Source organism: Juglans microcarpa x Juglans regia, chromosome 3S (assembly GCF_004785595.1).
Source record: "Juglans microcarpa x Juglans regia isolate MS1-56 chromosome 3S, Jm3101_v1.0, whole genome shotgun sequence".
NCBI classification, from domain to species: Eukaryota; Viridiplantae; Streptophyta; class Magnoliopsida; order Fagales; family Juglandaceae; genus Juglans; species Juglans microcarpa x Juglans regia.
Window position 1 is genome coordinate 4,301,833 of NC_054599.1, and position 64,657 is coordinate 4,366,489.

At 34.0% G+C, this 64,657-nt stretch overlaps 3 protein-coding genes across 5 annotated transcripts; 2 read left to right on the forward strand and 1 right to left on the reverse strand.

The window, feature by feature from the left end:
* Positions 1-12,449: 12,449 nt before the first annotated feature.
* LOC121258513 (oxysterol-binding protein-related protein 1C-like) lies at positions 12,450-24,310 on the reverse strand. 2 transcript variants are annotated; one of them, XM_041160047.1, is made up of 10 exons: positions 23,434-24,310; positions 22,587-22,943; positions 20,823-20,922; positions 19,550-20,010; positions 18,559-18,714; positions 17,239-17,406; positions 17,025-17,165; positions 15,824-16,054; positions 15,376-15,489; positions 12,450-13,083 (listed from the first exon to the last, which is right to left on the reverse strand). In XM_041160047.1, the coding sequence occupies exons 1-10, from the start codon at positions 23,941-23,943 to the stop codon at positions 12,916-12,918; spliced, it is 2,406 nt and encodes an 801-aa protein (XP_041015981.1). In that variant the 5' UTR covers positions 23,944-24,310; the 3' UTR covers positions 12,450-12,915. The 2 variants fall into 2 exon arrangements, with proteins under 2 accessions (XP_041015981.1, XP_041015982.1); XM_041160048.1 differs by having other exon boundaries at positions 19,562-20,010; positions 23,434-24,308.
* Positions 24,311-40,782: 16,472 nt separating this feature from the next.
* Positions 40,783-53,386, forward strand: LOC121258514 (histone-lysine N-methyltransferase ASHR1). Of its 2 annotated transcripts, none has more exons than XM_041160049.1 (14): positions 40,783-40,966; positions 41,163-41,308; positions 41,747-41,881; positions 43,219-43,273; positions 43,380-43,498; positions 44,134-44,222; positions 44,300-44,381; positions 46,014-46,118; positions 46,236-46,326; positions 46,430-46,549; positions 46,707-46,813; positions 50,497-50,620; positions 51,784-51,847; positions 52,742-53,386. In XM_041160049.1, the coding sequence occupies exons 1-14, from the start codon at positions 40,867-40,869 to the stop codon at positions 52,902-52,904; spliced, it is 1,500 nt and encodes a 499-aa protein (XP_041015983.1). In that variant the 5' UTR covers positions 40,783-40,866; the 3' UTR covers positions 52,905-53,386. The 2 variants fall into 2 exon arrangements, with proteins under 2 accessions (XP_041015983.1, XP_041015984.1); XM_041160050.1 differs by having other exon boundaries at positions 50,497-50,566.
* Positions 53,387-58,691: 5,305 nt separating this feature from the next.
* On the forward strand, positions 58,692-60,592 carry LOC121258515. Its single transcript, XM_041160051.1, has 2 exons — positions 58,692-59,588; positions 59,766-60,592. Exons 1-2 carry the CDS (start codon positions 58,910-58,912, stop codon positions 60,401-60,403), a joined length of 1,317 nt encoding a protein of 438 aa, XP_041015985.1. The 5' UTR covers positions 58,692-58,909; the 3' UTR covers positions 60,404-60,592.
* The last annotated feature ends 4,065 nt before the right edge of the window (positions 60,593-64,657 follow it).

The window sequence follows — 64,657 nt, forward strand, 5'->3', positions numbered from 1 at the left end:
TGTCACCCAAGTAGCCCAAGTGCAAAAGCACCGAAGTGTTCACAAGAACAAGCCTAAACCGTCCACAATGGGAAAAAGTGTCAAAATGATCAAAAGTAATTAACTCAATGCCTAAGGGTCCTATTTATAGAAATTACAAAGTGGAAACTCCCAATAAGTCCTTTGGAATATTATTAAATAAAATAAATAAGAAATAAATAAAAATAATAAAATGATAAGGCCTTGCATGACCAATGTGACCCGTGATATGTTTTTGCTCTTGGTGGCCTAAGCTGGCCCATGACATTGGGCTATGGGGCATGGTTGGCACGGCTAGCAGGAATGTGACTGACATGACTAGTGGCTTGGCCATAGGCCAAAACATGGGGTCCTACCACGTGGTCTGCCCACGTCATTTAATAAAACAGTGCGCTTTTCACCATTTTTTGTTCATAATGAAACACACTGTTTCATTTTCCTCTCCCTCTCCCTCTACATTTCATTCCCTCTCTCTCTCTTTCAAAATTTTGTAACCCTAAATTCCTCCCTCTCCCTCTCCTTGCCTCCGACCTCCCTCTCCCTTTCCGATTTCACTCCCTATCCTTTTTCCTCCGACTGACAACTCCGTCTCCCTCTCCCTTTCTATTTCATTCTTTCTGATTTATTTTTTTCCCTTAATTATGATCATTTTTTGTTGTCTACTTCGTTTTTCAACAATTCATTTGGTAGGTACTTTTTCATAAGGTTCTTTATCGATACTCTGCGAGCTGCAAATGATTGGGTTCATGCTTTGTAAATTGTAAGGCTTAGTGTAAGTTGAGTAACAGAAATGGTTTCACTGATCGGGGACTGAGTTGGGTCTGGCAATGGAAATGCAACAAAAAGTATTTTTTTCTTGTTCTGTTTAGAAATGAATTAATCTAGTATTAAATGCATTCGGGGAGGTCCAGTTGGCGGGGGGTTATAGCTTTTCTTGGTTGACTTTCTATTTCTTGGTTGGTGAAAAAAAATATCAAAAAATGAGGTTGGGTTCCAATGTAGACTGTAAACTTGTATTTTTTGACAAAGTAGCTAGGGTGATAATTTACCAAGCTCAACAAGGAGGTTTATAATATAAAGAAAACAATAATTCTAGATACAACCGGGTTTTACACCCGCCTCGGAACTGGCAGTCTGCCACGTCAGCGTGTAATATTAAAAAAAAAAAAACGCAGAAGAAAGAAGGGAAAACCAAAAATAGAAAGAAGGCATAGAGGGAGAGAACGAAAACGAAAGCTTGTTGTTTGTTCGAAACCAGAGAGGAAGAAACTGAAAGAGGTCCCATCGTGCGTTGGATGCGTCTTGCAGTGCCGTAGTGTGTTGGAGTGAAATCGAATCCAAAAATATGCGTTGGGTTGGATGCTGTAGATCAAAACTAGAAAGGGAAAGCATAGAGGTCGTGCGAAACAAGAGAGGTCGTGCAAAACCAGAGAGGGAAACCAGTGGGTTGGGCCGTCGTGCGTTGGATCCATCTTAGCTGTCGTGCGTCTTTGGTCGCCGTCGTTCATCCCGCTTCACATCCTACAAAAAAGAACTATTTGATTCGGTTGAGATTTATTTTTTAGATTTCGCACCCTGCTGTATAGCGAACGCAGAGAGCGAAACCAAGTACATTCTGTTGAGATCCAGTCCTCCTCCGAACATTCTTGGTGAATTTCATCAACAAAAATTTCTTCAGACATTGATATTTTAAAATTTTAAAATTTTTGCCATTGATGGCTTTTGTATTGAACAGGTTGTTGGGTACTTTGACACAAGCACTGCAGAGTTCATGGCCGGATCTGCTTCAGGCCATCATCTAAGTAAAAATCATTTGAAGCATTGGGTAATAACAAGTTATCATATTGTTACTTTTATAGCATTAATGGAGATAGTAGATTTCTGTAGTGGTTTTGAAAGATTTAGAATGCATTAAAAGGGACCCAGAACACACCATTAAAAGAAGCTGAAAAAAATTGAAATCATTTGCTAATCAAAAATTCAGTAGTGGTTTTGAAAAATTTAGAATGCATTCATCTTGTAATTTTTTGCCTCAGATGCAAGCCAAACTCATAAAGTTTGCAAAACATCATGAATTAATGGTTTTTCCTTTTGCATTGATACTTACAAAAAAAATGAACTTCTTGACAACTAAAGCTTAAAGTTCTTTGAAACATGACATGGAACTTGGAAGCTGTTTTTATGTTTTTTATAAGCTTCAAACTCATGTGCATTAACTAGTGTTCTGGTGAACATACATTGGTGGCGCCATTGTTCCTCATGAGAAGATCATAAATTATATTTGTGATATATAGGAAGGAAACAATACTAAATATACTATATATTTATCTAGTTACACATTGATCTAAAAATACTAATTCTTATATATTGATCTAAAAATGATTAACTTGAGTTATATAAATAATATTTATATTTATAATGCATTTGTCTCCCTCTCAGCATGGGAAACGAGAAAGAACAACCATCTACGCTAATACCATCTAGCTCAAATCCCTCATCTGCGATATGTTATATCATTGAATATATCAATAACATTGAAATTTGTTGAGTTGATATTGAAATTTCATAATACATCAATAACTTTATCTAATGACATGTTAGGACATACCATCAACTTATCCAAACATCCCAAATTACATGCATGGTTACTATGGACCAGTGACTGCGTGGTCACAGGCTTTTCTGCCATATCCAGTTGGCAACCAATATCCAATCAACATACAAGTGGTAATATTTATCATGTATAATTTTTAATAAGTTGGCTTCTTTTCAGAAGTTTAATTGCAGTTTTCTTTTTTTTTTTTTTTTTGTGCTTTTTGTAGAATGTTGGTTATCCACTTCAGCATGACATGGAACCTTTGAGCCATCTCATCAATACAAGTTCCGCTCCAGCAAACTAGTCGGTTCAGATGATAATAGACCTGATGGTGGTCAAACTGATGCGCCATGTACATCTAGGTTGAAGAAGGTAATGAGGATAGACCAAATCCACGAGAAACCGAGGATGGCAATGCCGGGTCATCTCAGAATGTGCAGTTGGATTGTGATAATATGATTGAGGAGCCAAAGTCCGGGATGGAGTTTAATTCCCTGAAAGATTTAATCAGTTATTATAAGGAATATGGTAAGAAATGCGGATTTGGGGTGATGACAAAAAGGACTGAGAGGGGAGATGATGAAACTGTTAGATATGTCACCCTTGCTTGTGCCCGTGGTGGGAAGGCCCGGAATAGGACTTTGAATGTCGCCAATCCACGTCCGACAGGAAAGACAGAATGTAAGGCAAAGATCAACGCGTTAAAAACTAAGGAAAAGTTTCGGTTGACTACAGTTCATAACATCCATAACCACGGCCTCAGTCCAAAGAAATCTTGGTTCTTTAGATGTAATAGAAAAGTGAGTGATGCCGTAAAAAGGGTCTTAGAATGAATAAGAACTTTGGATCTCTTGTTGTTGGTGCGAGTGGTTTTGAGAACCTCCAATTTTTAGAAAAAGATTGTCATAATTATATAAACAATGCAAGACATCTAAGACTTGGCGCAGGTGGTGCAGGAGCGCTTCAAGAGTATTTTTCACGTATGCAATACAAAAATCCTGGGTTTTTTTCGTTGATGGATTTGGATGATAATGGAAGGTTAAAAAATGTCTTCTGGGCAGACCCCCGTAGTAAAGGAACCTACAAATATTTCGGGGATGTGGTCACATTCGATACCACATACCTGACGAATAGATATAGGATGCCCTTTGCACCATTTGTTGGTATAAACCACCATGGGCAATCAATTTTGTTAGGAGCAGGCTTGATTTCTAGTGAGGATACCGAGACCTTTGTGTGGTTATTCCAAACCTGGTTGCAGTGCATGGATGGTATACCTCCGAAAGCTATAATCACTGATCAGGACAGAGTCATGAAAAATGCAATCGCTATTGTTTTTCCCAAAAGCCGACATAGATTTTGTCTATGGCATATATTGAAGAAAGTTCCTGAAAAGTTTGGCTCCTATGAATCATACAAAAGTAGAATGAAAAATGACCTAATGAAATGTGTGTATGACACCCAAAGAGTTGAAGAGTTTGAGAAATGTTGGGATTATTTAATTATCACTTACAACTTGCATGAGAATGTGTGGTTGCAAATTTTATACACTGAGTGTGAGCATTGAGTTCCGGCATTCTTGAAAGAGTATTTTTGTGTTGGAATGAGTACGATGTAGTGGAGTGAGAGTATGAATGTCTTCTTTGACGGTTATGTTCATGCTAAAACAAACTTGAAAGAGTTTGTCAACCAATTTGAGAACGCATTAAAAAAAAATTGAGAATGAAAATGCCGCGGACTTCCACACATTTAATGTCACAATTCCCTGCATATCTAGATCTCCGATTGAGAAGAGGTTTCAAGATTTGTACACTAATGCTAAATTCAAGGAAGTTTAGTATCAAGTTACTGGCATCATCGTTATGGATCCAAAGTTACTTAAGAGGGATGATGCAGTACGTACCTATTTGCTAGAGGATGAAGTTCGTTTGGAAGAATTCACTAAGCTGGTGACGCATTATGTGGACTTTACTGAGGAAGATGCATCTGCAAAGTGTTCTTGTGGTTTATTTGAGATGAAGGGCATATTGTGTCGGCACATTTTGGTCGTATTCAAATGTAACGGGATTAAATCTTTGTCAGATAGGTACATTTTGGATCGATGGAAAAAGGAGATAAAAGAAGATACACCTTGATGCTCAGCAGCTATGACAAAGGGGAGCAGTGCGTAGATTGTAATAGATATTCAAGTCTGCTGAATATCTGTTATCAGATGATCACTCATGCAGCGGGTTCGAAATCTAATACTAAGGATGCAACTACTAAGTTATATGCGATGATTGACTTGTATAGTGCCAATCAAGAACCCCCATCAATGACCCAAACGGATTCCAATGTCGGTTGTATGACAAAGGACACAACCACAATTGGTAGTTTTAAGCAAGTACTCAGTCCACGTGTTGTGCGAGAGAAAGGCAAACCCCCATCTTTGAGAAAAGCATCCAGGATGGAGAATGACATGCGGAAAGCTAAAGCAAAGACAAAAAGCACACCAAGAAATGGAAAACGTAAAGAGGTGCAGATATTTAATACTTGGTTCTTATTTATATTTTATAAATGCAACTATCACTAATGTATCTTGTTGTTTCTTACTTGATTAATAGCGCGATGGAGGAGATACACCAGTCCTAAGACATACATGCAGGAATTTATTCCTTACTCCAAAGATCAATATGTCAAATGTTGGTGGCGTCCAGGTATATTGGGTTTTTTTTATTTTTCACACCCTAATATTTGGCTGTGAGTTAACAAGTACTTCTGACTAGGCTGTTCCAAAAAGCGCAGCTATTGGCATCAATGGAACCCAAAACCAAGAAACAATGTTTCAAAGTCAAGAAAGTGTAAGTGGATCCCAAGTGTTTTCGATATATTTAATTCTAAAGATCGACACCATATTAGTAATTAGGTTTTTTTGCTTATAGCTACAATTTGGGTTGGATGGATCACAACCAGTGCACTTTGGGTTGGATGCATCATAAAGTTTGTTATAGAGGTTGGATATACTTGCTTGAGTGTCTAGATATTAATTGCTTGAGTGTTTGTGATATTAATTGCACATTTGAGTTGGATGCACTTTGGTTTTAAATGATGTCATGTTAGGAAGATGAAATTTTTATTTTATTTTTATAAGTCTAGGAATATGAAAATATAAATTGTATCCAACCCTACAGACTTCTCATCAGCATATTCTTTGAGAATATCCACTCATCCATGCACTTTTTCAAGAATTTAAGCCCTTATAGCACTTTTTTATCAGTAAATGCATATTTCTGTAATATATATTGATAGGCAATTTTTTATAAGTATATTTATAGGCATTTTAAGTCCTGATGAATGTAGTTGTCACTGTTGCATCTTATAGTTTCCTATGTTAGTTTATCATTTCATTATAATTGTTGGTTTATCATTTCTTATAGTTGTCACTATCTTCCTTTGGTTATTGTTGGTGGAAATATTTCAGACATCTTTGGAAGTGCTCATAGAAAGCATTGTTTAAGGGGCTGATTGAAGCAATAAATATTTCAAACATCTTTGGAAGAAACATGAAAACCATTGGTAGAGTGGCATACAATGAAAGTGGGTCACCGGCAATTTTTTGGGACCTTATGTTTCATTTTGACTCTCATTTGGAATGAAAAGCAATTTGTGTAATGCAATCTGTGTAATGCTTTGAGAAGAGGAAATGAAATCTGTGTGATGCATGCATAATGCTCCGATAACTACTTGGCAGCTTAGAGAAGGCTAATGAAAACCAATTTGTGGGAATCAATTAATTATTTTGTGAAAGGCAGATTTGATGTTTAATGCAGTTTGTTTCTTTTCATATGCAATTTAATGCAACTTAATGCAGTTTGTGAAAGGTAGATTTAATGCTCTGATAACTGCATGTTTAATGCAATTTGTGTCTGTTCATATGCAATTTTGAAAGGCAATTTGTTTCTGTGTTGATCAATTTATTATATATTGACCAGTCATATGCAGATTTTAAACTCCACAAATCAACTCAAAATTTAGACAAATAACCAGTCAAATTCATATTTCAGACAAATAACCATTTCTCAGAAAACAATCCCACAAGCATTCCCTGTTTCAGTTCGCCACAAATCTGTGTGATGCATGTATAATGTTAAATCTTTGACATCTCCATACATTCGCCTCTTATCACATGGAATAACTAAAGATGTTTCTGCTAACAACAAAAATGACATAAAAACAGCACTGCAAAAGAAACATAAGCAAAAGACAACGACCCCACAATGAATACAGGAAGGATAATATCTGCTTTTTCAGATAAATAAACTGTAAGAGCAATATCAGATAACATAAATACATCAAGTGACATTATCCACATGGTGGTGCAGATCTACATTCAAAGTTTTAAACAAACTAAGGAACAGATTTCAAGTGAGATTAAGATTACAAGTTAGTCACCAACTTTGGGCAGAACCTAAGAACTTAATATATTTGCATCAAGTACGGAGTCCAATACAACAAGCAAATACAAATGCAAAAGCCCAATAGACCCGAAGTAGTGTGCGTGAACGTGACATTTCAGCTTCACGTACAACAAGCACCGACTCCTTCTTCCGAACCTCCTCATTTATATTGGATAGCAGCATCTCTCTCTTTTCGATGTCATCCGATCTCTTACGGAGCTCAATCTCCCTCTTGTCGACATCATCAGTCTTTTCTCGAGTTCTCTCTCCTTCCTTAACAGTTCATTTGTTCTTTCTCGAAGTTGGAACTCATTCACTTGATTACTATCTATCCACTTGAAAAACTTACAATATGATAATCCCTAATCATTTCATACAAATATAAATATAGGAAAGGTTAGATGTACAACATATTAATCATTAAATATTAAAATTGTATTATGTAAGACAAAGATGTAGTCACCTCTGTGTTGTAGTTTGGATACCCTAAGAAGGGTCGTCCTGGATTTTTTGTAGTATTTGAGAATTTCAGTGTGGCTTCCACATCATAGAAGCAGAATGGTATGCCCAAAGTGTGTTTAGCAAAGGATGAGCCAAACATTATTGATGATGACAACGACGACATTTTAAGATGAACCAAAATATTCTTGTGGTGAAATTGTAAATGAGAGAATATACAAAACAACTTTGATTTTCAAAAATTCTAGTCTCATGAAAGCTGTTTTGTATATTCATGTCAGAAAGGAACAGGTTGAAAAGGCAGGCCTATGTAATCCTAACCATGTGTGAGGGTCCATGCTACACTTCCAATTGTAGCAATTTAACCAATATGAGTTAAAAGGCTTAAGTTCAAAAAACACCAATAAAAAATGCTACAGTTAGCCATGATCTGCATATTTCCACAGCTTCCAAAACAAGGTAGAAAAAAGTCTGAACTACAGATATTGGTTTGCCAATTAAAATAGCACTGGGTCATATATGAAACACTAGAAAAGCTTAAACAAGTAGGTAAGTTTTAACTTGGCAATAGACTCCTTATCAAAATATTGCCACAATCCCTAAATTAATTTTTTTGTGTAAAAAATAATCTACACAAGCCAACTAACTTAATCAGCAAAGGCAGAAACAATTACATATTCACAAATAATTATGTATGTATTGATTCTCTATGTATACAACTTATAAATAAGAAACCATCATTTTCCTTTACACATATCAGAAACCATCAAGATTCCATGTAGGTCATAAATCATAAAGGAGTTCACCAATCAGTCGACACATCCAAATTGAACATATATCTGAGTGCATCTTGAAACATTAGTACAACCTAATAACTATGGCACCTAACTAATCATAAGACAAATTATTCATAGAACTAACAGAGAAACAAGATGCACTCAGATATATGTTCACCAATTAGAGATTAAATAATGAAAAATGATATAAGAGTGTAGTGTGTACAAGTATGAAAAGTCTCTTCGAAATATTAAAAATTATCAAGGAATTCACCAATCAGTCTGACGCATCCAAATTGAACATATATCTGAGTGCATCTTAAAACATCAGTACAACCTAATAGCTATGGCACCCAACTAATCAAAAGACAAATTATTCATAGAACTTAGCTCATAGCTATCAACAGAGAAACAAACAAATGAATAATTATCTACAGCAACTATGATTCCACCGAATTATAAAAAACAATTCAATTCCACCTCTACAGGGACATATAATTGAGCTGTTCAAAGACTATGATTCCATCAAACATATATCTGAGATGTTCAAAGAATTGAAAAAAATTTAAGGTTAGCTAAGGGTTGTTTGAAAAAAATATGTGCGCCAAAAAGGAGAAAAAAATAGGACAACGGACATGGAACCTTACCTGGGACAACCTATCTTCCTGCGTTAGGGTATAGAGTGTGTTTGAAGTTTTGAACTTAGGAAGGGTATGGGCTAGGTCGTGCGTGGGTTTCGGGTTAGGGTTAGGGTTTCAGGGCTCTGTGGGAAGGGGATTTCACGCAACGGGGATGCAGGTCATGCATTAGGATTTCGAGGCTCTGGGAAGGGGATTTCGGGGTGTCGCTGCAGCTTTCTCGAAAGGGGAAGACGAATGGAGAAGAGGAAGGGAACCTTCTGAAAGGAGAAGACAAAGGGAGAGAGAGAGAGAGAGAGAATTTTGGGCAAAACCAGAGAGGGCAACCTTCTGAAAGGAGAAGACGAAAGGAGAGACAGAGAGAGAGAGAGAAAATGTTGGGCAAAACCAAAGAGGGCAACCTACGCGAATCGAGAAGACAAAGGGAGAAGACAAAGAAGACGAAGGGAGAAGATGGAGTGGGAGAAGGGAGAGAGAGAAAATGTTGGGCGAAACCAGAGAGGGAGACCAACTGAAAGGAGAAAATTTCATCGTGTTTCAAATGGTTGGAAACAACGCTGTTTTCAATTTTTGCCATGTCGGATGGCGATGCCGCAATGGGGATGCAGGCGGTTGTATATAGAATTTTTGTAAAGAAAAATGCTTTGGTCGGCCAATTTTTCTTGGTGGAGAAATGCTTCAAAGCCCTACGAAATCCGGGTTGTGGCCTCGCACGAACTACTTCAACGTCCTAAAGGAATCTAGTCTGCTTTATTTGAAATGTTGCTTGCTTCAAAGCATCTGGTTTGCTGCTCGACCGAAGAAGAAGAAAAATCTCACATTTTGCTTTGCTTTGGCCTTTTCTTTGCTTTTTTCCTTTTTGCTTTTTTTCTTTTTGTTTTTTTTCTTTCCACGTAAGCTTTGCAACGTATAGCCGGTTGCACCCCGTCTGCACATGCTAGTTGTCCGCCGTAGAACTCTCCGACTAATCTATTAAGACCAAAAACATCAATACTTGGAAATCCCAACGATCTTCTGGATTTAACACTATATAATATATATATATATATATATATATATATACCTATCAAAATAATTAGAGAAACAAGTGCATCTAACTTATTCACTACACAATAAAACAATATCGTCTTCAATTAAAAAAGTATTTGAGAAAAATGGTTTAACAAAAACATACCATGCAAAAAGGACTGAAATGTGTCGAAATAGATGGAACAAAATATAGTAAACTGAAATGTTTAAGTGAAAAGGAAGAAATGGATAATGGATAGTGTTAACGTCATGTTTCGTACGCCATTGGGTTAGGTTCCAGCAACTCAGGTTTTTGAAACTAAGCCTGCAAAAATAGAGAAGAAGGCAACTAGGAGAGGGTGGCTTTGGGGCCAAGGAGTCTCTTATGCCAAAGTTAGTATCATCTTTTAGAAGTTTGTAAATAATGAAAAAATCTAGGGATCAGAGAGAGTTTCTCGTACCTGGGAGTTGCTATTTATACCAGGAGTCTGGAGGGGACAGATCATGTCTGCCCCCATGGAGTCCATATCCTTTTACTATTCCTTCTGTCAAAGTCCTTTAATGCAACGTGCCTCTACGACGGCATCATTGATGTGGCGTGTAACTCGGGTAGTAGTATCATTAACGCGGCGTGGTTTCCCAATTTGCCTTACCCAGCTGGTGTCCTTGGTGGTCGGTCGATTTCTTCCCATCAAAGGATTGAGGGTCTCCCTTACTTCCCGCCCGTTATGCGGACAAGTACTCAAGGGCTTAATGATGTTCGAGAGATCTCTAGGACGGCGAGTCTCATCTCTCCGTAGTACGCTCCCTTATGGAGGTTGTGTCCAGGAGGCCCACCCGTGGGCCAGGCCGAAGAGTTTATTCGTTTCGGGCTGGACCTTCATTTTGTATTCCCTTAGTTGACATTCTCAGGCCCTCTAAGACAAGGGAGGAAAAACCCCCCTTACAGATCAAATCAATAAGAGAGAGAATTTCAAAATTGATCGAATGAGAGATTTCATATCGAGATAAGGAAAATCCTAAACCCATTCATAGTATTTTTATATACATGACTCTACCCTTTTAGATCATAGCAAAAGAACTTATCATTTAACCAACAGCATCATTGCCTTTTTTCGCAAGGTATTTGTAATGGTTCGGCCCAATAATTCTAAGTTCAAAATATTGAAAATTCTTATTGGGCCTAAATTATAATCAATGGGTCATATTGGGTAAATCCATGAGCAATAAATTATTGAGATTGATTAGAAGTTTTAATTAAATTCAATAATTTAAATCTCATTTATTATTTATTGAATGAGTTAGAATCCTTATAGAATTTAAATATCGGTCATTAGAAATTTATTTCAATTTAAAATCATCACTGATTGAAGTTCCCTATGCAGTCTGTCATTGTCAATCCTACATTGAATGAACTATTAAATCATGTTTTTAAATTCAAACTCTATTATTAGATGATTGTGACTTAGTATTCAGCAAATTAGCGTCACTACATGTATTTATCAAGTCCAACTCAAACTGGTTGTCACACTCTCCCAAATCTCTCTATAAATATCTCTCTTCTGCGTGTTATTTGGAAAAAATCATAAACCTCCTCTTTCAGCACCGTGATCGATTTTGTGTCGAAAATTTTAGGAAGTAAACTACAAAGTAAGTAGCTTTTATAAATTAGGATTAACATATGTTAGATAGTTATATATATTATTATTAAAGTCAGTTCTTTAGAAATTAGTGTTTACGTACCATGCATGTCATGATATTTGCAAGAACGTCATTCATCATGTTTCATTCTTCATATTATAGTTATGTATGTATCATACATCTCACGTTGCATAAGACACGTAAGCTTTCATAAGATCAAGTGTAAGATAAGCTCATAATAATTATTCAGATAGCCATTCAAATGCATGGTACCAATGCAGTTTTAGGGTGGGCGTGCAAGCCACGGACTCAAGTGTGGTCTAGCGGAGTATGCCAAAGTTCTGCATAGTCAGCTTCCTTTGCTACAGTAGGGGAAGTTAGTACACAATCTTGCACACAGGGTTAAGTGTGTTAGTAAATCAGATCAGTCAGTTAATTCAGATAAATCAGTCATGCATAGCAAAGTATCAATATGATCATTCATGATTTTAATTCTCATCCTTATGTTAAATATATTTACGTTATGATGAGTTTTTTACTAAGTCATAAACTCATTTTAGTCTTTTTTTTTTTATATTTTTAAACCACCCCACATTAGAATATTTTTGAAACTATAGCTGCAGAACATGACTTAGTCCAGTAAGGTGTGACAATGGCCTAGATCATGTACAGAGATTTTAAGTTATGATTTTCATGACAAATTTTGAGAAATTTTAATAAATGTTTTGTGCACTCTCATTTATGATCTTAGTATTTTAATACAAAATGACTATTTATTATAAAGAATCTTTGTACTTGGCGCTTCCTTTAGAATAAAAAAATTTATATATTTTTAAATCAAGTTTGATAGTAGAACTTCAACTTCTCCGAAAATTTTTAAAAGTGACTTTATTCTTAACTGTAAGAAGAAGAGGGGTGTTACAATAATGAATAATGTTTCCTTTTTGTACAAACAGAAACTGACTGCCACAAGGAGTGTCAACATAATGCAGTACCAGTTATGATGCTCTATTACACATGATGGGTGCTGCACCATTCTATAGGTAATTTCAACGATCTCCAGCTTCAGTCATTACATTTCTGGAAATAATGCCTGTAAATTCTTCAATGGTTCTTTGCTCTCTCATTCTGTGGTTGTGATTTTCTAAATCGACCCATCGGTAGTATCATTCCTCTCGCACCAGGATCGTGCCGTATCTTTTAATAATCAATTGAAGGATACAGATGGTACAAAATTTTCTATTATTTCCTTCTACCAACTTTCACCTAACTTTCATGCATGCCGTGGGGCACCTTTACAGATCACACGTGCAGTCATTTGCTACAATGAGAAAAATTTGAACTTACTCGGACTGCTGATCAGATGGGATATGGCCAAAGATATCAGGACATGAATCCCACTGTCCCCGTTCTCTGGCTTCCCAATACCCACCAATATAGCGGTATGTATCACTCCCTTTATCTTTCACAAACCACCGTGGTTTCCATCCCCGCTCTTGCATCCTTCGAGCCTGAATCCCAATTGAAACAATATCCCATAATGAATATGACATATTCATCTAAAAACATGAGGCAACCTGCCATTATAGATTTAGTAATTGCCTAGGTGCCTGGCTAGTGGCCAAGTTTGTTACTATATCGGCAGCTTTGCATTATTCATAGATTTGAAGCAACTTCTTGTGCATAATAGAAACACCAAAATCAATCATCATATAAATAGTATCCTCCCGTCAAAAGTTAAATTATTCAAAGAAACGTTGCACAACTTGTTAGACACCACACTTCAAGGTGTTAAAATCCAAAATGATAACTACCAAAATTTCATTGACACACTAACCATCCAACCAAAACAATCGATGCACACAGTGCACAAACAACAACGGGTCCATATACAAATTAGATGGACATTTCTTTGAAGAGAAATGTTTTAGCCACAAAGAGATTCCATAAAAGCAGACCAACAAAATGATGTGATTTGACGTGGTACGTTAGATTATAAAGTTATTTTTTTTGTAAAGTAGATCTAACATAACATATCAAGCAACGTCAGTTTGTTGGTTTACTTTTGTGGAATCTCTTTATGGTAGGGGTGGGCAGTGGGGGCCCACACCCCGTTATCCCGCCCTGTAGGGAGAATACCCAGTGAGGGGCAGGGGGCAGGCTGACTCCAGCAGGGCCCCGCCTCTCCACCGCTCCGCTCCACTATATATAAAAAGATAAATTTTAAATATTTATATAAATAAATATATTGTATATAGGTATATATACAATTTGTTGAAAACTTGAAGTTGTATTTAAGTTACTGGATTGCATTGACCTCTTATATAAAGGTTGGCCTAGGAGGCCAAGACAATTCAAAATACAACTCTAATGAGTTTAAATTCTTTTTGTATTTATAAAATTTTAATTTATAGTTTAAATTATATTATAATTTTGGTCCAAAAAAATATTTTTGGACCCAAAAATAGTTTTTAGATCCAATGAGTCATGGGTAAATATTGGCCTGGGCGGGGCGGATGAGATTTTCGACCCCGCCCTGCCTTGTGGGGGCGGGGTTGAAGACCCTTCCCTCACATGGTGGGGGGTACATCGCGCCCCGCACCATGCGGGTATCACCCCTACTTTATGGTTGTAGCACTTCTCTTCTTTGAATGACGCCCCCCACCATGCGGGTATCACCCCTACTTTATGGTTGTAGCACTTCTCTTCTTTGAATGATGGTTTTCTAGTTCCTATCATCACAACAATGGTTTATCCAACCTGCCCTTGAAATACCCAACTAGCAAGTGGTTCGACAGAAATTGTTCCATATTCCATACGAAAATTTTGTCCTCTTGGTAAGCATTTATACTAGATCCTATCCTTTTAATTTGCATGTTCAACCACTAGGTATCTTATCATCTTCAAATGCTCTTCCACCATCACTAGTGATGAGAGAGGATGGTCTTCAATATGTTAGTCTTCGCTATTGGAGGGAGTGGACATCTCCCAGATCATTGTAGACAATTTCTGTAACTTGCCTGTTGTTAGAAGGTTAAGAAACATGGCTAATGCAGGCCAGACTCGGAAAGATATCATGGAAGAAAATGTTATTCTTAAATAATATCTCTACAGATAGGATTTCAATTTCACCAAGATGAGGACAACCTTTTTGCTCAGGTTAACCGAGTGAAGAGAAAACGGGGGTTCATGGATATGACTTCGCCTTTGTGGGCTCTTTTAGGTTGGCGGAAACGAAAACCTTAAAGATTGGATATCTTATTCTATTTTGAGATCTTATGGTTTTCTTGAGTAATGATAAAGATCCATCCTTGTTAATTATGTAATTACCCTAGTGAGTGGCTCGTGGATATGAATTCGCCCTTGTAGACTTCTTTTTTTCTGGTTTGTGAGTGAGGGTGGACACCATTCTGCTCTCGCCTGCCTCAAGAAGTTGGACTAGTTGCTCCTTTGTACACATCAATATGAGGAAAACATAGACATAGAAAGGCTTTGATATAGGAATAACCTGGAATCTTTTGCAAAAGCTTTTGATGAAGGGAGTCACCATCAATAGTCAACAATGGCAATTAGTAATTAGTATGCACTGCTTTATGAAATGCTTTGGCCCATCGCCCATAGTTACTGAGGAACTTTGCTTGCATCTGTTTTTAGCAGTCTACAAGATGTTTAATGCTATCTAGAGATTTTATGGTTTTCTTGAGTAATACTATAGGCCAATCGTTGTTAATTATGTAATTATTCAACTACTAATATCTGGGTGTTGAGTTGACAGTACAGTAAACATGCAACATAATGTTTACCTGCCGTTGCCGCTGCTCCAAACGCAATTTCTCTGCATTTGCCATTTCATACTCTCCATTTTCCAAATACCTTTGATCAGGTCTTAGCCTTGAATCCGTAGGCGGCAACTTTTCCTGTATATATATATATATATATAAATGTATGAATGAAATAGAAATGAATATGCCAACAAATCACCAAAAAAAAAGCATGTAGTGCATCTGGACAGACACCCAAGTGAAATTATGCTATTTCCAATATATCCATTGGTAGCAACATTAGGATTTCAATGAATCACCATTATTTTATGGCAACCATCCTAGGGAACTCATTATTATGTTATGAAAGAAATCCAATGCGTACTAGATCAAATATACTTTCCCTTAGCATAGCTTTTCCATAACTCATAATGAAACAAAGAAGGTTGGAGTTAAAATTAGGAAGTTCAATGAACTCATAAAAAAGTACCTTCAGTCCAGGGGTGAGCTCATTCAATGTGATGGCAAAGCGTGTTAAGTTATATCTAGTGAGAAATTCGGGAGGCTTGCTTCGCTTCCAGAGCAGGCAGGCATCTGATAAAGACTCCCATCCTTTCCCCTTCCCAGAAGAGTCTCCTATCACATAATACATACTTTCATCCCACTTTCCGAAGAGAGTTGCCACTGTTTTTCCATTCCTGTCTTGAACTACACCATGTACCTGAAAAACAACCATGTTTATATAATCCAATTATACTCCCGACTCCTGATAACATTTCAAGTAGGTAAAAACACCAAACCACAGGATGGAACTCAAATTTACATCACCCAATAACTTTCTAAAATGCCACATAAGAAGCCTGCTGAATGAGAGTTAGATGGAATCCAGTTTATCAGTCTATTAGTTATTTCCCACAAGTGAGAAAAATATTATTATCTTTAGTAACAATTTCTCTTTTGTTCATACTAATAATACAGAACACCTACACAAAAATGAGATGCTTGGCTTGTATCCTCAAAATATATAAGCCTGGATGATATTTCTCTTCTTTTCAGCAGTCAGAATAAGACAGCAAGCAAAATAAACAGGCAAGATTACAAAATGACAATGCAAGTCCTTGAATAGGTAGCCTCATAAGATGCAGAAAGGGTGTAGGCTCCACCTTAGATAACCTACTCCCTCAAAGCAAGAAGCAACAACCGTATCTAATTTCAGAAAACTAGGCCTTTGGCCGTTGCATATACAAATACTTTGTTTTAAATAAGATGTATTAGACTGTGCTGCTAACTTTTTCCTTTATTTACCAATCAGAAAAACTTTTTCCCTTATTACTTTATTTTTTAAATTTATTGCCTTCTTAAATTCGTATTTTTCTATTTAAAGTATAAAAATTCCAATATACTCTACAAGTGCCACACTAAGTAATTACACTGATATTAGTAACAGAACTATTATGCCATAGATGTTAGATAATGCTAATACAAAGTTTCTGATGACAAAATCGTGCATACAGTTTCCTCTCCTCAGCCAAATCAAATCAAAGTACATTTTACAAACCGCACTTCTCTTCATTAGCCATGATGCAAAAATAATTTGCAATAATGACAATGGAACGTAGACAATCATCATTATTTCTTACGCAAGAGACCTAGATATTTATATCTATGAAATTTTGAGACCTAGAGAGCACCTGATGAGGATTTCGGGCAATGATCGACTGCTCCTTGAATTTCAGCTTACATGAATAATCATAATTTCCTTGTATGCGCATTGTACCATAGTGATCGCAATACAGCTTTCCCAAAATGAGATTGTATATTGATGTTGTGACCTGACAGAAGAGAGCCCGTTTCAAACTGGAACTGAACATGGAAAGAAGATCACATGAACCATTGGAGAAATACCTTACTCCACTGAAAAACTTCCCCATCATCAAATTCCAAAGTCAAAATACCAACAGGATCAAGTTGAATTGATCGCCCCCAAAATTTGCTCTTTAAATTGCTATCCCCCCAGAATTTCCATCCCGTTCCCTCACAGTGACATGCAACAATCATAGGGTGATGACTGACCTGACACCAAAAGTGAAAGTAACTTAGCAAATTTTATTCCCAATATCAAAAGAAACTTCAAAGCAAGCCCAAAAGAGCAATTGTACACATGAAAGGTATGGTCTTTTCAAAATCACCTATGAGGGAACATGGGATTTTTCTATGAATTTCAGACACTTGTATAGAATAATTTCTCATGCCCTGAAAACTTAATAATTTAATGCCAAATTCTCCAAAAGAGGAGTTGCTAACTTAGTACATTTATGACAATCTATATCACCATTGCGTAAAGTCCCATATTACCCAATTTAAGTTAGAGGCTCCTCCCTCTTTTGGGAAGAAATCATATGAGGGTACGCTAGTTCAACAGCTTTTAACTACATCAGTAAGCATTATAATGACATTTTTGGACAAGTTACACTTTATCACTCTAAACTACCATTTCATTCTCAAACATTACCAAACTATAACTCGTTAAAACTCATCCCATAAATCTAGTGGCTTCATAGCTCAACTACTTAAATAAAAAACCATTTAAAATGCGACATATCCATTGATGTGACTGGGGATGACAATGTTCAGATGAAAAACTAGTAGCTCGGGGGATAAAATGTAATTTTGTTAAAAAAAAAAAACCATATTGCATCCCCCCTCACCCAGAAAATAGAAGAACAATATAATTTATGAAAACATTATGCTTCCAATGAAAAATTTATGCTTTTGATTCATTCCATCACCCACTTGTGTCATTAAATTTACAATTGCAAGGTTAAATTTAAATTTTGTTTTTTAACATCTTAAAAAAGGATAGGTTTGGCAAGTGGGATGAGACACGAAATTCTCATCTCATCTCATCTCATCATTACAACTTTTTCAAATTCACACAAAAAATAATAAACAATTCAACTTTTTCAAATCTCAATTCAACTTTTTCAAATCCCAAAACAATAATTATATTAAAAAATAATATTTTAAACTTTCATCTAAAACCAAAATTCTCATCTTAATAATATTTTAGTGAACATCTCTAGAATCATGCTTAGGTGCCACTACAATTTAGACGAACTAATGTACACCATAGTCTTGATTTTTAAAATATTTGAGAAAAACAAATTATAAAATGGAAAGACCAAATTGGTAATGTATTCGAAGTGTCAAAATAGAAAATGATACCTTCTCTGAGAAAAAGTGGAGGCCTTTATCTGGATAATCAGCCTCATAGGTTTCCCCTAATAATGGATTAAATGGTTTGCATATTCTTCCTTCAGTTGAAGAATATCCAGAAACAGCAAAAGCAGCAACATTAAGAATCCTCATGAGGTTATTACCCTGCAATGTATCAAGAAGGAAACAAAAAGTTAAACAAAGGAATAAATACACCAAAAGAAATCCATAACGGCAATAGCATCTAAGAATACTGTTTAAAAGGCTCTGCATCCATACCAAGTTTAAATCACTCATAATCACATTGAGCAACATTGCCTGATCAAAACAATATTCAGAGAGTTTACCAAATACTTCTCAACTAGATTTGAAACCAAATTGCTCACAGGGCAGTGTGCCAAAATAGGCAGCATAAGAAACAACAAAATATGGTACGAAATGTAAGCAATAAATGAAATATTCTCTTCCTCTAATGCTCTAAAACTCTCAAGCAAACTAACAAAAATTATTCACAAATTGGTACATCTCCATAAGCGTCTTTCATATTCAGCTGAAACTGACACCAAGTGTCTGGAAGGTAAAACCTGTGATATTATTGATGTTTTCCTAACTCTCCTAGAGAGGCCACTAGTGGTGGGTGCCTTACATACAAATTGAACAAGAAAATAACAAAAATTCTGGAGGCATCAGTCAAACCACCATAATCACCAAAATTACAAAGTCTACAGTTAAACACATCTTCCCAATACATTGATTACTAAAAAGGTTGAGAGAGAGAAAGAAAGAATCATTTGAAACCATAAGTTACAAGATACTCAATAGATATGAGTTCCACGATAAAAAATCTAAAAGCAATCACTTATTGGAGGCAAACTAAAATCATGATTTTCGAGAATACCCTATAAGCATATAAGCATTTCAGTAATCCAGGAATGACAGAAATATGAAGATAAATACGCAAACATTTTTTTAGAATGAAAAAACAGCATCAAGTTCTTACTTGCATACGTACCCTTTTCCCCCACTCGTATGCTCGATCAATGAGATATGAATATTCCAAATCCTCAAAACATTTTTGCAGGGAAGAGAGAGGCTCATTGAAGTAAACGGGAAGACATATTTTTGTGAGATCCTTTCCAATGTTATCTTTAATCATTGACCAAAGACTAACAGCCTTCTCTTTTTCAACAGGGTCAGGCAATTTCTTACGTCGCTTAACATGTGGATAGTTAGTTCCAACAGATCTAATAGAAGGGTCAACATCATCTTCAGGTTCAATTGCAATACCACCATCATCAGAAGAGAAAGATGATACCCGCAAATCAGACCCATTACTTTTGAACGAGCTGGATGACAGAAAGTCGCGAGTGTCAAAAAATGTATTTTCTTCATCATCTGTTTCTTCCTCCGCAGCATCAACCCTTTCATTATCATCTTCAGATTCACTAGGACTTCTTTCTGAGAAACAGAAATTTAACATTGAAATTACTAAATAAGAATAAATCAAGAGAGAGAACTTGAAAAGATAATAAGAGGAGAAAAACACCCAAAACCGTTGGTACAACTAACCATTTTCAAAAAAGATTTAATCCAAATAAGAATAACAACAAACTAAGGCCATATACAAGAAATGTGATGATATAAGGATTCAGGTTACTAAAAAAGGAAAAAAAACTCGGATTGGTAAAACCCTAAATAAATTATTCAAATTATTAAGGTCACAACAATCACAACTACAAAAGCTTGAACTGCAATATTTGGGTACCAACTCAGCCCTTCAGGAAAAAAAGGGGTGGTGTTATAAGTATAAAGTCAACTGCACATTCATAGTTATAATGTTTTAGGTATACAACAACTAAAAACAAGGTATTGTTCTCAAATCCAATTTGATTTATGATCCGTACTCATCCTAACCCACATAGGCGAGTAATCATTTAGTGATGGGTTGCAATGGCAAACACATTAGATTCCTCTAGTATAATAGTATTGTTCTTTATGGCAAACAAGACAAATCCAAATAAAAAATCATGGACTGTCCAGGAAGAGGCAAGTAGTTAATATAATTGGGATTATATTAGCTAATCCAGTGGAAGGCAAGCAAATTAATTTCTGACATCAATAATAAAGAGCTGCAAGATTTTGACACATCTCGTCACCTTTTAAAATAATAGAGAGATGCCCTTCTCATGCATTTACAATTATCAGATCATCCAGCTCATATTGACTTTAAATCTAATACGTGCTTATGAACAGATTATAGCATACCATCTTACCACTGAATTTGTCTTGCCTTAATCTAGAAGAAGCCCCTTGATCATTGCACTGTCTTTGGCTCTCATCAACCACCGTATTCTCCAGATCAACCTTTTCTGTCTACGTAATGCAGTATAAAAGCAATTTCTTAGCGGGACACAAAATAATTTAAGAATTTACCCTGTACCAGAAGGTCAATTTTCATTTGATAGGGACACTCAGACCCAATAAATACCTTATCTGAACACAAAACAGGCTTCGAGAAATAAATGTCAAGAAATCATAACTCACTTGTACATGATATTATTTTTGTGCTCGAAGACTACACTTTACGAAGTAAATTGTCTACAGACAGTCACAGAAGAAAATTTCAGTCTTTGAGTGGTAAACTTATGGTCAACCTGCCACTAACCAGAACTTAGCTTGCAGATCACTACACCAGAAAAATACACTGAATTTCATAAATCACCAAGCAAGTACGACAAATGTGAAGTGTTAAGATGCATGATAAGCCTGAAAAAAAGAAGAAGATGCTAAGATGAAGAAAATGGGAAAGCAGAAGAATGTGAGGTGGTTAAGGACTTGCATAACTACGTAAAGCATCAAGTAGAGCATCCTGATATAGAATCACCCACTTAGTCTTCCACCCTTCACTTAAACCATAAACCACAAATGCTAGAAATCTATCGTTAATATACAAAATTGAAGTTTAATTAATACTTGTGCATCCAAGACTAGCAAAGTTAAAGAACGTAGTCTATTTGCTTTGCAGTAAAACATGGTAGTTTCACTATGCATGCATGCAACATTCAACCTACCAATTTGCCTTCTCCTAGGAATTCCACTTTATGGGAATGACACAAATCTTTAGGAAGAAAATTCAAAACATGAGATTATCTAAAGTTAATTACCGCTAAAACAACTAGGGCGATGATTACCTTTGCCAACAAATCACAACAACCATTAACTAGAAAACAACCGTTAATTACATCCACTGCTACCAAAATGATTATGCTGCTACAAACTTCTAATTATTTCCCTCGCAACGCTGAGAACTAGAAAACTACTATATTTGTTGATGGTCTCTATGCCTCAACAAAAACTTATGGCCACGAAAAGATTAACTAAAGTTGAATCTTTTTGTGGAGATTATGCTCTGGGTATAAATGAGGACTCTACTGTTACCTGTTTAACAGCATTTCAGCAAACAACAATAAAAACAATAACCTGCTTACTAGAAAACTGAAAATCTATGAGAATCACTGGCCATATCATTTCTAACATGAACTTCCAAAAAAGATATTCATATTCGCCCACAGGTTATAGAACGGAAAGATGTTAAATTACACAATGAAACGGAATTTATTTTGTAATCCTATGATCTGATGACCTCAGCATAAGCCCTTAATTAAAACAGAATTCACACATTTACCTAACCTCAAAATTGACACTAAAATCAATTTAAAAATTAGAAGAATCATTACCTCTCAAAAAGTTAGAAGAATTTTTAATAAAAACTAAAATTATTTCAACATAGATATACAGGTGTTCAAAAAACCCGTCCCCTCGGTACTCTATACAAAACGATCACAGTTTTTAAAAAAAATGGAAAATTACAACTCTATCAATAGTTACAAATGAAAAGAACGATCCCAAACACCCAGCCTCCTAGCAATTTATTCAAGAGGTTGAGGCATAGAGTTCTATGCAATAGAAGAAGGAGAGACCGAAAAAGAATTCTGAATTCGACTGCCGCGAAGTTTTTTAGATTTCATTACATGTACCTCTAGCTGCCGCAACGTGTCAATGAGGAGCCACTGTTTCTGCTTTAGCAGCACTAGTTGGCTCTGCAGCACCGCAAACTCGCTCCTCATGATTTGCTCGCTGTCCTGGATGGCTGCCTCTCCAACACCCTCTTCCAAAAGCCGCTGTCTCAGCTTCTCGGTTGACATAGTGAAATTATCTATGGGAGCCATCAGCTCGCTGTTTGACATCCGTGGGAACATGTCCTTCACAGCTTGCAATGCCTCCATCCACGCTTCTCGATCTTCACGCATCTCAGCCCTTAGATGGAGCTTCTTTGTGCCAGTGAAAATCGAGAATCTTTTGTCATCTGATTTGCTTTCACGAATTGAGGAAACCTGCAACATACCATCAAAATGAATAAAAAAAAAAAAAAAAATCATACACGGACAGAAAGACCTGAGGAAGATTAGTAATTAGAGGTTAGAATTAAAGATCCTTCGTATTAATCCAATGCAAACTTAGAGCATAAAATCAATATAATATTATAAATATCAACACAAGAAAATTTGCGAGAGAAGCTAGATCGACACGGATAAACTTAAATTAGCAAATAAAAATGAAAACCGCTATTTAGAATAATGGAAAATATTTATAAATGATTTTAGATAAAAGTTAAAAATTAAATTTAAAACTATTAAAATATTATTTTTTATATTATTATTATTTAAAAATTTAAAAAAATAAAGAGAATTTAAAAAATTTGTAATGATAAAATAGATGAGATAAACCGTTTTTATATACTCGACCAAATAGAGAATAATTCACACCGTGTGGTTACTCTCCAAGAATTAGAGAAAAATAATAATTACTCTGGTTGACCAAGACCTTGAGATGAATTTCGCCGAAGGGTTTGCGGGGAAGTTGTTGCTGCGAATGCGAGGTTCCATTCTGGTACCTCGAAATCCTTCGTATAGACTCCTCGCCGATGACCTTCGATCCTTTCTCGGTGTCTCGATTCACCACGATCTTATCGGGTCCATGAATCTTATAGTACGATAAAACGCCGTCCTGCAAGACGAACCACCGCGGCCTCCATCCTTTCCCGTAATTCACCCACTTGTAAAGTATCCCCGAGACCCCGTTCCCCACTATATCATTGATCTTCACGTCCACCGGCTGCTCCCTTGCCGAGTGAGACACCGTCGCCGGCGAAGCCGTCGTTCGCGGCTTGGTCAATATCCTTCCGTAATCCCCGTTATTGTCGCCGTGGATTTGTTTGTTTCCGGTTCGGGCACTAGAATCGTATCTTGCCGACGTGGCCTCGGGGAGAGGCGGTATGTGGCGGAGCGCCGGGGATTGCTCGCACATGGTGAACACGCAGCAGAAGGAATGCATAAGGAAATGAATTAATACAAAAGACCGGTCAGATCGCCGACTCGGAGCACGTTCTTCACGGTAGATATGAGACTCATGAGAGTCTCCATGGTTTCTTCTTGGTCAACGAAATGGCCAGATATGAATGACAATTGGCAAGGAAACGGAGGTTTACCAAGGGGGAATAGGATAAAGCGGTTATCGCTTCAGGTATTTGAAGAAAAATGTTGAATCAGTAGTGGAGGTAGCCGGGTAGAGAAGGAAACCGGCGAGAGAGAAGGAAGAGGCCGGCGAGTTGAGATGGTGGCAGGACGGGTAAAGAATGCACAAGTTGAGTTGGGGAAGTTGGGACTGCACGGATTTTAAATACGAAGAAGATAGTTGCAGTTGGTGTTTTTTCTTTGAAAAAAAAAAAAGAAAACAGATGTGGTTGGTTTTAGAGTTTATGATTGGGTGCGTATTTAACACTACACTGTTCTGTTGTCCTGCCTCGTGGACGACTGCGCGTGTTTGTGCCGCGTTACCCTTCGGGTAATGTTATACCGTTGTAGGATATACAGTTCTCGCATAAAAAAAGGGAATAATGCTATGCGACCGACATTTCTAACCTGACCGACAAGTGGAAATGCTTTTTATTTTTATTGTTTTTATTTAATATTTTTTATATATTTTAAAATATTTTAATAAAATAAAAATATATCAATTCATTCATAATCACTTTTTTAATTATTAAGTTAAAAAAATAAATAATATAAAATACAATCAGCCAATTTTATCGTTCTAAGTAATAATTTTTAAAAAATTGTGAGGTCATTGTAAAAAAAAAATTTCATATAAATTTTAGATTTATCTATTTTTTTAAAAGTACACACAAACGATATATTTTAAAACTATAAATATTATTTCTAATAATTCAATATATAAAGTTTTTTTTTAATTTTGTATAGAGTAAATATTTATCTTTTTATTAATTTTAATTATATTAAGTGATGTGTTATATTTAGGACTTGTTTGAATAGAGAAATGATTTCATCTCATCATTATAACTTTATCAAATTTTTACACAAAATATAATAAAAATTTAATTTTTTTAAAGTTTAAAATAATAATAATATTAAAAAATAATATTCTTACAATATTATATTTAATTCATTTAAAACTATCTTATCTCACTATTTTAAATTATATAAAGAAAAATATTTAAAATGTGACATATTAATTAATGTGTTTAGAAATTTAAAAAAATTTTTTTTTTTTTTTTTGTAATATCAAGTCATACTAAATGATGTGTTGTACTTGATGTAACTTTTAATTTAGTGACTCCCTACTAAACTTATTTAAAACGTGTCAAATTATTCAATATAATTGTGATGATAAAATTTAATATTAATACAAATATTGTTATTTTGTGATTTCAAGCTGGTATTTTTGAAAATAAAATAAAATTGTTTGGTTTGGGCGTGTATAGACCAGTATTTTAAATTTCGTACTGTACTAGTCGGTACGGTTGAAATTTTTTATTTTGGCCGTCCGGCCGGTATAAGTACTTTACCTATTTCGTACCGGTCAAAATACCGGCCGTACCGGCTAGTACCGATCGTACCAGCCTCAATTTCGGCCTGTGTATTTTTTTTTTCGTTTTTTCAAGCTACAAGTTTATTTTTTAATCCCAATTCAGACTAGATTATTTATAATTTATATATATTTATATATAGACTATTATTTTGGAATATAATTTTTGTATATATTTATATATATAATTTATTTATAGATCGATTATCCCGAAACGTTATCTCGAAACGCTATCTCGAAACGGTACTGGTATCGAAATATTTTGTTCCAGTGCCTTAACCAGTACGGCATCCGGTACGATATTCAAAACATTGATATAGACGGGGTGCATGGGCAGCAGTAGAATCAAATTTTGTTTATTGGTCTCAATCCATTCGCACTTATTTTAAAAAAAAATTAGTATAATATCTACATAAAAATATATTTTAATAAATTTCACTCTTTTTTAAAAGAAATACGATACACTTATATAACTTATAACTATATCTAACATTAATAGAAACATAATTACTTCTTACATAGAAATTATATAAAAAAAAAAGTTTATAAATTCATGCGAAAGCGTGAGATATTAATATATTAGATTGTAAGAATTTGATTTAAGACATTTCAATTTGCAAGTCTTTCCACATAAGATGTGTGTGTGTGTATATATATAACAGTAAGTACCATTTATATTTTATATTTTTAGGATTAAGATTTTACGTACCAATGGATCTTAGTCCCAGCTTATTTCTTGATGAAATTTTCACTATATATTTTATCTATAATAAATGATATCTATAGTTATAAATTATACAAATACTGCCTATTTTTTTTTAAAAAAAAGTTAGTAAATATAAAATCTACATAAAAAATTAATTTTTTAATACTTGATCCAACTCTTTTTTAAAAGAATATGCGGTACTCATATAATCTATGATTATATATATCTTTATTCTTAATTATTTAATATTTTTAGAATAAAATGACATAATACTTCATTATAAAATAATTAAATTATTTAAATTATTTATATAAAAAATAATAATTCACTATATAAGTGATTAGAAATTATTTATTACATTTCACTTGTGAATTTATCATTTAATGTCACATCATGAGATGATGGGAGGATGATAGAAATTAGGATAATGAATAGATTTTTTCTAAACGAAAGAGTAATGCCATGTAGGGGTGTAAATTTAAACCGAAAAACTGGTCCGGACCAGACTGGTTGGAAAAAATATATATATAAAAATTAATTTTATATATTATACAAAATATCTACATATATAAGTTTTATATATAATATATAATCATATATTAAATTTTTATATATAATATATAATTATATATGATACATGAAATAATTTTATATTATAATTTATAAATTATAATATAAAATGTTAATTTTAAATATAAACATTTGTAATTTGTTTGATCATATGTTATTAATATAATTATATATAAAATAATGTTAGTATAATTTATAAAATAAAAGTTTAATCTTAAAGATGAATTATTTAATTAATCATATAGTTTAAACATAATATATATATTAAATTATTAATAACATTTTATCATAAAAAAATAATACTTCATTATATATTTTTTACATTTTAAAAAATTCAAAAAACCGGATTAGATCGGATTAAACTGAAAATCAATAAAACCAAATATACTGATTTAAAAGGATTTTGAAAAATAAAAAATTAGGACATACTAATTTCATCTTAAATTTTATTCAAAATCGGATCGAATGAACCGGTTACACCACTGCCACGGAGCTTATTGAGGTGAACAAAGCACCGCTTTTGCTGAGCAATAAATTAATAAATAAAATGACTGCTTTTCGTGATGGACCGATGGAATATCGGTTTCGTTGGGACGGTGTTTACTACGTGGCAATAGGATGAGGGGCCAAGTGGCTCCAGATGTTGCGGCGCCTCCTACCTACATGCACGCACAAATGGAAGACCTCATGCCACTCGCATTGCAAAGCTAAATATCAGTGTCTAATTAAGGCTTTGTTATACATTGAGATAAAAATTAAAAATAAAATAAAATATTATTATAAAATATTATTTTAATATTATTTTTATTTTAAGATTTAAAAAAATTAAACTATTTATTTTATTTTGTATAGAAATTTAAAAAAATTATAATAATTAGTTTAAATGAGATGAGATAAAATAAAAAATTTTGTAAAAATAAACGAAACATAAATTTTACCCAATTTGTATTAAAGTGGTCTTTTAAATGTTAGGTTAATGTTTAATATTGTTGCTTTTATAGTGTTAAATTGTCAATTATCTCAAAATTTTAATTCTTATATACATCATCTTAAATTCTCCGTTCTAATTCGAATGGTTTGATTTGTAGTGTAGACATCCTCTTAAATTTATTTATCCATTCTAGGTGATTTTATTTTGATATGGTTTGTTTGATTGTTAAAATCAACACAACTTATCTTAAATCAATCATTGATAAGACTTATTATTTTTTTAACTTATCGTAAAAAAATTAAACACATCTTAACTTACTTCATATATTTAAACATATATATTATTTTATTTATATTAAAACATATCTCAACGAGACTTATAAAATATTATTATTTACAAATCAATTTGAATCATTTAAAATTATATCAACATCCAAACGTAGGCTTAATATTATTCACGTGAGAGTTTTGAAAATTCACATAAATATTTAAATATCAGTTATTTTTCGAATTATGGCACTTCTTTACCACTCCTATTATTGGGATTTTACATACGAAAAGCATAACATTTTTCAAATATTAAAATAATACTTTAATTTGAATTATTCGAGAAAAAGCTAATGAAAGCATGAATGTGAGGTAGCTTAAATTGTTTTATCCAGAGAGTAGGTATGCGGATATCCCAATGGAGAGATTCGAAATTCTTTCCTGTCTAACTACCAATGTTAGAATAGGAGATAATACATAATAAAGTCTTAGAAAAGCTAATTTTGAAAACTCAAGCGAGTAACAATAGTATTATTAAACTTATTTTATATGCTTATTTTTATATGACTGAAACTCGATTAAAAGATTTAGGACTCGTTTGTTTTTAGAGATGAGATGAGATGAGATTAAAGTTAAAAAGTTAAATAAAATATTATTAAAATATCTTTTTTAATATTATTTTGTTTTGGAATTTGAAAAAGTTGAATTGTTTATTTTATTTTGTGTGGAGATTTGAGAAAATTATAATGATGAAGTGAGATGAGATAAGATGAGATGAGATGTTTCCTGAAAACAAACGAGGCCTTAGATTGTGTTTGAATGTTGACATAAGTTCAGTTAAGTTGAGTTCTTTATGAATAGTAGTGAGTTGAGTAGTAAAAAACTTATGTGTGATCCATCCAAAATTAAATTTAAAGTGTATTTAGATGTTAATATGAGTTTAGTACTTTTTATAAGAAATTAGAAAAGGTCGTGGATCCCATGTATAAGAAGGTTTTGAGTTGAGATGAGTTTAATAATTTGAGAGTTGGGTATTTTGATGTTAGACTCAGCTTACAATTAGACTAAACTCGATTGAGTTCAATAACCAAACGAAGCCTTAAAGCCGAGATTGAGCATTTTTGCATTTTTTCTTTTATAGCAAATATAGAAGTAAATGAGCAAAATGTTAACAAGTAAGAGCTTGTTTTCAAAGTGAGATTATTTCATTTCATTTGAAAACTTTTCATTATTTTATTTTCAAATATAATTCAAATATAAATATTTTTTAATTTTAAATCTTCAATTTTTTTATTTAATTATTATCTAATCATTACAATTTTTTTTTAAAATTCCAAACAAAACACAAAAAAAAAAAATTCAAAATCCAAAATAAAAAATAGTATTAAAAATTATATTCTAATAAGATATCCTAACTCAAACAATTTTATTATTATTTACAAATAGTTTCACTATTATTTACAAAATTATTATCATATCTCATTACTCAAACATGCTTAAAAAGGAGGTCAAAATAATATTTACAATGAAGGATGTAGAGTGGATGGATAATATTGGAAATGCATCTAGTGATATCGTTGGATGCGACCCATTTTGCTAGGATTGTGCACGGTGAAATTGATATTAATTTAAATTGCCTTTCACTAGAGAACATTTTTAGATGCGAGTCGATGTCATTTAACCATCGAAATTGAATAATGTTAAATATAAATATAAAGTGTGTAAATGCTGCATAATTCTTTTGAAAAAAATAAAATTTATTATTAAAATATTATTTTTTTAAATAGATCTTATATTTATTCACTTTTTTTAAAAAAAATTATACAATATTTACTCATTCTACTATTACAAATATCATTTTTCATGAAAAGATATGTTCCATAATGTTAGGGGCTCATTCTAATTTATTGTATCAAACTGTCCATGCCACGACTCCTTGCTTCTTTGATAGCCATCAATGTGGCTCTCGCCTTCCAAGACTACGGTTGTCTTGTTGGTAATGCAAGTCTAAAATTTAATTAAAAGTTGAGATTTTGATTAAAATCAACGTTATTGGAGATATAAATCTATATTGGATTATTTATCCTAAAGTTAAAATAATATTAAAATAATATTATATATGTTAATAATTATTTTTTTATTTTTTTATATTTTACAAATACACTATATATTAATTAATAACTTAAAATTATTATTTCTCAACTATTTTTTTTCTCAACTTAATTATCTAACAAATACACTCCAACCAAAAGAAGAGAAAAAAAAAAAGAAAAATAGAAACTAAATAGTAGAACTTGGAGAATATTTTTAGAATGAAAAAATATTTTTGAGATGAACAGTAAAACTCTAAATTTGAAGAATAGTTTAACTTTATTGTAACTAAAAAATGGAGCATTGGAGTTTTGACAATTTTTCTTTTTAAATTTTTAATATGGACCATTGATGAGAGGCGCAGCCACTAATGAGTGTCCCGTCTACAACACATGAGCTAGATTTCTTAAATTATATAGGCAAATGTGGAAAACGTCACACACATGAGAAAGCAATGGGAGTACAGAAATTTAGAATCTTGCTGGAGAAGATCCGCACATGCTTTAACTTTGACAAGTTTTCTTTTTCAAGCTAGTATATATTAGATATCATGAACTTCACTTTTTGATATAAAATACGAGAATGATATTTGAAATTTTAGAATATGTAAATTTCATGTATTTTTTTTTTAAAAGTGAGTAAATTTGATACTTATATAAAAAAATTAATTTTTTAACAATAGACTCATCTATTTATAGTCTCAAAATAGAGACTGCATGTGCAATCCTTTTATTAAAGAAAAAAATACTATTTTGATAAGGATATTATTATAATTTTAAAAAAAGTTAAAGATAAAATTAACTAGACTTACAATACAGTTCTTAAATAAAAATTATACGTAGTATTGCTCTATATCAAATGGGATGCGTGAGACTCGTATATTTTAAGATTATATTTAATTTTAGCATTACTCTTTTATACACCATATTAGAACGTAGACATCTAATATGAATGAATTTACAATATCATTTGAATGAGCTTCTAGTTCTATATAGAATATAGATTTAAAAACTTTGAAAGAGCTAGGGTTTGAATAATTAGTACCACACGTTAATTTGCCAGGTCAATACAAATTATAATTTATGAGACTGCGTCAACCTACTCAGTCCAAACAGCTTCTCTCCTAAAAAATGATTTTAGAGGTAAGTTTGGATTTCAAATCTATTTTAATTTATTATTATAATTTTTTTAAATTTTAACATAAAATATAATAAATAATTTAAATTTTAAAATTTTAAAATAATAATAATATTAAAAAATAATATTTTAATAATATTTTATTCAACTTTCATTTCAACTAAACTCATTTCAACATTCAAATACAGCCTTAGTCACGTTTGGTTAAGTCCAATTTTTAAGAGTTTTTTTAAAAGATTTTCACCTTCAAATCAAACAAATTTTTTTTCTTAAAAAAATTTATCATTTTAACTTTTCCTCTCACTATTTACTTAAGCCGAACATATAATAATCAAGTAATTTCTATAAAAATATTACAAAAAATATATATATTTAAACAACTTTTCAATTTTCTTGTCAATTTTCACAAATCTCCGTATAAAATATATTTTAGAAGAATTTTATTCCAATTGTTTTAACTATTTCTACAAAATCCAATAAAAACAGATTTTTAAATTTTTTTCATAAATTCTCAGGTCTTCACTAATTAAAATGATTGAGATTTTCAATGACACGTATGAAGCAATTAATAGAATATTTTTATTTTTAAAATAATAAACTGAATAATTTAAAAAAATAAATAATATAGTGGACGGTCAATTTTGGCGAGCAGGAGACAATAAAGATGTATATAAAAGATTAAAAAAAAAAGACACGAAGGACAGCACTGTGTTAAGTTGTACTCATATGGCAGAGGATCACGGAGATATCGTTTCGGGCTCAGTTTGACTGTGACCCCAGTCAAAGTTGCGACGAGTTGACGCGGACGTGGTGGTCACTCACCTTCTATGATGTAGGATAAAATTTTGAAAATAAAAATTTTGCTTATCATTCTGATATTATATATTATACATAATTTTTTAATTTTTTAATACTCCGTACAATCTCTATTTAAAAATTACAATACAAGGGTCAAGGCTAACTAATTTTATCTTTAAAATTATTTAAAATTATAAAAATATCTCTCTTAAAATAATATTTTTCTTATTTAATAAAGAACATACAGATACAATCCTCACTTGAAGACTATAAATAGAATTTCTTTTCTGAAAATGATAAGTACTATTTTAAATAACTACTATTCAAATGGTTTAAATATCAAGCCACACGTCAATGAGTAAGACAATAGAGGATAGATCTAGAATAAAAATTAACATAGTTTTTTGTAATCTAAATATTTTGTATAATTTGAAAAAAAGATATACATCTTAAGATATATTATAAATATAATAATCTAACTCTTTTCATTATATTAAATTTTTAAGATAAATGATAATTTCACGTAATATTAAAATTGTCCATTATGTTTACAAGGAGAATAATGTTTTAGCTAATAGTCTTGCCTCTTTCGGTACACAGGGTAATCCATTAAGTTTCTCTTCCTTTTCACAACTTTCTAAACATATGGTTGATCTTATTGCTTTTGATCATGCAAGTAATTTCCAACCGCAGGTATTAGTTGTTTCTTTCTTTTTATAGATTTATATTTGTAAATATTTTACTGTTTTTAATAATTTCCATGTAGTTTTTAGGAGATTGGTTTTAAGATTTTGAATGTAACCCTTAAGTTCTCTCTTGTCTAAGGTATTTTTTTGCCACAAGTAAGAATTATCAATAAAATTAGAGTGCCGTCATTTTTCTTAAAAAAATATCGCATCATGCTGAAATATTAAAAAAACTAGGAAAGGCATAAGGTGTTTGAGAAAAGGTCTACACAATGCAGACTCAGAAATTCTTTCAGATTCCCATCTTTTTATATATTGAAAATGTATTACATCATACTATTTATAGACAATGTTCATAACAACCTTGATTCATTCTCTTATCATATTTTGATAGATGTCACTCTAGCTATTACATTATGTTGTAGTCTAAATTTTACAACATTCCAGACTATTTTCTCTGTGGTGCATTGAGTGTGTTGTGCATTGCTAGTGCACAAACACACTCAATGCAGCTGAGTGTGCTATGCACCTGCAATGCATTGTTGTCAAGTGAGGGACAGAGCCTTGTGCTGCTGCAGCTGAGTGAGGTGCCTTAATAACTTCCTGCGATTCAAGCGGCATAGAGGCAAGTGTGAGACTTGATCATAACTGAAGAAATCGAGTTGTGGAGAGGGGCTTGGTTAAGATGCCAGTCAGTTGGTCTTTGCTTGATATAAAGGAGACTTGTAGTGTCTTGCAGCAACTCGTTCACAAACAAAGTGGTAGTCTAACTCCACATGTTTGGTACGAGTATGAAAAACAGGATTAACAGCTAAATAAGTAGCTCCTAAATTATCACACCACAAAGTAGGTGAGTCGGTAAAAAAAAAGTGCCTAATTCTTTTAACAAGGATTGAAGCCAAAGGACCTCACAGGCCATGTTGGCCACTGACTTATATTCTGCTTCAGTAGATGAGCGAGCTATGGTTGCTTGTTTCTTAGACCCCCATGAAATTAGATGAGAGCCAAAATAGACATAGAAGCCTCATGTGGACTTACGGTCATCAGGGCATCCTGCCCAGTCAGTATCAGAGAATGCAGAGTTTAAAGGTTGAAGAAGCAAAAAAAAAATCAACCCAAATGCAGTGTGTTTTGAAGGTATCTAAGAATTCACTAAACAGCATGCCAGTGAGACTGGCGAGGACAATTCATGTACTAATAGACCTTGTTTACAGCAAATGATATATCAGGATAGGTGAATGACAAGTATTGAAGACTCCATCCTACACTTTGGTATAGTTGGGGTCTTCAAACATATGTCCATCAAGAGCAGAAAGCCGAACAAAGGTGGCCATATGGGTTGAAACAGATTTGGCCTTATGCATGTTAGTACGTAATAGAAGATTAGCGATGTCTTTTGACTGAGATAGAAAAAAATCGGAGGACATACGATTAACTTCGACCTATAAGAAGTAATGCAACACACCCAAATCTTTGACTGGAAAATACAAACTTAAAGAAGCTATAAAATCAGAGATGAGAATAAAGCTTGAACCAGTGACAATTATGTCATCAACATACATCAATAGATAAATGCAATTAGAGTGAGCATTCAGAATAAACACAGAACTATCAGAATGAGAACCATGAAACCCTAAATGGATTTTCTCAACTTAGACACATGGTTCGGATGATCAAGATGGAGGAATCCAAGCAATTGTTTCATGAAAACAGCTTCCTCAAGGCCTCCATGGAGAAACACGTTCTGCACATCTTGTTGGTGAAGTGGCCACTATTTGGAGACTGCAAGAGAAATAAGGATTCAGACAATTATAGGTTTGATAACTGGATTGAAAGTTTCAGAATAATCTACCCCAGGTTGCTGATGGAAGCTCTTGGCCACAAGCCGTGCTTTACGGCGTTCCAAGGTCCCATAAACTTACCTTTTGGTTTTGAAGACCCACTTGGAACCCAATATATTAAGATCAAAGGAAGTGGGGACAAGTTCCCAAGTCTGATTTTGAATCAAGGCTTGAAACTCAATCTGCATAGCAGACCTCCACTCGGGATATTTTGAAGCTACAGAGAATAAGGTGGGTTCTTCAGGGATGACACTCGAAGAGGAAATAGAGGTAGTTATGGTGGAGGTGAAGGGTCGAGGTGGAGGCCAAGGTATTGTACCACCGGTGCGCTTTTTTGGACAGTGTATGTGAACCCTTGATCGAGTAATCATGGAATGAAGGGGAGGCTGAGCAGAAGGTGGAGAAGATGAGGATAGTTCTGGCAGTGAGGAGGAAAGCGTGAGAGTATAGCTAGGGTTTGGGAGGTTTGGAGAAATGGCGCTTGATGGAGGGGAATTAGGGTTTTAAGGTGAGGTCAGGTCAGTTAAAGGCCTGGGTGAATTGTGGGCCGAGGATGAGTCGAGAGGTGGGCTTGTGGGGTGAGGTGAGGGTAAGTCCGATAGTGGGAAACTGGGAACCGAGTGAGGCATGATTGTGTGGATCATGGGTCGTGGACTTATGGAAGGAGAATGGGAAATATTAGAGTTGGGCTTTTGGGCCAAAGAAAAAATATACTCATTGAACATTGCATCACGTGAGACATAAGTACAAACCGAAGGGACGTGGAAACAAAGATAACCCTTGTGGTCTGGGCTATAGCCTATGAATATACACATTTTGGATCGAATATCAAGCTTATGATGATTAAAAGGCCTTAAATTAGGCCAACATAATAACCCAAAGACACGAAGAAAATGATAATCGGGAGATCGACCCATCAAGATTTCATATGGTGATTTGTGGTTAAGGATTGGAGTGGGCATTCGGTTAATGAGGAAAGTGGCGGTTTGGAAAGCGTTAGCCCAATATTTTTGGGGCATGTATTTTTGGGGCATGGATGTATGGGAGAGAAGAGAAATGCCCGTTTCTACAATATGGCGGTGATGCCTCTCAACACTTCCATTTTGTTGATGGGAGTAGGGACCACTGTTTTGAATACTATACCGGACGCTGTACCGGTCAAGACACTGGAACGAAATATTTCGGTACCGGTACCGTTTCGGGATAGCGTTTCGGTATAACGTTTCGGGATAGTCGATATATGAATAAATTATATATATAAATATATATAAAAATTATATTCCAAAATAATAGTCTATATATAAATAAATTATATATAAATACATATATATAAAAATTATAAATAGTCTAGTCTGAATTGGGGGTTAAAAAATAAGCTTGTAGTTTGAAAAAACGAAAAAAAAAAAAAAACACAGGCTCAATATCGGCTGGTACCGGCCGAAATTTAGGCCGAAACGACTGGTACCGACTGGTATGGCCGGTATTTTTGCCGGTATGGAACAAGTATAGTACCTGTACCGGCCGGACGGCCGAAACGAAAAATTTCGGCCGTACTGGCCGATACGGTATGAAATTTAAAACATTGGTAGGGACAAGTGACCCTATGGATGATGCCATATTTTTTAAAAATATTCCGAAGTGGTCGGAATTCCCCACCCCAATCCGTTTGGAATGAAAGAACATTTCGAAAAAAGATATTCTTAACATATTGGAGAAATGCAACAATGATTGAGGACACATTGGATTTGGATTGACATATATCATAACAAAGGTTCTAAATTTAAACTATGACTTTACATTTCACCCATTAATTAAATATAATGTGGTGGGTTCATTGAGTATTTATATTTTTAAATTATAGAAAGTGTTTAAGTTTGAAAATTATAGACGATAAGCATGATATTAATCTTTACCTATCACTCTCACATTTTACGTTTTAGAATTTGAAACTACAAAAAAAGAAAAAAAATGTTCTGAATTTTTGGTCATTAGAAGACATTAGATGGTCCTAATTTTACATGTTTGTGCACGTTGATTACACGGTCTAACAAGATTAATGCATGGTATATTCTTTCATGATGTTTGGTTCGTTCAAAGGAAAGAAAAGGGTGAAGAAAGTTTGAGGAAGTTCCGCCCCCTAAACCACCCACCCTCCGGAAAAATACATAAAATAAATTAAACCCATTGTCGATGAATATTCTGGTATTGGTTTATATATTTTATTACTTATTGTAGTTGTTGGGTCCACTTGTTATGTTGACGTGTTTCTCTATATATAATTCCGAATTATAAAAAATGTTTTAAGTCAAAAAATTAAAAAAAAAAAAAAAAAAAAAAACTCTCATTCCACTGGCCTCGATCATTCAATATAAATCTATCAGTGATAGAGACTGCCACTTTTGGAATGAGATAGATATAACTTCGCAATATTAAATATTGTATGTAGTCAATATAAACTCCAACATTAAATATAATAAATTTTACATGTTAAAATATAAGTTTGCACAACAGGCCGAAATAGAAGGAAATAGTCATCCCTAAGATCATAGAGGTGGTTCATCCTCGATGATGTAGTCGATAAGCCCACAATGGCAAGTTAGATGTCGATACGATGCTTGCAGGTTTATCCATAAGAATAGATATTAAATAATAAGAGTCATGCTAGCGTGCCGCCCAGCTTTGACGGCTGGGCGTGTCGCTAACACAAAATCACTTTTTTTTTTTTATATATTTTTTAATATATTTAAATATTTTTAAAAATTAAAAAAATATATCAATACATTAAAAAATATTTTCTTAATCATTAAGTAAAAAAATTAATTTTTTTTAAATATATGAGCGGTCAAAATGAGGGGGTAAACTCAGGTGGCATATTAGCATTTTCCTAATAAATAAATACATAAAATATAAATAAAAAGAGACACAGATTTATATGATTCAGCATAAAAAGTATACATCTACAAATCATTTAGTGTGAAATCTACTATGATGAGTGATTTTACAATCTTTCATTGTCTCACTGATCTCCCAATACAATAGAGGAAATTGAGAATTTAGAAAGTTGAAGAATATAACATCCTTTTGAGGAGAGGAGATTTTTAGAGTCATTGTACGTAATGGAGACCTTCCAAATAGGAAGAGATTTTCTTATTTTATAGATTTTTTTTTCTTCGTTGGAATAATTGAGTCATATTTATCTTATAAAACCCTTTCATTGTATATATACGAGTTAACTTGTATTATCTCTTCTTGGTCTTATCTCATATTAACTTTATCTATAAGCTTGATTCTTGGTCTTACCTCATACTTATTCTTAATTGTTGATTTTATACCCGACATTGCCTATATTTTTCAAGTGGTAAAACATTTAGTAGAAAATTATTCTAATAGAATCCATGTAAATCCAACTTGCATTATCTTTTTTATCTTTTTTTTTTTTTTTTTTTTACAGAGAGTGATACTCTCTTATGAGAGTTTTTAGAAGTTGAAACAATATCTATCGTAAAGAAATTTGTATACGAGAAGGCGTACAATAGATGTATAGTTTGACTTGTGTTTAGAGTTTTCTCTGTATTACTAGTCACAGCTATAACTTTTTTTATAGATGAAATGAAATCAATTTCTTATAAAAATAAAAAATAAAAAATTGCAACAGAGACAATGTTCCAATCATGGACCTTTTGCACCACATAGAATGTTGTGCATGTGGGGGATGGGGGAGTCGCTTTCACTCCCCCACCAAATCACACAATTCACAGAGACACAGGAGCAAGGAAGCATAAGACATGGGCCTTGTGTGTTGGGTCCCCAACTAGTTCCCAAAACACCCACAATGATTGTGAGGTTGCGACAAAGGAATCTTTATCCCCAGTCCATAGAAAGAAGGAATCCTCGTCTTGCACGGTTCAAGTCACTCAACAGTGACAAAAAACAACATAAGTCCTGTCTGCAACACAATGAAAACCTGGCCTCAACATATATTTATGACATGTAGGTCATAAATCATGTGGGGGTTCATCAATCACACTCAATACTACCAAATTTAAGCATATATCTGAGTGCATCTTGAAACACAAATATAATCTAACAAGATGCTTACTAAACACGAATCGATTAATAAAGATTGATGGTTACACGCGTTGTAATAAGATGATGATACCACGCCATTCATACCTGGGCATATGTAATCATTTTCTTAACCTATAACACCTAGAATTATTTTATTCTTTCGTCAGTGTGTAGAGCACATCATTTATATTTATTAAATAATTTTAATTGCATGACGTGCTATAATAGAATGAAGATACTATGCCATTGGTACTCTTGGAGCATCTAATCATTTTTCTAACCTAATAGCTATAACATCTAAGGGCTTGTTTTGGAAGTAGGATGAGATAAAAATTTTGTGAATAATAGTAAAATGATTTTTGAATAGTAGCAAAATAGTTTTAGTTAAGATATTTTATTGATTTTGAGAAATGAAAGAGAAGAAAGTTAAATAAAAATATTATAAAGTTAAAATATTATTAAAATATAAATTTTTAATATAATTTTTTTGATAAATAATATTATTTTTGTTTTGAAATTTGAAAAAATATTATTATTTTTTTTATATTTGTTTGAATTTTAGAAAAATTATAATGATTAAGTAATTGTTTGATGAAAAAGTTGAAAATCTGAAATTGAAAAGTGTTTGTATTTAAATAATATTTGTGAAGAAAATTATGAGAAATTTTGATATGAGATGAGATAAGTTCATCTCACTTTCTAAACAAGTCAACTCTTTCATAGACAAGTTTTAATTTTTAAATGGAAGACATTTTTGTAAAATAATTATTATGCTAAATCCTTCTATATATATATATTAAACCTTTTTTTATCTGTTGGGCCTATGCCCTTTATTTTTATGAGTTTGTCTATTCTGGGCCTGGTGCCCGCAAAGAATTTGATGGGCTGATTTATAAGCATATGAATCGCAAGTTTCTAAGAGCACTCACAATGAATTTTATAAAACTCATTTTTATATAAAATTTGAAGAAAAGTAGCTTGAAATTATCTCCAGCAGATCTTTTATTTTCAAATGTATTTTACATTTTACTACAGTGTTTAGCTAAATGTAGAGTGAACTGTTCACAAATGTAAAAATATTTTATTTATTTATTGTCTTTTCATGTATTTTATCTCTCACAATAGTTTCTCTCTTTATACTTTTTTTCCAACAAATTATTAAATAATATAATATAAAGAAAAAATAGATAAACTGATGTATGATATATTATAAAAATTAATATATAAAATAAAAAAAATAAATTTTGATAATGTATTTTAAAAGATAAGATACATAAACCATTAAGAGTGCTCTAACGACGATGGAGGTCACACAATTGCTTAAAATCCTCAGTATATTATTATTATTTCATGTCATTTTCTAGCCTAAACAAGAAGAGAGAGAGAGCTATACTTGTTCTTTGGGCCTCTTCTCTCTCTCTTTTATGATTTTCTCTTTTTCGGGCCTGAGCCCATTAGTAATTTAATGGGCTGACTAAACTTCCACATTTCGGATTGTAAAACCAGTAAAATCTAGAAAATGTGGGTCCTCCCCCTATCTACTATCTATGAATTAAAATGAAAAATAAATAGTTAATAAACCTGATACAAGAAGATGCATAATTCATTGAGTAATAATATAGATATAAAAAAAATTTATAACTCCTTTCTAAACAATTTTTATGAACTAATTAATAGTGTTATGTTGATTTATGGTAAAATGAATTGTTAAATGTCTCCTTATTATTGTAATTTGAATTAATTTTAAAATTAATATTTGGATTTTCGCAATTTTATAAACCTAGTATTTAGTTACTCACTCACAAATTTTATAGTCAAACTTTAAAAAATTTGCAATTAAGTTTAACTTTTAAAAAATGCTGAATGTCTTTTTTTAATTCAGGGGAGGTATCAATATAAACGCTAGCCAATAAAAAATTGACATATGTTATATTAATTTAAGAATAATTCTTCTCATCAGTCACTATTTATATCTCACATCTTATATTTTATGAAAAAAAAATTATCAAGAGTAGGATAAATAGTAGCTGGTATATAGTATTGTTCTTAATTTAATGTGATGATTTTAAGATAGATCGACAAAAATATTAATTATGAATATTTTAAAATTCAGGTATTAAATTTACAAAAGTAAAAAAAATTAGTTATTTGTTTTATAAAAATGTGAAAATCCTTGCAAATAATGCCCTTCTAGTCTTTGCCGTTTGGCGAGAGAGAGGGAGAGAGAGAGAACAGAAAAGTGACGCATTCTTGTCCAAGAGAATGCGAGGGCGCAAGCATGGAGGAGTTGCAGAGTGCGCTTAAAGAACGGGATCTAATCGTTTCTACTCTCCCAGAGAAAGGGCGGTGCTTTTTAACAACCAGAGATTTCTATCCAGGTCTCTCTCTCCCTCCCCCAAAGTTTCTTTATCTCTATCTTAGACGATTTGTAGCTTCCTTCGGCCGCATAAAAGCGAAGCTCCCGAGTTCGGAGACGTACTAAATTGAGTGTTCTTTTTAATAAAACAGTGAGGACGCAACAAATGTTTGGTATATACTACCTTAACTAAACTAAGTTCGGCTTTAATATTTCAGGGGAAGTAATTATAAGCCAAGAGCCTTACGTCTGCGTTCCAAACAAGTCCTCAGGTGACCGGAGATGTGATGGATGCTTCACATCAAGTAACCTTAGGAAGTGCTCAGCTTGTCATGTTGTATGGTACTGTGGTAGCACATGCCAGGTATTTGTAATAATGTGGATATACCGTGCAGCTTCATGTCCAGTCAAATGTTGTTGTTTTCTCCTGTCATCTTTATAATCGGATAGCTTGGTTTAATCCGTGAAGATAGCCAATGGAGAAATTTTAAACTTCATAAAGAAATGGTAATTGGATACTCTGTGTCTTTTTTTTTTTTTTTTTTAATTTTCTTTTTAAATTTAAATTCTCCAAATTTCATTGGGTTCACCTATCTTTGTGCTCGGTACGAGTAACAATTTGTTAAGATCCAAAAATGAAGATAAAATAGTTAAAAATTGGAGAGCTTTATTCCATTAACATGATTCATATATTCTCTGAAAGCAAATATAGAGCGAGTTCAGCATTTAGAAAATATAAGTAATTGGATTAAACGTATATACTTCCTGTCCATTCATTGGCTTTATGCGTTGCGATTTTCAGAAGTTGGACTGGAAGTTGCATCGTCTTGAATGCCAAGCTCTGTCAAGGCTTGACATGGACAAAAGAAAATCTGTCACGCCTTCCATACGTCTGATGCTGAAACTCTACCTTCGGAGAAAACTGGAAAGTGAGAAGGTAAGAAATTAGTATTCTTTTTATTTTCAACTTCAATGTTATTATTAATTGGGTGGATAGTTATTAGACGTCATGTTTCTGTACAAGCTAACAACTTAAAGCGAAGACTAATTTTTGTAAGTGATCGTTGAAGCCAAAATATCTTACAGGAGGTCACCGCCTTTCTGGTTTGCATTCAGTGATCATTGAAGCTAAGATCTTATAGATGGTTGGAGTCTAAAATGGGCTAGGCTTGTTTAGATAAAACCTTGAGATTGGGTCAAGTTCAAGCTGCTAACCCGTTGTTATAAAAATTGTATTTTACCTGCCAACATTTAAACAATGTTGGCCGGAATCCTCCATCATTTCCCCCCAGTTTCCATCCATCCCCACCCAAAAAAAATAAAGTTTCAGTATTCATATTTCACCTTCATTGTCTCTCTCTACTTCTCATTTACTCTGTCTTATCTTGTGATACTACTCACCTTTCTTGGGTGATAAAGATGGTTTAAAGGGGGATGGTTGTTGGGGCTTTAATTATGATAAAGATGGTGGCTAAAAATTTGTGGTTAATGAATGGCCTCTGGTTTTGATGATATGGGTGTTGTACTCTGGTTTGTAATTTTCGTCTTGAATGAGAAAGACTGTGGAAGTCTTAGGCTTAGGTTTGATGGTTTTAGTATTTGAAGAGCTGTGGTGATTGGAGTTTTGAATCGAAGATGGTGGGTTTGAAGATACCGTGAAGAATGAAGACAATGTTTTCTATGTGGTGAAAGGTGGCAATTTGGGGAAGAATGGTGGTAATGGGTGGCAGATTAGGGTAGGTTGCCTAGAAATTTGGGGAAGATCAATGAGACTAGGAGAGTAATGGGGGTGATGGTTGGAGCTAATGGATTTTATAAACCGCATTTTGGCTAACTAAAATGATCAAACCATTAGTGTCTAACATATAATTAACCCCAATCCACTTCTAAAAAAACCTCCAATCTATTCTAATGGTTGGCAAGACTTTGAAATAGCTTTTTACTTATTTTTGTGTTAGAGATGGGGATGTTCTTCTTCATGATGGATTAAAAGGAGATCTAGAAGGGTTGGGTACTCCGTTTTCTCGATAAATCTCTCTGTACTTTGCTTGTGGTGCTGTCAACTAATATTATAAAAATTGTAGAAGGTGAATAACACTGGTTTCTGGAATTCCAAAAGACTTGGTTGTTAATTCTTTTTATCAAACTTCTTCAGCACATTTGAATATCATCTCCTGGTTAGTCCTTTTGAATTGAGTTTTTGCCTACTAAGAAGCTGAATGCCGAATACTTAATAACTCGAGCCATAAACTGTATAATTTGTTTTGCTGCTAGGTTATCCCTACTACTGCTACAAACAATTACAACTTGGTGGAGGCACTGGTGTCTCGTATCCTACCCTATTCTACTCTTTGCTTTTAGTGTGCTCCATTTATGGGTTATTTCAATTGTTATATTTCCCCAAATTGTTTCATTTAACTTCCATTTTTCTGAAGACATTTCTGACATTGATGAGAAGCAGTTGGTGCTGTATGCTCAGATGGCTAACCTTGTCAACTTGATACTTCAGTGGCCTGAGATCAACATGAAGCAGATAGCTGAAAACTTTTCCAAGGTCTTCTAAATAAATAGTTTTTTTTAACGGTATAAATAATTTGAGTTCATATCTTAATAATTATTTTGCAGTTGAAGTTTAACAATTTCGTGCCCCCTCATGTCTTTCATACCATTTCCCCCTTTTAAGTAAGTATTTGGTAGTCCCTTGGACTTCTTTCTTAAAGCTACATTCTGATGGCTACCGTATTATTTGAACCTTGCTTTATCAACTGCCAAAGAGGCAAAAAAAAAAAAAAAAAAAAAAAAAAAAAAAAAAAAAAAAAAAAAAAAAAAAAAAAAGGAAGAAGAGGAAGAAGAAGAAGAAGAAGAGAGGGGAATGTTAATTGTTATGGAAAAGTTGAGAGTTCTGAAAGCATAATGGAAGTATCCTAGTGTGCTGTGAGCTTGATGGGTACCTAGTCCATTCACTCATGCGAATAACATGGATTGTTTTAATTCATTACTAGAAAACTTTTGTAATGAGTCTTCTGCAAATTGCACTATCTGTTGTTATTTCCAAATATTTATCATGGGGGTCCCAGTTTTTACATATCCCACTGCGACAAGATTTCTGAATAACATTCATCTCCATGGGGAAGACTGATTTTCTGGTACAATATAATTTTTATTTCTGATACTTCTCATTCAATACAGTTTGCATGCAATGCACATACAATTTGTGATGGTGAACTAAGACCCTTGGGGACCGGATTGTACCCTGTCATTTCCATTATTAACCATAGGTAACTACTTTCGTGCATTGATATGTTCTGACTTTCATCAGCTTTCTGTCAGTCTGCTAATGGTTATGGTACTGTAGCTGCTTGCCCAATTCTGTTTTAGTGTTTGAAGGAAGGTTGGCTGTTGTACGTGCTGTACAACATATACCCCAAGGAGCTGAGGTATATATGCTCTATAAAAGTTCTTGGTCTTTATGTTTAGCTAAATAAAAATTTTGTTCAATATTTGACATGGAGGACTCAAATCTTTCTTTTAATACACTCTTCTACTGGATAACTGCCTAATTCTGTTTCTCTAGTTTTTACTTTCATAATTTTCTCAGCCTCTTGACTTTTTCTGGCTTGGTGTATCTGATGTATACTGTGTACTTTGATAGTACATTTTATTATTATTAGTAAGAGTTACGTTGTTTATCAAGAAAAGCATTAGACATGTTAAGAGATACTTTAGATTATAGGGGTAATAAACCTAGGTGTTGTTTGTTATCCATTTATAACTATTCAATCTCCAAAAAGGTCCATACTCATAGTTGACACGAGCTTGAGCCAAGATTTAGTTTCCTTTCAATTTTTGTGTTCTATAATGTTCCTGGTTTTTTATAGATACACTGCTCGATTGAATCTAAGTACTGACTAATTTTTTTGTGACCTTTTACTTTGATCTGCTGTAAGCTTTCTCCAGTAGCCTGCACGCGTGCACGCACAAATGTATGTGTAAATACTTATATCCATAATTATTTTTTTGAAGAACCATACTTTCACTTAAAGATGAATCTGAAAGAACACCAAGAGGTAGTTCTGGTGTAAATTGGTCCTGGCACCATGGTGGCAATCTTGGATTCAAGAATCCATTTAATGCATAGAAATTAACTCTCCATATCAAATTAATATCAGGAAGATGTTGTGAAGTAGTGAAAATAGCAGTGAATGAACCACGACAAATTATATTTAGAACTATATGGCATACTATAGAGTGAATTTGAACAGGAGAAAGGGAGAAGCGTGCTTTGAGTGAAACAAAAAAATACATTTGTGTTCCTTACAAAGTAACTTGTTATGCAGGAACAGTTTGTCATCAATTTGTGAAGGAGAAAGGGAGAAGCCTTTGAGTGGGAAAAAAAAAAAAAATACATTTGTGTTACTTGCAAAGTAATTTGTTATGCAGGAACAGTTTTCCATATCTTTTTCTGATGTAACATATAATTAGTTGTAAGGATAATTTTAAAACTGCACTTAATGAGAAAACCAATTTTTTTTTATTAGTAATAAATTTTATTAGAAAAATAGGAAATAGATGCATACAAACAGTAAATGGAGAATCCTTTGGAAAGAAAGTATATATAGAGGGATAGAACATTGGCACAACCTGAAGATAACTCATATGACAACTACACAAGTAACGATTTTTGTTTAAGAACTAATAACTCAATCCATAAAATGTACAGTAGTACATCTTTATCCATATGGTCTATGTTAGACAAAGGAGGGCTTACTTTCCATATAGAACTATTTCTTTGCCTTACAAGGAGAACTTTCCAACTGAAGTGCAATTCAACTACTTTCTGAGGCATTACCCATAAAAATGCTCATATGCTTAATAACTTCATCCACAAAACCCACTCATGCCATTTTGTTGACCTTTTTTACTTTTGTGTCTTACTCTCTCATAAGCCTTCATGATGGTGTCTATAAGTCTTTGATGTTAATTCAATTGCTTTGGATGGTATGAAGTTATCTCATAACCTTTTGCTTCATGTCAAGTGAAATATGTTTGTTATGGTTCTATTTTGTAAGGTGTTGATTAGTTACATTGAAACTGCTGGAAGCACAATGACTCGTCAGAAGGCTTTGACAGAACAGTACCTTTTTACCTGTACATGTCCCCGCTGCATAAAAGCGGTACCTGCTAACATTTTGTTCGTAGGATTTTCTTTTTATTTCTGAACTTACAGCATTTTACTTTATATTGGAAAACCAGATCTACTGCTGGTTAATTGAGCTAATTTTGTATTGAAGGGTGAGTCTGATGATATCCAGGAAAGTGCAATTCTAGAAGGTTATCGGTGCAAGGATGATCAATGCAATGGTTTCCTGCTCCGCAGTTCTGGTATGCGATTTTCTGCAATCAATGAATCAGATTATTATAAAAGAAAAGTTCAGCTTGTTGGCCAAAGTTCCTATTTTGGGTCTTTTGCTATTTGGATATGCAGATGGAAAAGAATTTATATGCCAACATTGTGGAGTTGTTAGGGACAAGGAAGAGATAAGAAAGATTGCAAGTGAAGTAAAATCAATGTTAGACACAGTTCTTATGTCTTCATCGGCTGGCAGTATCCTTCTCAGTTGTTTGCACTGGGACTTAGCATTTTCCAGAGGCAATTTGATAATATAATTCTGCAATTAATCTTCTTCAATTTCCTCTCCACTATCACAATTTAAATTGTTCTGTCTTTTATTGAGCAAGAGTTTGTCTATGACTGAGTTTAGATCATCAGGAGACTTTTTGTATGTATCAGAAGATTGAGACTCTCCAAAGGAAATTGTGCCATCCTTTCTCAATCAGTTTGATGCAAACTCGTGAAAAGCTTTTAAAGGTAGTCTTTAAATTTTTCCTTGACTTTTAATTCTTCTCTTATTTTGAGCTATATGGAGCTCAATGTTACTGGCACATGTTTACTTGGTTAAGTTGTGCTGGTGTTTTGTTCAAATTTATGTGAGACCAGATCGTGTTTGTGTCTTTTAGGTACAAATAATGATTTCTTTATCGGCCGAAACTTTCTTTTATGCTTGGGTAAACTGGCAATTAGACAGAGAGTGTTTTAGTGAAGAATTAAAACTAGAACTAAGAGGCGTTTTCCCTAAATTTGGTGGCAGCTTACTGGATTGAAGTATAAATAAAGGTTTGAGCTGCATCCCATTGAGTTGAATCTATATGGTACTCTGCCTGCCTTACAAAGTATTGCAAGTAATTTTTTACTCATTTTTCTAGCAACAGAGTTTTACAAAAAAGAAAAAAAATCTAGGAACAGAGATTAGTATGTTCCCTGCACTATAGTACTGAAGCTTGCTTTTTTCTTTTTGGATTATTTTCTTGTCACTTATGACTTCTAAATTTTGGCCACACTTCTTACTTGGTAATGCATTAAGTTCCAAAGCATGGACTTGCACCTCACCATGATAACCCGGTCTAAACTAGGTCCTTCCTCTTATTTATTTTATTTTTTGTTTTTATCCAAATGGACTTGAGCCGATGATTGGAGAAATTAAGGGTGTAAGATTGACTTAGGCCATGTTATATTTATGCAGTAGGCACCCACGCCCAAGGATAGAAGCTCAACATTTAGCCAAGTTTTGGCCCCATAGGAATTTAGGGTTTTGGAAGCCCAAACTAGGGTTTGGGAATGAGTGAGAGGCACCCCTTTGGACAAGAAGGCTCTTGAGTTTCCCTAAGCTATAATTATTATTATTGTTTGATAAGTAAACAAATTATATTGATCAAAGAATAGGCAAAGCCATGTACAGAGTTCTAAAAGAGAATACAAAAAGCAGCCCCTAGGCTAGGTATGTGCATTATAGAGAAGAAAATCATGTAGGTCCATGCCATTGAAATCAACAGCAAATGCACATGTACATAGTGTTCTAAAAAATAAATCTTTAAGCTCCTCCAGCGATCTCTCCTTGTCTTCAAACGTTTGGTCATTGCGCTCCTGCCACAAACACCACATAATGCATATAGAGATCATCTTCCCTAAGCTATAATTATTAGGCTTGTAGGGAAAGGGAGTGTCATCTTTTCTAAGAAGCATCCGCCACTTGTCCCTCATGCATTGAAGCCCTAAAGCTTCTAGAAGAGGCCAAGTGATGGAGGAGAGTCATAGGGTTTCGGCTCACCTAGGGCACACGCTAACTCCACCTTCCACCATGCCACTTGGCCATCATGCAACCTCACTCTACGGATTCCCTCAACCTCACTCTAATGGTTTGAAAACATACGCTTTCAGTTTGCTTGATCGTTGGCATTTTCTTTATATCGGAATATTTCTAAGTAAAGTTTGAGCAATTAAAGTATGGTACCAATTTGAACAACCAAAATGCAGAGTTTGTTTGAGCAATTACATCAGGATATCCCAACGTAAAGAAAATGCCAACGATCAAGTAAGCTGAAAGCATATGTTTTCAAACCATTAGACTTTGGATACAAACATTAAACCAAACATGGGTGGCGTGTACTTGGGTTTTATGCTCTTAACCCTAATCGACTACAGCTCCTCTTGTGACTTTTATAACTTATATCCACACGGTTTGAAGAACACAAGTGTGTGGTGTGAGTGCATGATAAGGGTGGTTTCACCCGACAAAACCCTAATGGCCGAACATCTCCACTCTCTTTTTCCCATCTTGCCATAAATCTCGGGTTCTTTGGAAAAGGAACCCTAGACAAACCATACCAATCGAAGTTAAGCATGGTTGCCTTCTTGTAGTCGAACCAAATACTTCATTTGTACCGCGGGACTACACTACAAGGTCAAATCACACATTCTTCACTCTCTTAGGCCGAACCTCTTCAACTCAAACCCCTTGCAAGAGTGTGTGTATTCATGAGAAGGAAATGTGATAGAAACTTGAGAGTTCTTACCGTGCAATCCTTTCCCACAAGGTATTCTTGAATCTCCAATCCTTGCTTGTACAAAAATAGTGTTTGGTTGGAAGGAAAATAGTGTATGGGTTTTCTTCTAAGGTAGGCGAGATAGAGAGGAGAGGAGAGGGAAAAATCTGAAATGAAGCAAATGACTCTTGGTGTGCCTTCGGTGGGGGTAAGGGCGCAGGTCCATTAATGCCCTCCTTATATACCTCATTCAAATCCCACTCATGTGCATGGGCGCCATGTGGTGTCTTGCATCTTGTTTTGTCTGAAAATCTCCTCTTCTTCTTCCCTCGTCATTGCTTCTTTTGGAAATGTTAAGAGACACCTCTTGCATGGATGACAAGTGGCGATTTCTTCTTCTTTTTTGTTTGATAAGTGGCGATATCTTATCCTAGCCGAAACCCTAAAACCTTCTTCCAACTCTTTTTGTGTCTAGATGCAATGAACCTAAGGTTGAGCAATGCATGGTTGCCAAATGGCATGAAGTGGGCATGTGGCACTTACCATTCCCGAAATCCTCCTTGTCTCTTTCATCAAAGATCCTTCTAGAAGCTATTTTGTGAGTGGCGTTTAGATCACATGGCCGAAACCCTAGAGATCTTCTAGAGGCTTTGTGTCCTTCTTTGCATGCTTGTCAAGTGTCCAAATTCACTAAGATTTTCGGAATCCTAATCCCAAATCCGAAATTCCCCATGTGTCTCTTGCACTTCCTCATGATTCCATCTTCTAGAGATTCTAAGGTTCTTATGCAGGAATGCCATGTGGCAAAACATAGTGTGGGTGGCGTGTGTGTCGCTTGGATTTCTGAAATCCACTTCTCTTCTTCCCTTTATCCACTTTTAAGTCCAGACAATGAATTCGTAGAGTGAGGTTGCATGATGGCCAAGTGGCATGGTGGAAGGTGGAGTTGGCATGTGCCCTAGGTGAGCTGAAACTGTATGACTCTCCTCCATTACTTGGCTTCTTCTAGAAGCTTTAGGGCTTCAATGCATGAGAGACAAGTGGCGGATGCTTCTTAGAAAAGATGACACTCCCTTTCCCTAGGAGCCTAATAATTATAGCTCAGAGAAACTCAAGAGCCTTCTTGTCCAAAGGGGTGCCTCTTGATATGTATATAATTTAGGTCTTTCTATATTTAGGTCTTTCTATATTTAGATTGTATAGCAGAGAATTAGGCTAACTATAAATAGACTTAACGTGTCACAGAGAAATCAGTAGAAGAAATATCTAGCAAGTTGTAACTCTTTCCTATAAATAATGAAAGAAACCTAATGGAAGAGGTATTCAGACCAATATTGACACCTCTCACTCATTCCCAAACCCTATTTTGGGCTTCCAAAACCCTAAATTCCTATGGGGCCGAAACTTGGCTAAGTGTTGAGCTTCTATCCTTGGGCTTGGGTGCCTATTGCATAAACAAAACATGGCCTAAGTCAATCTTACACCCTTAATCTTCTCCAATCATTGGGTGAAGTCCATTTGGATTGAAACAAAAAATAAAATAAATAAGAGTAGGGACCTAGTTTAGACTGGTTTATCATAGCGCCTCTAACTGGCAATTAAACCATAGTGAATCTGTTTTCATGGGACCGCTAAACTCCCTGTAATGAAACTAAATCTTACATTTTTCAGATTTTGATGGAGCAGCAAGATTGGAGAGAAGCTCTGGCATACTGCAGATTGACCATTCCAGTGTATCAAAGTACATCATATTTCTATTTGGATTTGCCAGGGGAGACATATTTAAGCTCTTCTGGTATTCTGAATATTTTAGTTTGAGTTGGAGCTTCAGGGTTTAGAACTGAAATATTCTGCATGACATCCATCATATATTAGTCCTTGTTTCATATAATTTTTTACTAGTAAGGTAAGATTTTAATAATGACTAAAAAAGGGTGAAACCCTAGTACACATTTTTTTTTTTATTAGTCCTAGTACACATGAAGTATACAAGAGATCACCTTATTTCGTAATTCATCATGGAAGTGTGTTTGAATTCAAGAAATGCATGTAGCAGAAGTGCTGCAGAAATAGCAAAGCATTTTTTAAGACAAAGAAGTCTGGAATTACTTGGAAACAGAAATTTGTAGATGGAGAAGGTTTGATGCATGTGTTGATATTTGTTCACCTACCATGAGATGAGATAGCAATATGGAATAAAAGAGAAGTGTTTGATGTGCTCCAGAGGTCCAGAAGTTTTGGAGACATTGATGAAGATTTTTTATATACACCTACCAAATGGAAGAAACTCTAGACACGTAGAATACTTCTCAGATTTCATGATCTCTATAAAAGTTACCTGAAATTTTCATAAAGATTAATGGTGAAAAAAACGTTCTGAATAGATCCCTAAAAACATGAATTATGCTTTGATCAAGGATTTCACCCACATTGAGAATACTCGCAGGAAGGCTGATTTCTTAATCATTTATCACCTGTTTATAACAATACTCCAACCTGGTGAGTTTAATTGCCTTCTCTGATGGCTTTAATTTCTTACTGGAACAGGCCTTCCAAGATCATGCTTCCATGCCTCTGGCAGTTTCAATCCAATTTTTGAGATTGCTCTCTTCAAACATTAGTTTATCACACTGAACTCTTGTAATAATGTATATAGAAGTCTAGAACCTCGAAGTTCTTTAGATTTCTTTTTTAAATTGCTAAGATTTCTGTCAACTCCAGCACAGTGCTTTTGCATCACTTGTTTTTTCACGTATGAAAAATAAATAAATAGCACTAATTACATCTGTTTTGAAATTATTCTGTGTCTTTATTTAAATCAACAAATAGAGTACTTAATGTGTGTTTGGACTACCCCATTCATGTCGCAAAATTCTGCTGATTCTTACTTTTTCTTTTTTTGGTATAAGTTATGTTGTTACTGCTGATATCCTAAATTTACTTACTGTTTCATTGCAGGAGTTTACCCGGGATTTCATCCCTTGCTTGGACTGCAATATTATACCTGTGGGAAGCTTGAATGGTTAGAATCTTTGCCTAGCTTTTAATTGTATATTTTCAAGATGCTGTAATTGATTCCTCACAACACCTAATCTTCTATGTAACAAAGATAAAAGTTGTGTTTGTTTATCCAGAGTTTTTTTCTCAGTATTCAGAACTTACTACACAAAATAGCTGACATTATTGCCATTTGGAATAAGCATGAGAGTGAAACTGCATGACCTCTTGATATTTAACTGCTAGTACTTCTAATATAATGTCATGGAAATGTATTTGTATACTCCGTTTAGTGTTGAGGTGCTAGGGTGTAGGACATGTATAATCCATGGAAAACCTTCAGTTGAAGAATCTTCTTGGAACTATAATAGAATCTTACGGGTTCCATTAGTTGCTATATGGGACCTCAGTTGAAGAATTTCTCATTGTGGTTGCAAAGCAAGCATGTTCAGTTCCATGACTTCACAATTAGACATGTGGCTCCGGGAATTGCATATATTTGTGATGTTTTAGTTGACACAATATCCACATGTTTGACAAATTTCTTTTCACTTCAGACTCTTATAAACTATCCGAAAGCTGAACTGGAGAAACTCTATTTGATGTATATAACGTTTATGCTCTGACGCAATGCATCTGATGCTGCCTCTAGTTTTGCAAAGTAATTTATTCCACACACTGCATATCTTTTATTGCTCTTCCTCCCTCCCTCTGGCCCTCCCGTTATATTTAGAATCTTGACTTGTTCAGTGAGTATGACTAACAAGGCATTAGGAACACCTCTGCTACCAGTGGTCCAGTGATAGGAAGCAGCAAATGTTCTTGTTATGCTAGTCTTGTTATGACTAATAGGACCTTCCACCTATTTTTTCCTCATAAAGAATCTTAGTCATTTTACTTTGAACTTTTAATATCACAGGTTTCTGGGCAACACGGACAGTGCGATAGAATCACTGACGAGGGCAGTGGATATCCTGAAAATTACTCATGGGACAAAGACGCCTTTCATCAAGGACCTCTTGTTGAAGTTGGAGGAAGCGCGTGCTGAGGCTTCTTACAAGCTTTCATCTAAAGATGAGTAACAAGGTCTTTCTTACACGAACCTGAGGCATTCCTAAGAAATACATGAGCTTGGGGTGGTTAATAGCTCCGTCGAGATTCAGTCACCGCAACAATTTTCACATTGGATTCACTCTGGTACAATTCATCTCCTAAAAATCTTTTATTACTACCCTCACAACCTCGCCCATTGGTGTTGTTCCTCTGTAATCTCCCTGCTCTTTATCAGCATTCAAAATTTTGGCAATAATCAGATGTGCTAAATTGTTAAATGGATACCCCTAAGAAAACCGTTTGGGCTTATACTTTACTGTGTGGACGATAAAGAAATGCCACAAAAAAATAGGACTTATGGAACAATCTTGACAGTAGATCTTAACCGAGGGTGTAAGTTGCCAAAACTTGGTAGTTTAGGATGTGAGTTGTCAATGTTGATAATTTATGATGTATATTGTAAAAGCAGTGGTAACTTGGGGGTGCGTTTTGATAATGTTTTGTTTAACTATTTTTTTTTTTTCTTTCCATAGTCTTCCAATTATTGATTGGTTGTGTTTGGGTAGTGAGGTATTTTGAGATATTCTGTAAATAGTGGTGAAAATGTAATGAAAAAGTAATGATAGAATATTAAATAGTAGTGAATAGTAGGTAAAAAGTAATAATAAAAGGAAAAATATAATTGTAAGCGATTCTTCACACTAATATGCGCACCCATTCGATATGATTGGTCAGAAAGTAGATTTTATTGAAAACAGTGCTAATTTGAATTTAGAATATGAAGACAACAATATTAATACGTAGATTGGTACGCAAACTTGCTTGTACATAATAAATTAATAAATAGTAGTACTGAGTACCCAAGCTAGGCCAAGCTGCCAAATTTTGCTTCAGAATGATGAGGAGAATTTATCTTGCAATTATTTTCATGTGTTGTAGGAAAAGGAACCATAGTCTTTTACCTGTCACGTTACTTAAAATTCCTTTCATTTTCAGAAATTTCAAGGCACACACTCATTGCAACTAAGCTATTATTAAGATTGTTAATTTTTAACATGATCTATGAAATTGACACGAAATTTGAAAAGAAATAAAGTTGAATAATCTTAATTGTCTAATTAAATAGGTTGAACTTGACACGACACGACACGAGACGCATATTCGTCAAGATAAATTGTCAACTATTATAATTACTTACCTAATATCAAACAAGGCGATAAAAGATAAGAGAATGAAATATATTAAAATCCTAGTAGAGTAGTATAGTGCTATGCACGTTAGACCGAAGCCATATTACAAATGTTATGGACATGGAAAGACATTTTTAAGATACCGGAGCAACTCGTTCTAACCAAATGAGTAAACAGACGCCATTTTATATCCTTTTTCATTGTTCTTTCTTTATCTTTGGAGAGTGATACACTTCTATACAATACCGATGAAATGACACCCCCATATACTCTTTTGTAGAGTTATGTGCATTGCCATCTCTCTTTCCCAGGAATAGATTACGAGTAACACTACAGCCACAGCTGGGAGCTCCTATTAGTGTATTTTATATGTTTTTTTTTTCTCTTTTTTTACATACATTTTTTTTAATATTTTTAAATATTTCTTTTTTAAAAAATCACAATATCATTAAAAAATAATTTCTTAATCACGAAGTAAAAAAAAAAAAAAAAAGACCTTTTCATACATTATATAGCCACATATAAAGGCCTTTTCATCACATTCCAAGCTCACGGTGGTCAATCTCTATGTCATTTACACTTGCAGTCCTAAACAATATCAAACAACGGTTTCCATTTAAGTTTGAGACTTTCAAGTTCTGACTTTTGTTTTTCCCTCTCCCCTTTCTCACTCTGAACACAAAATAATAACCATCTCTCATTTGTGCTGATATGAGTAGGGGAGGAGCTCCTCTTTCCCCCTCATCTCCCTTCCTTTTTCCCCTCTCAAAGTTTAAAAGCCATTTTTATTAAGCTTTTCTTTTTCTTTTTGTTTTTTCCGATACAGGGAAGATGACTGATCTATCATCTTCTCGATATCTCCACAAAATTCTTAGGTTAGATAAACCACACATCATTTTAACATGCGTGTAAGCCTCATGTGTCTCCCAAAGTGGGTGGTGGAGTTCATGCACTCGCCCATTTTCAAGCCTTCTAATGCTACACATGTCACTCTATAAGCTTTTTGGCCTTAAATCTTTAAGATCTAACTATCCATGTCCCACTACAGCTGGAGTCTCAGATATCGACAAATCTTCAAACTGTTTGTATTCACTCATCTTACTACTTTCTCCAAAGACTAGAGTCAACGTATTCTATCTCTAGAGATAACTTGAAAGTTAATGATCTATTACTGCTTGCAAACCACTATCACACCCTCGTCGTGACCATCATGCAATTTCTACCCACCATATCAAAGCCCTGGGTATGAGTAATGAGAGCCACACAAGTCTTGTTAGACTAGGAGTGTGGAAGTTGTGCGGTAGGCATCATGTAATGGATCTTGGCTCTTTAACTTGTTCTCTTACCAAAGACTGGAATTGGAAATGTTCTTCAAATCCTAAATATTGCAGCAAACCCAAAACTATAGTAGAAACCTTGAACATGCCTTTCATTAGATTGTTAACCTAAACAATCTCCATGCAGGTGGGCTTCTCTAGCTCTCTTGGTTCATATAGCAATTTATTGGTCAAGAAAACGTGGAATTTGGACTATTTATTTACATGTGGGAGAGTAGTTTTAGAGCCACAAACACTCCTTTTGGACAACACACCTTAGAAATATAAAACTTGACGTAGAAAAGATTTATTTATAAGTTCGTCTATTAAAATATCAAACATATCACTGATATAGAAAATGTGTATTGAATAGCGTAAAATGTTCAATAAATACGATAAGAATAATTTCAAATATCTGCATTTAAAAAGAAGGACAAAAATAACAAATCATATGTTGATGTGTGATGTGAATAAAGTATGCATTTCGCTTTCTCTACAATGAAATTCATAAACTTTAGCAGATTTTAATTTACTTCGACTTATTGAGTTGCATAAATTCTGGATTTTCTTTTCTGAACATAAAGTCTGTATTTTCATTTTCCCAATAAAAATGCAATTACATTAGACCCAGAAAAAAAAAAAAATTCCATGGAAATTAGTATATTAAATCTTTATTTTGAAATGGCATTTGGATTCATGTTCTGGTAATTAAAGTACTTACAAGCTTTATCCTACAGCATATGGTATGGTATGGCATGATTTTGAGGCAAAAGGAATCTAAATAAAAGCAGCTTTTGACGATGAGAGGCACACCATTATGGTGCAATTAGTGAGTACCTTAATGTCTGTGCTCTTCCCTAACCCCAAAACGGTCACCAGCTTGGCCTTCTCTGGTACCCCACCCCACCATTAATTGCTGTTGGAGTTCGAGTTTCATGTCCCAAAGAAAAAAGGGAAATGGGAAAGTCGGAACCCAATATTTTCTATTTTCTATGTATATTTGATAATATTTCATAAATAATATTATCAAAACCATGCTGATCATCTCCTATTCATTAAATTATTCAAATTTAGGATACGTCTTTAGACTATTATATTATGGTGATAAATGTGAGTCTCGAAATTTGCAAACTATAAAACATAGAAAAAGTTAGTAATAGAGTAATGCTACATACAATCGTTAAGTGTGTAAGCGCTGTGCAGTATCTTTGAAAAAGAATGGAGTTTACTATTAAAAAATTATTATTTATACATGAATCCCGTATTTATTTATTTTTTTCAAAATGATTGTCTGGTGCTTGCGCACTCACAATTATAGCTATCATTTTTGAGAGACTCAAGTCTTGCGAGTGGCCCTTAGGCATGACATCACTTCTGCCTGTTCTTGTAAGTCTGCAACCGTGTGAGATGTTTGAGAATCCAATCCTTGGTTTAATACAATATTAAGAGTTCTCTAAACATAAATATTTTTTAATGTGTCAATAAGATAATTTGTAAACAAAAAACTTTTACTTTTTTTTTAAAAGAAACTTCTCATTAATAAAACAGATCAATTACAGAGTTTGTCAAACAAGACACTACCTGAGACAAACCCAGGACTCTCCTCCATCATTACAATCTCATCACTATAATTAAAACTAAACTTAGCTAATTTGTGTGCAATACCATTTCCTACTCTTGGTACCCATACTACCTTTCAATCTTGTCTTCTCTTAAGCAATTCTTTGATATTATCCACTACTTGCCCAAACCAAAGCCAATTCTCTTCTTTACTATTGACTACCTTCACAACACTTTGTGCATCACCTTAAAAAATGACATTGCTCAAATTAAGTTCATGGCACAATACCATTGCTCTAAATAATGCCAAGCATTCAGCTAACACTGGTTTAAACTTTTTTTAGCGAGGAGTGTAACCAAAACTTCTACTTCACAGTCCCGGACTATAACGCCAATACCCATTTCATGAATATCTTCACGTAATGCTGCATCCCAATTGGCCTTAATGTAACCTGCTAAGGGTCTTTTCCATGTTCTAGTGTTGTTTGAACTGCTAAGGGTCTTTACTTGAATACAATAAATTCAACACCAATTGACCCATGCACTGAGTAAAAGGTTTTGTAATTCAATGCCAATTATGCCAGCATAAATTTTGATAATACAACAATTCACTAACATTTTAGTGTAAAAAATTATTGAATTCCCCTAATTGTGAAAAGAGTAACTTGAACAAATGATATGGGTATCATGTATTTCATCTTATGTAAATGGGGCTTTGTTTGGGAATTGAGAGTCCACAATAGAATTAGAAGGAATGGAATGGAAAGTATAAGAAAAAAGAAAGAAAATGGAATGGTTGAGTTTCATATAAAGTATGAAATATTATAAGCAAGTGATTAATAATGTTCTTGTTAGGTATTAAATCAAAATTAGAGCTTCTAATCATCAAAGATCCAGGAAACTTGTGGTGATTTGTTTGTCGAAGTTTTTGGTAATTATTTTTCTCATAAACATGAGAACTCTGACATAATATCATGCAAGAAATGCTTATTCTTACTTCCATATAATTGATGTGGAAGCTTTAACATGAGAAAGTATTGATATTTGGACTTTTTTTTTTTTTTTAATAATTGTAATGGATTTCACAGCAAATGATATGTGTTTACTGATCATCAACTTGTAATTAGTATTAGAACTCCTAATGTAATATAAGTGGAGTCAACACTCATTACTTTAACCTTTTGGATTTAGTAATGTATTAACATATGATAATAACAGGAATGTTGCATACAAGTATTAAGCTTTTAACTAAGAAAAAACAAGAGTAATACTATATGCATTTGTGGAGTGTGCAAGCGTCGTGCGGTCGCTTTGAAAAAAAGTGAGATTCATTATTAAAAAATTTTTTTTTTTTTTATGTGGGTTCTGTATTTATTCATTTTTTTAAAGTGATTGCATAACGCTTGAGCACTCACGGCTACAATTATCATTTTTTAAAAAACAATGACAAGTGGTAAAAGACATTGCTTTTATATAATAATATAGAAAATAACATATGCCAACCCTTTAGAAGAGTTGATTCCATTTAACATCATCACCATCCAATGTATACAATCTTGGGCACTCTATCCTAACTCTTTGGATGCATTATTAATTGAGCAATAAAGATAGTCCATTTGTTGTGTTAATGTGTGGGACCCATATCCATTCCTTCTCTTGTGGTAATACCAATTCAACAATCTCTTTTTGCAATTCAACGGTCAGATGAGTATCATTAACAAGGTCTTTCTTGGTGCAAATTTAATACAAATCAAAATCTGTAAATATCAAAGAGCCCCCCACAAGTCCCAAATCTATACCAACTTTATAACAAAGGGAGCTCTTCTGCAGCTACACTCTCCCCACAGCTGTTTCATTATGTCTATTAAAGCATCTTAGATGATGTTTCAGAAAAGCTGAAACAGAACCCAAAAACTCAACATTTGTTTAGCTCCGATTCAGTTTGACCATTTTTACATCTCATTTTCAATGGCTAAACCCAAAAACCAAACAAAATCTACCAACCATATCCACCAAAACCAAAACCAAAACCAAAACCAGCAGCCCCTAAAATCTGAGAAATCGCCCTCTTGGTCAGTTGTAAGAGGCCTATTGACCTGTAAAGATCTCCAAACACAGCAAAAGCATCATCAACAACTGCAACAACAAAAGCAGCAACAAAAGCGGCAACAGCAGCAGCAAGAGCATCGACAGCAGCAACAAGAGCAAGCCCTGGAGGTGACTGTAAATGCCAAGAAATGCAAGAAAATGAAGTGCTCTGGTTCGCTCTGTAGCAACACAAAGGTCATGCACAGACCTGAAACCGGATCCCCAGAAGTCCGCAAGAAAAGGTCCCCCACAATGGGTTCGAGTAGAAATGATGCTTCTACCAGATCCCTGAAACCTCCTCTGCATGAAGTCAATGGGGTTGTTTCCTCTACCACTTCTTCGTTCTCTGCATCTTCTAATTCATCCATTGGTGGGTCTTTTAGAGGAATGCCTTTCAGTAGATTCTCTGGCTGCTATGAGTGTAGAATGGTGGTAGATCCTGTACTTGGTTTCACCAGAGACCCTTCTCTCAGGGGTAGCATCTGTTCTTGCCCTGACTGTGGTGAGATCTTCATGAAAGCTGAAAATCTGGAGCTTCATCAAGCTGTCCGGCATGCAGGTATTTCACAATACATTCTTCCTCTATAGTTCCATGTCAAGAAGAAATACATTTTTGGTTAAAATACATCTTGGTTCGCTAATTACTGCCGATTTCATACGTGAAACTCCAATCTTTATTCAACCCATGAAACTAAATCGTCATTATCAAGTTCTCAATCCCCTAATATGTGCACAGTATCTGAACTGGATCCTGAAGACACAAGCAAGAACATAGTGGAAATCATTTTCCAGTCAAGCTGGCTGAACAAACAAACTCCCATCTGCAAAATTGACCGCATCCTGAAAGTCCACAACACCCAGAGAACCATCTCGAGATTCGAGGATTATAGAGACTCCATTAAAGCCAAGGCCACCAAACTCCCCAAGAAACACCCACGCTGCATAGCAGACGGCAACGAGCTCCTCAGGTTCCACTGCACCACCTTTGTCTGCTCACTGGGGCTGAACGGCTCCTCCAATCTCTGCAAGTCAATCCCACAATGCAATGTATGCAGCATCATAAAGAATGGCTTCAAGGTTGCCGGAGAACCAGCCGGAGGAGCTGTTGAGAATGGGATCCTGACAACTGCGACGAGTGGGAAGGCGCATGACAAAGCTGGAGCGCTGGTGGAGGATAGGAATGACAAAAAGGCGATGCTGGTTTGCCGGGTGATTGCGGGCAGGGTGAAGAAGAACATGGAGGGGAGTGAGGAGGAGTACGACTCTGTCGCGGGGGCTGTGGGGCTCTATTCCAATCTGGAAGAGTTGTATGTGTCTAATCCCAAGGCTATTTTGCCTTGTTTTGTTGTCATCTACAGAGAGGTTGTAGTGTAATCTGATAAAAACACTGTTCTTTTCTTGCTTTCTCAGTATCTGAGAATCTTTTTGTCTTGATTTTAGTCTGCCGTTTTACTTGGAAAAACATCTTGTAACCGTTGTATCTACTTCACTCCAAATGGATAACATCCATTTAGTGTAAAATATCAGATGTTTAATCATTTCACTTATCGTTCTAATTGCTAAGAACATTAGTATTGGTCTATGTATATGCATATGTAAAATCATATTTGCATAATATGACTTTAAAATCTTTCACATTAATTTATACATATCTAAATATTTAGCTACCTATGAACAGTATTTATCCAAATTTGGATAACCACTACACCCTATAAATTATATTTTAATCATTATTTCTTTCTTCTCCCACTCTCTCTCTTACGATCTTTTCATTTTCTCCCTCCTTCAACAACACAACAAACATTCACTTGCACATTCATTTTATTATTATAATATATTATATTTTTTTTTTCATTTTATTATATTTTTAATATAATATATAAAAAAATTATATTTTTTATTATTGCATTTGTATTATTAATGTCAAATGTATGTAGTGGATGCTAATTGTAAAATATATATAAAAAAAAATTGATTTTAGCAAAAAAATAATAATATTTTATTATTATTTTGTCTCAAATATGTATAAGTCAATGTGAGAATTTTGCTTGAATGGTAAAGTGAATATACAAAAGAGCTGATTTTGCATATGCATATGTATAGACCAATACTAATGCTCTTAATAATACCATTCATTTCAATTGTGAGATGGAGAAAATATTGCTCGCTCATTTGGGTGTGAGACGTGAATATAATATATTAACAGCAATATCATTCAAGGAGACTGAAAATATTGAACAAGGAAGATTTCTCATCGATAATTGTTCAGTGGTATTGTTTTCTAGCTTGAACCGAGTTGGGAGGGGTTCTAGATTTTCTCATCAAGTTCCATCCTAGTTCTACAATCATTTTGCCTCTTGTTTTGTACTCATTGTCTTATGACTTGGATTTCCTTGGTCTTTGGTGAAGAGTGTTCTGTTTGGTTACGCAGTTCAAATGAGATGAGATTTTTTGTTAAAAGTTGAATAAAATATTATTAGAATATAATTTTTTAATATAATTTTTATTTTGAAATTTAAAAAAGTTAAATTGTTTATTATATTTTATGTGAGAGTTTAAAAAAATTGTAATAATTATATGAGATGAGATGAGATGAGATAGTTTGATTTTATCTAACCAAACCAGCTATATTAATCAAACTAGAATGGACCACCAACAAAACTCACCTATTATTGAAGTGGTCTCGGTGTGTGTCTTGTTCTTGAATATCACAATGGCATCTTTCCAATTATTTAAGAATCAATAAACTAAAACTAATGGGATCCAAATTCTCATTAATTTATTATTTGTAATTTGGACGAGTGTATTTGAGAATTAAGAAATTAGAATATTGTTACTGAAAAAGATGGTAACTATAATGATCTATAGTGACAATGACTTAAGGATAAGAGTTGTATGGTATTATTTTGTTGTTAATAAGAAGGATTAAGGTGACAATGATAGTGATGGGGAGGGGACACAAAGAAAATTATTATTCTGGTGGTGATAGTACAATGAAGACGATTGGAAAAGTTGTAATGGCAGCATAAAGACATTGCTAATGATGTAAAGATAGTAATAGTGGTAATGATAACAATGACTGTGTGATATTCCAAGCTAATAGCGATTATGCATGGATGGTGGTAGTAATGTTGGTGTAAGTTATGGTAATAACAATGATATTGATTTTAAGCAACTTTATCTGATCATTGACTCTATGTGAATAAACAAACTGAGAGGGATACGGGCGTTCGTGTACATTGACATTCACATGAATAGTAATTTTCAATTATTTGATTTTATATTAAGAAATTATGTGAGGATGATGAATAAACAATACTGATAAGAATACAGGCGTCTGTGTGCACTGGCATTCACGTAGACAGTGATTTTCAATTATTTGATGCTATACTTAGAAATGATGTGAGGATGATGAATAGTTCTTATTGATTATGGGTTATGTCCGAGTCAAGGCACGAGATTAACTAGTCGAGTTTGCTATACAAGTCATGCTATAAAGAAGGGTGGAGAGAAATGAGTTATAACACCACATCACATGCACATGCTATTAAATGTGTGGGATCACAAGAATAGCAACGACTCAAAAGACCTATAATTGCTTGCAAGGAACGAAAGGTGAGAAAGATGACTTGCATAGGACCATGGTATTAAATGTGTGGGACAAGAATTGCAAGGACTCAAAAAAGACACCTATAAATGCTTGCAAAGCAAGAAAGGTTGCCTGGATCTATGTCCTAGATTAACCTGGTAGCAGCAACAATCACATGCAGAGACCATCATATTCGTGGTCCAAGAACAGCAACAATTTCCTCGAACAGTTGCCGTGCATCATTTAGCATCCTCTAGTATCAGTTACCCACGATTCCCTCCTGCACCCAAGACATTCCAAGGCGGAACGGTTTTGAGTGGCGCATGCCCATGACCATATAAATTTGGCAGTTTTCAGGGTGTGCGTGGGCATTTTGTTCTGTGGTTTTTTGTATTTTATCCTGGATTAGCGGTCGGGCGTGAGTTGTTGGTTTTTGTGGTACGTTTCTATTCTTATTTTACTGATTTTCTGCCTTCTGTTTTGTACTCATTGTCTTATGATTTAGGAGTTTTGTCTCCATCTTCGGTGCCAAAAGCTAAGCAACTCGGCATGGGCTTAACTAGCAAGTTTCATAATCAAAGATTGCACCCAAAATATTTAAATGGCAAAATAAGCACCAATGCTTTGAGGGGTTAGAGTTGAGCACTATTTTTGGGTTTCCACCTTGTTTCAAAATTCTCTCCATCCAAACATCTTGTATATGTAAGAAAATTTCTAATTAATATATATATATATATATGATGACTAATGTGTCAACAATTTGTATTTAGAAGGATAAAGTTAGAATTTTAATGTCTTGTATCTAATGGTCAAAGAAGTGACCATGTGCCTCTCTATCTTTGTTAATTCTGATTCAGATCTTGTAATCTCTCGATTATTAAATGGCCACATGTCCGAATCAGGTGCATTAGGGTTAAAGAAATGAGTCAGCCTTATAAAAGGCCATGTGATGGTTACTATAGATGCAGGAAAAATTACGGATACACTTTGAGAGAGGCTTCGGGAAACCGAGTTAGGTTTTGAGAAAGAAACTTGTAAATCAGAGAGATTGAGAGAGTTAAGGTCATGATGGTGGCCTGAATCTTGTAACCTATACATCCGTTGCGATTTGAAGCTTGAATAAGATGATCTCTGGCCAATTCTCTCTGTGGATGTAGATCCGAAAAGATCGAACTATGTTAAATCCTCGCGTTCTTGATATTTTTGTTCTATTTTCTTATTTTCTATCTGATTGTATTTTCTGTTTATGATTTCTTGAATCAATCTTGGTATTTGTTGCGTTACTTGGTGTTTCAAAGAAACCCTAATTTACATCAATATATATAATCATTTGTCCAGGCTTTTGTGAAAAACAAAATAATTTTTCGAGCAACTCATCAAAAATCTCTCGCAAGAATTTTCTTAGAATTGTTAAGTTTATAAAGAGAATTATAAAAAGAAAACTTACAAGTTAGCGTGAATTAATATAACATGTCAGATTGTAAACATTTTTTTAGTATAAGGCAGATATAACCTCTAACGTACCATATCAAACTACGTCTATTTATAAAATAAGTTTTTCTTTTATAATTCATTTTCTGAACTTATCGTTTCACAAATTGTGTTCAAACAACTATTCAAATATATCTATCCGTATTTACAATCACAAACACAATATGCCACATTTTGTAGAATTGTTGTTCTCCATCTTAGATTTTATTATCTCTAACTATATCAACTAATATGCCACATTTTAATTGATTTTTTATTTAAGTAAATGACATATAAAGATGTTTTAACTGGAGCTGATAGGATCTAGGATGAAAAATAGTATTTTATTTTTTATTTTTTATTTTTTTCTCCCAAGAAGATTTTAAGTGAAGAACTAAAAACAAGCAGTCAGTGTATAAAAGAGGGCATAGGAAAGAAGTCGAAAACTATATAACGGATCTTTTCTGAAAGGTTATTTGAAGTAAATGTCACAAAAAAGATACATAAAAATAAAATATCAAATTGATATGATTAGGTGTAATATATTAGATGTATTTTATAATAAAAAG

What these genes read in the sequence shown, in the direction of transcription:
- LOC121258513 (XM_041160047.1), bottom strand. Translation starts at nt 23,943, where the DNA reads ATGCATTCCTTCTGCTGCGTGTTCACCATGTGCGAGCAATCCCCGGCG. An exon ending in ACACGTTGCGGCAGCTAGAG is followed by an intron (nt 20,923 to 22,586) that starts GTACATGTAATG and finishes TGCATTACGTAG; the next exon opens with ACAGAAAAGGTTGATCTGGA. An exon ending in AAGTTTTTCAGTGGAGTAAG is followed by an intron (nt 17,166 to 17,238) that starts GTATTTCTCCAA and finishes CTCTTCTGTCAG; the next exon opens with GTCACAACATCAATATACAA.
- LOC121258514 (XM_041160049.1), top strand. Translation starts at nt 40,867, where the DNA reads ATGGAGGAGTTGCAGAGTGCGCTTAAAGAACGGGATCTAATCGTTTCT. An exon ending in GAAAACTGGAAAGTGAGAAG is followed by an intron (nt 41,882 to 43,218) that starts GTAAGAAATTAG and finishes TTTTGCTGCTAG; the next exon opens with GTTATCCCTACTACTGCTAC. An exon ending in TTTCCTGCTCCGCAGTTCTG is followed by an intron (nt 46,327 to 46,429) that starts GTATGCGATTTT and finishes TTGGATATGCAG; the next exon opens with ATGGAAAAGAATTTATATGC.
- LOC121258515 (XM_041160051.1), top strand. Translation starts at nt 58,910, where the DNA reads ATGGCTAAACCCAAAAACCAAACAAAATCTACCAACCATATCCACCAA. An exon ending in TCAAGCTGTCCGGCATGCAG is followed by an intron (nt 59,589 to 59,765) that starts GTATTTCACAAT and finishes ATATGTGCACAG; the next exon opens with TATCTGAACTGGATCCTGAA.